The 71,356-nt window shown below is 39.5% G+C and overlaps 6 protein-coding genes across 10 annotated transcripts; 2 read left to right on the top strand and 4 right to left on the bottom strand.

The window, feature by feature from the left end:
- The first annotated feature begins 18,462 nt into the window (after window positions 1–18,462).
- LOC105052722 (uncharacterized) lies at window positions 18,463–26,129 on the top strand. 3 transcript variants are annotated; one of them, XM_010933645.3, is made up of 5 exons: window positions 18,463–18,604; window positions 20,312–20,480; window positions 22,482–23,562; window positions 24,373–24,539; window positions 25,719–26,129. In XM_010933645.3, the coding sequence occupies exons 2-5, from the start codon at window positions 20,347–20,349 to the stop codon at window positions 25,825–25,827; spliced, it is 1,491 nt and encodes a 496-aa protein (XP_010931947.1). In that variant the 5' UTR covers window positions 18,463–18,604; window positions 20,312–20,346; the 3' UTR covers window positions 25,828–26,129. The 3 variants fall into 3 exon arrangements, with proteins under 3 accessions (XP_010931947.1, XP_029122679.1, XP_019708699.1); XM_029266846.2 differs by having other exon boundaries at window positions 18,517–18,668; XM_019853140.2 differs by having other exon boundaries at window positions 18,536–18,694.
- Window positions 26,130–28,164: 2,035 nt separating this feature from the next.
- LOC105052721 (pentatricopeptide repeat-containing protein At4g39530) lies at window positions 28,165–31,588 on the top strand. The gene has a single exon (XM_010933644.4). The coding sequence runs from the start codon at window positions 28,281–28,283 to the stop codon at window positions 30,759–30,761; it is 2,481 nt and encodes an 826-aa protein (XP_010931946.1). The 5' UTR covers window positions 28,165–28,280; the 3' UTR covers window positions 30,762–31,588.
- Window positions 31,589–32,720: 1,132 nt separating this feature from the next.
- Window positions 32,721–35,462, bottom strand: LOC105052719 (pentatricopeptide repeat-containing protein At5g19020, mitochondrial). The gene has a single exon (XM_010933643.3). It carries the CDS (start codon window positions 35,387–35,389, stop codon window positions 33,365–33,367), a length of 2,025 nt encoding a protein of 674 aa, XP_010931945.1. The 5' UTR covers window positions 35,390–35,462; the 3' UTR covers window positions 32,721–33,364.
- Window positions 35,463–36,089: 627 nt separating this feature from the next.
- On the bottom strand, window positions 36,090–43,893 carry LOC105052718 (uncharacterized). 2 transcript variants are annotated; one of them, XM_010933641.4, is made up of 9 exons: window positions 43,768–43,893; window positions 42,836–42,927; window positions 42,605–42,669; window positions 39,063–39,214; window positions 38,664–38,794; window positions 38,301–38,539; window positions 37,996–38,226; window positions 37,811–37,894; window positions 36,090–36,640 (listed from the first exon to the last, which is right to left on the bottom strand). In XM_010933641.4, the coding sequence occupies exons 3-9, from the start codon at window positions 42,643–42,645 to the stop codon at window positions 36,379–36,381; spliced, it is 1,140 nt and encodes a 379-aa protein (XP_010931943.1). In that variant the 5' UTR covers window positions 42,646–42,669; window positions 42,836–42,927; window positions 43,768–43,893; the 3' UTR covers window positions 36,090–36,378. The 2 variants fall into 2 exon arrangements, with proteins under 2 accessions (XP_010931943.1, XP_010931944.1); XM_010933642.3 differs by lacking the exons at window positions 42,836–42,927; window positions 43,768–43,893 and having other exon boundaries at window positions 37,996–38,202; window positions 42,605–42,807.
- Window positions 43,894–44,088: 195 nt separating this feature from the next.
- On the bottom strand, window positions 44,089–49,380 carry LOC105052717 (sm-like protein LSM2). The gene is made up of 3 exons (XM_010933639.4): window positions 49,203–49,380; window positions 48,950–49,108; window positions 44,089–44,428 (listed from the first exon to the last, which is right to left on the bottom strand). The coding sequence occupies exons 1-3, from the start codon at window positions 49,203–49,205 to the stop codon at window positions 44,309–44,311; spliced, it is 282 nt and encodes a 93-aa protein (XP_010931941.1). The 5' UTR covers window positions 49,206–49,380; the 3' UTR covers window positions 44,089–44,308.
- Window positions 49,381–51,260: 1,880 nt separating this feature from the next.
- LOC105052716 (mitogen-activated protein kinase 15) lies at window positions 51,261–65,407 on the bottom strand. 2 transcript variants are annotated; one of them, XM_010933637.4, is made up of 11 exons: window positions 65,222–65,407; window positions 64,715–64,975; window positions 63,149–63,557; window positions 61,955–62,082; window positions 61,779–61,838; window positions 56,764–56,913; window positions 56,504–56,659; window positions 56,170–56,381; window positions 54,456–54,557; window positions 54,220–54,377; window positions 51,261–52,044 (listed from the first exon to the last, which is right to left on the bottom strand). In XM_010933637.4, exons 2-11 carry the CDS (start codon window positions 64,736–64,738, stop codon window positions 51,776–51,778), a joined length of 1,668 nt encoding a protein of 555 aa, XP_010931939.1. In that variant the 5' UTR covers window positions 64,739–64,975; window positions 65,222–65,407; the 3' UTR covers window positions 51,261–51,775. The 2 variants fall into 2 exon arrangements, with proteins under 2 accessions (XP_010931939.1, XP_073101187.1); XM_073245086.1 differs by lacking the exon at window positions 65,222–65,407 and having other exon boundaries at window positions 64,715–65,037.
- Between the last annotated feature and the right edge of the window lie 5,949 nt (window positions 65,408–71,356).

Here is a 71,356-nt window from a genome sequence, read left to right as displayed (position 1 = left end):
GGCAGAGTATATTGCTGCATCAGATGCTACCAAAGAAGCGGTGTGGCTGAAAAAATTCATCACCGAGCTCGGAGTAGCACCCTCCCTTGTTGGTCCAGTTCTGCTCTACTGTGACAGCTCTGGAGCCATTGCTCAGGCGAAGGAACCAAAGGCACACCAGCGGACGAAGCATATTCTGCACCGCTACCATCTCATCCAGGAGATCGTGGATCGAGGTGACGTCGACCTTCAGAAGATCGACGGGAAGGAGAACCTGGCCGACCCATTCACTAAAGCCATTGCGGTGAAGGAGTTCAACGACTACAAGTCGAAGATGGGTATTAGATACTGACACTGATAGGCTTTAGGCCAAGTGGGAGATTGTTGGGAATAGTATCCCAAAGCCAATCGTCAGCCTGTTGACGGTTGTGCTCCTTTTTGTATTAGTACATGAATTATAAATAAATAAAAGTTATTTTGGTATTTTTTTTTCATCACAAATGTTTCATCTTCTAATGAACTCCTGTGTTGTGGTGAAGTCCTTAGGACTATTTAGACTCGACAAAGGAGGATTTGTCGCTTAGTCCTTAAACATGTTCGCGATCAAATGATACGTTGTTACCAAGGACGACAACGTTTATCGAGCATAGGTCGTTGTGTGCCATACGGGTTGGTTGTCCTCATAACCAAAGAGTGTGGAGACACTGGTATGGCATACAGGTGAGATGTAATGGTACATCTGCACTGAACGTGACCAACTCCGGAGCTATTTCTGCTGTCAAGATTTGCTCCGATGGGATATGGGTATAAATGTCCCTCCGATCTGAGACCGCCACGGTGACTTGCAAGCAACTCACTGCACTTAGACACTGGACTACCTGAATTTCTAATTCAGTAACGGAAGGTTGCTGGGTGTAGTCAAGTACTTGACTTGTCGGTGCGTGTGTCAAGATAGGATTGACCACTCCAGTTTAAGAGCTGTGTACAGTCGTGTTTTAATTTAGCAAAACCTTGGCCAGGGTAGTCCTAGTGAGGAGTCACAGGACTAATTGAGTTGAGCACGATTCGGATGATATCATCAGGTTGACAGTTTAACCCTGAGTCGTCCTAAACACAGGGGTCAAAAGGGATGAATTATACGGTAACCATATTCACGTAGGTTCTGAATGTTGCGATTGCGATTATTCGACCTATCCGGTCATCGGGTACCATTGCTAGATGGTCACTTCAATTAGTACAGGAATTGGTTCCTGTGCTACCGGTTTAGGTTCGAACCTGCGGGGTCACACACATTAGAGATCCTTTCTGATCTGATGGCTGATTATGAGTCTTATCTATCTAAGACTTTATGATTGAGAATTAGGATTCTCTAATCATGAGTTCCACACATTTTGGGTATCGGGGTCAAAATTTTAAATTTCAAATTTTGAATTTGAAATTTGAACTCTTTGATCAGGGTTTCATATCGATGGTCTTTGATGCCTGATTGCCCATCGGATTTGGACTCAATATTTATGAGAGGTTTAATTAGTAATTTAATCACTAATTAACTCAATTTGATTGAGTAATTATTTTTGGATCAAGTCCAATTGAATTGGATTCAGTTTGGATTGACCCGATTAGGTTAGATGTTAACCTAATCGCTAAGGTGGTTTAGTCCCTGATTTGATCAGGGGTTAGGTTTAGTTAATTTCTGATTTGATTAAGATTTTATTGAGCCTAATTAAGCCTAATTATGTTGGGTTTAATCTGGTCTAATTGTGCTTAACCTATTTTAAACTAGGTTGGCTCAATTTGAATCAAACCACCTTGTTTTAAATTCCCTGCGACACCCAACTTCCTTGCACCCATTTGAATTCACAAGAAGAAACTTCTCATGAAATTTTTCTCACGCAAAACCCTTCCCCACGCCCTCATTTGTGCATCATATGGATGGATAAAATAATTAGTTAGCCATTCAAATTCAAAGCATGTTTGAATTTGAATGGATAACTTATCACTAGCTCTTTCATCCTTATCCATTTTGTGCGCCACATTACTTACACGAGAAAAGGTTTCTCATGAAACATTTTCCACGCACAAAGAGCCATGCCCCTTCTCTTCTCACGCCCAAAAGGATAGGGATAAGTTGGTTTTCGTTTGAATTCAAATTTGATTTGAATTCAAATGTGTAACCTCTTGTCTTTATCCTCTCACGCGGATAAGACACGTTCGACGTTGTTTTAAAAAGAGGAGAAAGGTGGGACGTGCATAAAAAAAATTTTAGGAGAGAAACTTTGGGGCGTGAGGAAGGCTTCTGCGCAAGGTGAAGGTCCAAAACCTTCTGAGAGAAAAAGAAAGAAAAGAGAGAAAATTGGGCGCAGGGTTTTTGGTGTGTACCTAGGGTTTCTACCTAGGGTTCGGGAAGTGAGATTGTTGTGCCACGAGTGTCGTGAGTCCACCAAATTTTAGGGAGAGATCCATCAGCCTCTCAAGCAACTGTGCAAATGATCCAGAGCATCCGAGAAGTCAGCACACATCGATCGAAGGAGTTCGATCAACATCTACCATCAAAAGGGTGAAATCACGAACTAGCATTCGTGAGGAGCTGATCAGACGGGAGCTTCGTGTGGATAATCCGTAGAGGCCAAATATTTGTGTGGCTGTGACATGATGATCAGAGCCCCCCGACGGTGATCAGATTGTGGTGATCGACTACCCGCAAAAGGTGATGTGTTCTGAACACAGTACTGTAAAACGTTTACTGATTCAAATTTGAATTTCAAATTTAAATGCATGCTGTTGTATCATATTTAGATCCTAGTGTAGGGTTAATTAGTATTAATTAATGAGATTAATTAATAATTCTGCTGTAAAATAGTAATTTTTAAAAAGTTTTAAAATTACCATTTTGCCTCTGCACTAAATTTTCTCTTCAGTTCGACTATCCATGCTCAGGTATTGGGTTTGAAACCTTAGAAGTGGTATATTAGATCTATTACTAAATGTTGTTTTTGGTTCACATGCTTGTTATTTTAGATTCAAATTTTTATGCATATAAATTTATGTCATAGATCTATTTGTAGGAGTTTTAAGATCAAATCTTATACATATATTTATAGATTAAATAGTTTAATCTAATATTCTTTCATTGAAAAATTTTTGAAATGCATGCATAAAACCCCTGTGCATCCCAACAGGAAAACATATCTAATTGTATCTCATGCAATTGTCAACATAATCCTTACCTCTAAAAATACTCACAGCCTTATGGATATCACAACAAATTATAGTAATTTTTAATTAAGTCAGACCCTTCATTTTCATATAGCCATATTTGAGAAATGCTGTCCTTGTAGATATCATAACAAAGCAACATATCCAAATATACCATAAAGCAAATAATATACACCAAGATAATCCTACATCAATTTCTATAGCAAGCCTTGTGGATATCACAACAAACCTACTATAATTTTTTGATAGGGTATTGGCTAGGCATAAAAGAAGGCATATGTAGTGTTCAAAATACTGAGCAACTTTTCTTTTAAAATTTGAACTAATCCAATTAGCCAGAAAAGAATTAAGATTGGTGGGGTCCCTCTGTTGTTTTTCTTAGACACCAATAAATTGATCAGATCAGCGAACAAAACCAATTAAAGAACCACCACACTTAAAATACTCCTTAGACACCAATTAATTAATCGATTTTCAAGAAATTGATCAATTACTGGTTCAAAATACTATGACTAAATATGATTTTTAGAAGGGCTTTAATAGTCTCATGCACATCCTAATTTAAAACAATCATAACAATGCACTATTATAGTTGTATCATAATAATTATGATAATAATCATTAAATCAATGTATCTAATCATATCTCATGACCATAATCATAATATCATATAACTAAACATATCTCTAAGATATATTAATATGATTAATATTATAACTCCAAGCATCTAAACATATCTCTAAGATATATCAAGGTTTGGATGTTTAATTAGGTTCAACCATTGACCTGACTTGAATCAAACTAAAAATCTAAGCTTGATCACAATCAAGATAATATTCTAACTTTGATTGTATAAATCAAGGTAGGCTCTGATACTGCTGTTGGGTTTCGGTGGTGCAGTAGAAGGGCTAGGGTGTTTAAAATTTTTATTCAAAATACCTTACGCACTGAAACCCTAATGCCCAAAAACTCTTGACTATAATAATCAAAGTATGATTAAATTAAACTTAGATAAGAAGAATACCTGTAGTGCTAATCTCAATTTTCATGAGGCATCCAACTATTTGCCCTCCAAAGGTGATTGTTGGGTATAAATTACCCGCAGCCGAAATCAACAGCAGAACGGCTCCGCCCGGACTCCTACAGGAGCCGGGCTCCTCCATCAACAGCAGAACGGCTCCGCCCGGACTCCTACGGAGCCGGGCTCCTCCATCAACAGCAGAATGGCTCCGCCCGGACTCCTACGGGAGCCGGGCTCCTCCATCAACAGCAGAACGGCTCCGCCCGGACTCCTACGGGAGCCGGGCTCCTCCATCAACAGCAGAATGGCTCCGCCCGGACTCCTACGGGAGCCGGGCTCCTCCTCAACAGCAGCGGGCTCCGCCCGGACTCCTACGGGAGCCGGGCCTCCTCCATCAACAGCAGAACGGCTCCGCCCGGACTCCTACGGGAGCCGGGCTCCTCCATCAACAGCAGAACGGCTCCGCCCGGACTCCTACGGGAGCCGGGCTCCTCCATCAACAGCAGAACGGCTCCGCCCGGACTCCTACGGGAGCCGGGCTCCTCCTCAACAGCAGAACGCTCCGCCCGGACTCCTACGGGAGCCGGGCTCCTCCTCAACAGCAGAACGGCTCCGCCCGGACTCCTACGGGAGCCGGGCTCCTCCATCAAAGCAGAACGGCTCCGCCCGGACTCCTACGGGAGCCGGGCTCCTCCTCAACAGCAGAACGGCTCCGCCCGGACTCCTACGGGAGCCGGGCTCCTCCTCAACAGCAGAACGGCTCCGCCCGGACTCCTACGGGAGCCGGGCTCCTCCATCAACAGCAGAACGGCTCCGCCCGGACTCCTACGGGAGCCGGGCTCCTCCATCAACAGCAGAACGGCTCCGCCCGGACTCCTACGGGAGCGGGCTCTGCCATCGACAGCAGGGTGGCTCCGTCCGGATCCCTATGGGAGCCAAGCTCCGTCAGTCTCCGACCTCAGTATCAGCTGCTGGAGCCGGACTCCACCCACGACCTCATCCGAAAGGGGGACTCCTCCCGGACTCCTACAAAGGCCGAACTCCGACTACTGCGAGCCTGATCAACAGATCCGTGTCCCTTGGCAGATAACAATAACTGCCATGATCCTGTTCCACTTCCTGTAGCGGATTCCACGCGGCTCCACTCCCCCTGCGACAGGTGCTGCACGATCCCACTACCTCTGACAGGCTGTGTCAACAGCTATGATGCTGCTCCGCTCCCTGCGGCAGGTGCTGCACGATCCCACTACTCGCTGACAACTAGCAGTAACGGACGCCGCTCCACTACCTGCAACAGGCCCTATGTGGCGGGCCATGATGATGGCCACGTGTCTGCTCCATTATCTTTCGCAATCAATTCCCCTGACCATGGGCGGCCCACTACCAGGCGGTTACAAACGTCGCCATCAGTCCGTTGCCTCCCCGCCTATAAAAGGGGGACTCAGATACGTTATTCTTTAAGCTCTTTTGCCTTATCTCAAAACTCTGCTAAACTCTCCGTTCGAGCACTCCATTCTTGTTGAGGCAGAGAACTGACTTGAGCGTCGGAGGGTCTTGCCGGAGCAACCCCACCTCCGGTTTAGACTTCCCTTGCAGGTCCCGGCGGCGACCGCGGCTTCCTCAACTCCAGCTTCTCCGGCGCAGGCGGATTTTTGCACCAACAGGATTGGCGCTAGAGGAAGGGCTGTGTCTTCGCAGCACCCTTGTTCTTGAAGGAGCGCTCAACGGACCCGCTTCCGGCCATCTTTTCCGGCACCAATCCTCTTTTCCCATCCGATGCCCTCCCGTGAGGTTTCCGCACAACTACCTCCGGCTATGGTTGATGATAAAGGGTGGCCGGATGACCAGCCTTCGCCGGATTCCGTCAACGTCATCTCGGGGAATCCCGGCGGAGGCAACCAGCACATCAGCTGCACCCCTCAAGCGGCAAAAAGTTGAAGAGCCCATAGCCTTCACTGAAGAAGACGCCCAGGGAGTCCAATTCCCTCATAACGATGCGGTCGTAGTTTCTTTGAACATAGCAAATTATGATGTCCGTCGCATTCTCGTCGACAACGGAAGTTCGGCCGACATCTTATTCTACAGTGCCTATTCGAGAATGGCCACTCTTGGCGGTCGTCTAAGACCGATGTGCTCTCCCCTGATAGGGTTTACTGGTGACGCCGTTCCGACGGAAGGAATGATAGCTCTAACTGTGACCGCTGGTCAGCATCCAAAGCAGTCCAGAGTCCTGGTGAATTTTCTGGTGGTAAAGGCGCCGTCTGCCTACAATGCAATTCTCGGCCGACCCGGCCTCAATGCCCTTAGGGCCGTTGTTTCAACCTACCATTTGAAGTTGAAGTTTCCCACTGACAAGGGGATTGGAGAAGTTCGGGGAGACCAAGCGCTGGCCAGGCACTGCTACAATATTGCCCTGCAAAGAAGCGATCAAGCGGACCTCTGTCCAGTCGACGGGTTGGATGCGCGCGACGACCTCACTGAAGAGAGGGGCGGCCCGATCGAGGACTTAATACCAATTCCTTTGAATGATGGGAATGCGGAGCATGTGGTGTTAATTGGCTCCAACCTGGAGGAGGAGGTGCGGATGCATCTCGTGGATTTTCTCCGAAGGAATGCGGACGTTTTCGCATGGGTCCCGACGGATATGCCGGGGATTAAGACGGAAGTCATGGAACATCATCTGGCGGTCGACCCTAAACATCGGCCAACAAAAGAAAAAATCCGGAGTCATGCCCCGGAGAGGCAGAAGGCGATAGCCGAGGAAGTGGATAAACTTCTCAAGGCCGGATTCATCAAGGAGGTCAATTATCCAGAATGGATCTCCAATGTTGTCTTGGTCAAGAAAGCAAACGGCAAGTGGAGGATGTATATCGACTTCAAAAAGCTGAATAAAGCTTGCCCAAAGGACAGCTACCCCTTCCCAGGATCGACCAACTGGTGGACGCTACCTCGGGCCATGAGCTTCTCACTTTCATGGACGCATTCTCCGGCTATAACCAGATTAGAATGACATCGGAAGATGAAGAAAAGACTGCTTTTATCACTAATCGCGGCCTTTACTGCTACAGGGTTATGCCATTCGGCCTCAAGAACGCGGGTGCAACCTATCAACGACTGGTGAACAAAATCTTCAAGGAGCAAATCGGCCGAAATATGGAAGTTTATGTGGACGATATGCTCGTGAAAAGCAGGTCTTCCGGGAATCATGTCACCGACCTCGAAGAAACCTTTGGCGCTCTTCGAAAGTATAGAATGAAGCTGAACCCAACCAAATACGCCTTTGGGGTAACCTCGGGGAAGTTCCTGGGCTTCATGGTATCAGGGCGCGGGATCGAGGCCAATCCGGAGAAAATCCGCGCCATCCAAAATATGATTGCCCCAAGATCGATCAAAGAGGTTCAGTGCCTCACGGGAAGAGTTGCGGCTCTCAATCGCTTTGTCGCAAGGTCGGCCGAGCGATGTCTGCCCTTCTTTCAAACTCTCAAGCAGTCGAAAAACTTCTGTTGGACCCCTGAATGCCAACAGGCATTCGAAGAGTTGAAAAGCTATCTTGGCTCACCCCCGCTGCTGGCAAAGCCCGAGCCCAAGGAGGAATTATTTTTGTACCTGGCGGTCTCTCCCACAGCCCTTGCAGCCGTCCTTATTAAGGAGGAAATGAAAGTCCAGCGACCGGTCTACTACGTTAGTCGCGTGTTGAGGGACGCCGAGACCAGGTATACTAAATTAGAAAAACTGACCTACGCCTTGTTGATTGCAGCCCGGAGACTCCGACCTTACTTTCAAGGGCACACGGTGACGTTACTCACCGACCAATCGATCAAGGCGGTTTTACACCGAGCTGATATCTCCGGAAGAATGGCGAAATGGGCCATCGAGCTCACAGAATTCGACATCAACTACAAGCCTAGACCGGCGATAAAAGCCCAAGTGTTGGCGGATTTCATAGTAGAATGCACCATCCCCGAGGAGGCCGAACCCGAGCAAAACAAAATCGACGACCTGAGGACTCAACCGAACTCCCCCGACGAAGAAGCCAGTTCGTCCGATGACTTTTGGACCCTCCATGTGGACGGATCGTCCAACATGGCAGGCGCGGGTGCAGGCCGGATCTTGACCAGCCCGGAGGGAGTCATTGTGGAGTACGCTCTGCATTTCGAATTCCCCGCAACGAACAATGGAGCGGAGTATGAAGCTCTGATCGCAGGGTTGAGGATCGCTAAGGAGCTTGAAATAGGTCAGCTCCGGGTGCACAGCGATTCCCAACTTGTGGTAGGGCAGGTCAGCGGGAGCTTTGAGGCACGGGAGGACAGTATGGCCAAATATTTTGAGAAGGTGAAGGAGTTCATCCCTGCCTTTGGCAATTTCGACATCAGGCAAATTCCACGGTCGGAGAACACCAGAGCCGATCTTCTCTCCAAACTAGCGACATCGGTTCCGACCGAATTGCCAAAAGGCGTCCTCTTTGAAGTTCTAAAGCATCCGAGTACGGAGGAGCCGCGACTCGTAATGGAGATCGACCATGAGCCCAGCTGGGTCGACCCGCTAATAACCTATCTTAGAGATGGGATTCTCCCCCAGGATGCGAAAGAAGCCCGGAAACTCCGAAATCAAGCCTCCCGGTACATTCTTTATGAGGGCAAATTATACAAAAGATCGTACTCCTTGCCTCTCTTGAGATGCCTCCGACCCTCAGAAGCTGACTACGCTTTATGGGAAGTGCACGAGGGAGCTTGCGGAAGCCATTTAGGTGCCAGGTCTCTATCCCACAAGCTACTCCGCCAAGGGTATTACTGGCCAACAATGCACCATGATTCAATTGAATATGTCAAAAAGTGTGATCGATGCCAGAGATACGCCAACGTCCAGAGACAACCTGCTACCGAGCTTACACCCTTGAGCGCCCCATGGCCTTTTGCGCAATGGAGAATGGATATTCTTGGCCCCTTTCCCATGGCGTCTGGTCAGAGGAAATTCCTCCTTGTAGCGATCGACTACTTCACCAAATGGGTCGAGGCCGAGCCACTGGCCAAGATCACAGAAGCGAAAGTGCAGGATTTCGTCTGGAAATCGATCGTGTGCAGGTTCGGTTTACCTAGAACCCTCATCACTGATAATGGACGGCAATTCGCGGGAGCCAGATTTGCTGAATTCTGTGAAGACCTAAACATCTCCCACAAATTCACATCAGTGGCCCATCCTCAGGCGAACGGCGAAACCGAGGTAACAAACAGAACCCTTTTGCAGGGGATTAAGACCAGGCTCGAAAGAGCAAAAGGGACTTGGGCAGACGAACTTTATCATGTACTATGGGCTTATCGGACCACCCAGAGGTTGCCTACAGGAGAGACTCCCTTTGCTCTAGCCTTTGGTATGGAAGCCGTCATCCCGATCGAGCTCAAGCTCCCGTCGGCACGAGTCGTGGTATTCGACGAACCCCAAAACGCGCAAAGTCTCAGAGCCAACCTCGACCTACTGGAAGAAAGGCGGGAGATTGCTCAGGTTCGAATGGCAGCCTACAGGCAGAAAGTTGCCCGATATTACAACGCCCGAGTGAAGAACAAGGCATTCAAAGCAGGGGATCTAGTGCTCCGACGAGCTGCTGTCTCACAACCTCAGAGCCAGGGGAAGCTTGCCCCAAACTGGGAGGGACCTTATGAGGTCAAGGAAGTAGTCCGACCTGGAACTTATTATCTCAGGGAGCTCGGAGGAGCTGACCTCCCGCGACCGTGGAGCTCAGAAAACTTGCGGATATACTACCAGTGATTTCGTCCTAATCAAAAAATGCGTGCCCATTTGTCTTAGGACAATTCAAGCAGGCGGTATCAAGAACGAGAGGGCAACCTTATAAAAGTCGAAGGCCCGGTTCTTTTAGACCGGATGGGGGGAGAGGCCTTGCAACGCCCATATGTGCCCCCACAGCCCTGTTAGGGACAGGAGGAGAACCTCGCCCTAACTTGAGCAAAGTCGAAGGCCCGGTTCTTTTAGACCGGATGGGGGGAGAGGCCTTGCAACGCCCATATGTGCCCCCACAGTCCTGTTAGGGACAGGAGGAGAACCTCGCCCTAACTTGAGCAAAGTCGAAGGCCCGGTTCTTTTAGACCGGATGGGGGGAGAGGCCTTGCAACGCCCATATGTGCCCCCACAGCCCTGTTAGGGACAGGAGGAGAACCTCGTCCTAACTTGAGCAAAGTCGAAGGCTCGGTTCTTTTAGACCGGATGGGGGGAGAGGCCTTGCAACGCCCATATGTGCCCCCACAGCCCTGTTAGGGACAGGAGGAGAACCTCGCCCTAACTTGAGCAAAGTCGAAGGCCCGGTTCTTTTAGACCGGATGGGGGGAGAGGCCTTACAACGCCCATATGTGCCCCCATAGCCCTGTTAGGGACAGGAGGAGAACCTCGCCCTAACTTGAGCAAAGTCGAAGGCCCGGTTCTTTCAGACCGGATGGGGGGAGAGGCCTTGCAACGTCCATATGTGCCCCCGCAGCCCTGTCAGGAATAGGAGAAGAACCTCGTCCTGACATGAGCAAAGTGGAAGACCCGGACTCCTACGGGAGCCGGGTCCCTACGCCAGGAAAACTTCGCCCGGACTCCTACGGGAGCCGGGTTCCGCCGCCAAGAAGACTTCACCCGGACTCCTACGGGAGCCGGGTTCCGCCGCAAAAAAGACTTCGCCCGGACTCCTACGGGAGCCGGGTCCCTACGCCGGGAAAACTTCGCCCGGACTCCTACGGGAGCCGGGTTCCGCCGCAAAAAAAAACTTCGCCCGGACTCCTACGGGAGCCGGGTTCCGCCGCTAAGAAGGCTTCGCCCGGGCTCCAACGGGAGCCGGGCCCTGCCATCGACAGCAACAAAGGCTTCGCCCGGACTCCTACGGGAGCCGGGCTCCACCACCAACGACAGCTACAGGACAACTCCGTCCGGACTTCTACGGAAGCCGGACTTTACTTATGACTTTGATTGCAAAAAAACTCTGCCCTGGCTCTTACGAGAATCGAGCTACTCCAACTCCCGGAGGGCTTCTACGTTCGGACTATCAAGGGGGCCGAACTTGGCCCCGACTTCAGCGGAGAAGAATCCGGGCGAACCTGACAAGTGGGTATCCCCGAACGGCACAAAAGCCGAAAAGGAGCTCGTCAAATGACGACCCCACGTGAACTGAAAAAGTCGCCGACGACCTTGGAACAACGTAACACAGACAAAGAGAACGAAAGGAAAACGAAGAAGTCCGGCAGACAACTATTTAACACAAGATGCAAACAAGGTACTGAAATCACTTTTTCATTTAACAGAAGTACACATTACAGGACCCGGTGGGTCAAGAAAAAAAAAAAGATACACGTCATCGCAAGTATCGCGGGCACGGTTCGGGCAGGACGAACCGGAGACCGCTCCGAGCCACGAACTCCGTCTCTGTCCTTCTCAATCGCATGCCCTAGTGCGTGTAACAGCTCTCGCCCATCTCACCTCATTCTGTTCCCGAGGTCCCAACCTTGGTAGAAAGGGGGTGGGGTAGATCCCCGGAGGCGGAGGGGGCAACGACGGCCGCCACCCGAGACGCTCCGGCAAGGTCGGCATGCGTTACTTCCACCGCCCCCGCAACAAGTTCTACTGCCCCACCGTCAACGCCGACCGTCTCTGGTCTCTCGGCCCCGACGGCGTCAAGGATCCCGTCGTGGCTTGTGACGTCTATTCTGCCCTCTTGACCGGTATCACCCCGCCTTGCTGCCCCGAGATTCGCGGGCAGAATAGCTTCCCCGACAGCCCCCGTTATTAAACCCCTGTTGTTGAAGGAATTCTTTCTTGGGCTCCCTCTAGAGCGACGGAGATTCTCACCGGCCGCCATTCTCCTTCTCTCCTTCCTCCAAACCCTAAGAATTCCCTCGAGGACAGCCTCCCAAGTAGATAACATGGTTTAAGGGAAGGAGACAGGGACTGGGGCGAGAGAAGCAGGGCTCTCAGATGAAAGAACAACGCCAGAATGAAGCTACGAAGGGGCCGAGGGGTTTAAATAGCCGATGGATCCTGGCGCAGTTATGGCGGCGGGTATTCCTGGGCCAACTAAGGTGTGCCGCGTGGCGCGCTTATCCCCTTCACCGCCATCGAGGGTTGACCGCTCACAAATTCCCGCAAAGCGACGCTTGGGATCGCATTTCAGCGGGGGTTCCGAAAAGACTTTTCAAGTCACCTTCACCGAAAAACGGACTCTGACGTGCGCGCATTAAATAGGGACGGCAGTGCACAGGATTCGAAGGGACGATTCCGGCTGCGCACATCTCTCTCTGCATACTTCCTTCGCTTGAAATTCAAACTCGGAAGTAGGGGGACTGGTGTTGGGTATAAATTACCCGCAGCCAAAATCGACAGCAGAACGGCTCCGCCCGGACTCCTACGGGAGCCGGGCTCCTCCTTCAACAGCAGAACGGCTCCGCCCGGACTCCTACGGGAGCCGGGCTCCTCCTTCAACAGCAGAACGGCTCCGCCCGGACTCCTACGGGAGCCGGGCTCCTCCTTCAACAGCAGAACGGCTCCGCCCGGACTCCTACGGGAGCCGGGCTCCTCCATCAACAGCAGAACGGCTCCGCCCGGACTCCTACGGGAGCCGGGCTCCTCCATCAACAGTAGAACGGCTCCGCCCGGACTCCTACGGGAGCCGGGCTCCTCCATCAACAGCAAAACGGCTCCGTCCGGACTCCTACGGGAGCCAGGCTCCACCATCGACAGCAGTTGCAGCTCCGCCCGGGCTCCGCTCTCGGTACCAATTGCAGGAGGAGCCGAGCCTTAAAAGAGCCGAGCCTTAAAGGAGCCGAGCCTCATCCCTGGCGCCAACGACTACAACCGCAGGCAGACTCCTCCCGGACTCCTACAAAGGCCGAACTCCGACCACTGCCGAGCCTTGATCAACAGATCTGTGTCCCCTGGCAGATAACAATAACTGCCATGATCCTGTAGCGAATTCCACGCGGCTCCACCTCCCCCTGCGACAGGTGCGGCACGATCCCATTACTCTCTGACAGACTGTGTCGACAGCTATGATGCTGCTCCGCTCCCTGCGACAGGTGCTGCACGATCCCACTACTCGCTGACAACTAGCAGTAACGGACGCCGCCCCACTACCTGCAGCAGGCCCTATGTGGCGGGATATGATGATGGCCACGTATCTGCTCCACTATCTTTCGCAATCAATTCCCCTGACCATGGGCGGCCCACTACCAGGCGGTTGCAGACGTCGCCATCAGTCCGTTGCTTCCCCCGCCTATAAAAGTGGGGGGACTCAGATACGTTATTCCTTAAGCTCTTTTGCCTTATCTCAAAAACTCTGCTAAATTCTCCGTTCGAGCACTCCATTCTTGTTGAGGCAGAGAACTGACTTGAGCGTCGGAGGGTCTTGCCGGAGCAACGCCACCTCCGGTTTAGACTTCCCTTGCAGGTCCCGGCGGCGACCGCGGCTTCCTCAACTCCAGCTTCTCCGACGCAGGCGGATTTTTGCACCAACAGATTCTAATAATATTTTTTTCTTTTTCTTTTCTTTCTTTGATAATCTTTTTGGTTTGATAGTATTAACGCTTACTTATTAGTGGATACTAGGCAATCTTTCAGTTTGATGTCTTAGCGTATCTCACTCTTTCTCGAGCACATGTTGCAACATTTTGATGGCATGAAGTAAAATAGTTGCAAAACATACTATTAAATTTAATTGTTAGTTGGAATTTACTATGATATTTTATTTAATTATTTTTATTATAATACTCTTAAATTTAAGTTGTTCATTGTGAAGGAGTTAAAATTTGTATTTGATCTATTAACCAATTCGTCTAGCACTATAAAAGAGCTTTTTGTCCTTAAATTTGACATCCTCGTTATCGACTCTGGCACCTCCAAAACCCATCTATTGAAAGAGGGACTAAGAGCTTTATATGATCACCTCTCTCATAGAGGTGGATGAGAAGCTTCTCCCGATTTCCTCCAATCCCCGTAACTTCCCCATTGGAGTTCATATACACAACCCATCTTTATCGGCTTACCTCAACAACTCCCAATCTCATGGCCCTCAACCTCCAACTTCAAGGGTACTTTAACCATGGCCACTACCCTTTTAGGTGGATTGATAAGGAAGACAATGACACGATGAGTTAGCGACATAATGGATTAAACCATCTGATAGATCATTTGTGACACTTGAATATTGCAAAAATTATAATTCTCATCATTATCAATTATGGATTTATGTATTTGCATTTTGTCTAAATTACAGCACTTGCCGCTTATACTCAGGCTTTTCACTAACTATAACCAATATCCATAAGATCCATATGAATGATAAGCAACTAATTTAAAACATCATTCTACAAAGATTTTAGGAAGCACCATAGCAAATTTCCCATCGATTTAATATTACTCATAGGCGATTTGCATTATTATTGACTAAATTTGCTTCTCCAATAATTGGCAAGGATAAAAGGTTAGATACATGTATCTATGTTAAATAGTTTTTCAAGTATGTACGTATGTGTATGTACGTGTGTCTGTGTGTGTGTGTGTATATATATATATGTATGTGTGTGTGTGTCTCAGGGTACGAAAGAGTTTTATAGTTCTAATATTATTATGCAATTTTTTTCTCAATTCAAGAAATTTAAAATCTGAAATTGTGACTCCTTGAGACATTAGTTTTTGGAAAGATAAAGTTTTAGAATTAAAAAAAAAATGATGATAGAATTGTTCACTGCAATCCCTAAAAACATGATAATATTTCCACTTTTTCTTCCTTACTCAAGCAACTCTTCACTTATTATTCAAATTAAATTATCCACTACAATCCCTAAATTCTATAACATTAGAGGAATTAAATTATACACTAATCTATGCTTAAGGCAAATCCTTCTCTGCAATCTTGTATTTATAGACCCTTTTTTTGTAGGGCAACACTTGACTGTTTTAGAAAACTAGAGAATTAAGAACATAAACTTTTTAAATCAAACCAGTGCAGAATATAACGAGATAAGGTAGGAATTTTAATATTCTGATTGCAATGCGTGGGACAGTATCTCATCCCAACATCCCATAGGTTGGCCTACCAGGATTTAAAATCATGCTCTTGCTTATGCCATCCTTTATGATTTCCTTCTTTTTCATTTGAGATACTCATCCTTTGTAACTAACTTAAAAAGAAGAAGTTTTAAATATATTAGCACAATGCTTGTTGATAACATTTGATTTTTTTTTTTTTTTTGGTCTAGGATATTTAGAGTTTGAATTAAAGATTTATTAGTAGGCTATTAGTTTTTGAAAATAGAATGTTCAAAATAGAAAACAAGAGAAAAATGATAAAATGAAAAAAAATTACAATGCCAACTTGATAATTGGAAAACGATGAGGATGAAAAAAAAATATAATCCAAATTTTATGCTATTTTTCTTCCTCAAGGTGGTAAAAAAAAATATTAATCAAAATAAATTAATTTAAACCTAATAAAATAACATAGGTATAATAATTGATTATAAATTCTGAAGAAAAAAAAATCTACTTATTGATCTTGTAGAAAAGGTATTTTCTTTTTCACGACAATATATATTTAGAAAATTTTGGATAAATTCAATATTATATTTAAACACGAGATAGAAGACACATGTTCAAATGCTCGTTATATATCCATTGATAAATATTTTAAAAATGTAATATATGTTTGTTTGGATCACCCTCCTACTTATATTTGGATCCAAGGGCAAATTTGTTCATGAACATCCAAAATATATATTGCTTTGAAAAAAAAGAGAGAGCATTTTTCCTGTAAAATATGTAATAATACAAATATATATATATATATATATATATATAATAATACTCTGTGAAGGAGTATTGAAGTGTTGCTAACTTAGCTTCTCAAATGAATTTTATTATGACACTTGGAAAGAACACCTCTTGACATTAAATTATATTATTGATATATAGTATTATTATATCTTATAATTAAAATTTATTTATATAAAATTAAGAATATAAAGTGATCTTAAAAATTTGAATGAATATTATTTTATTATATATATATATATATTTTAATCTGATCAGATCTAGAAGAAAATTTATTTCGTACATCCAGCCCCGTGCAATACATAGATCTTCGACTAATTTTTATATAAATCCATTAGTTTATTTTTAACGATAACTTCTCTAACCACCAAAAACAACCCTAGCAATATTGGCTTTTATTTTAGCCAGACATGATCCACATAAAACATTGTAGAGTTATCATGTCATACTACACATATACATAAATCCAATATATACATGAAAATTGAAACTGAGAGAAAATAGATTAGCTATTTAGATTGTCCACATAAGCAGCATCTTATCATCTATGAATGTCATTTGGATCAAAATCAATCTGCAAAATATCACGTGTCTAGACTCTCCTATCTAACAATTCTTAAAGCATTAAATTCAAGCATGATGTTATTAAAAAACTAAATTAAAAAAGTCTACTTATGTGATCTAAATGAGATTTTTAAAACCTGATATTATTATCTCTTGTAATAAAAATTCAGTAGTTGAGAATATAAATAGACATCATGAATTTGGATAGATATTATTTTACTATTTATCAATAATTTTTTTAAAAAATGATCCATTATGCGATTTAGAATCTACATGCAACGTGCGGGTTGAAAACTAGTGTGTATATACACACACTTAGAGAGTGTTTGGTTGAGGTAATTAAGATCTAGAATGAAAATCGGAATGGATGACTCCCATTTCAATTATTTGGTTGGGAAGAATTTCATTCCAATTTTCATTCCTGAGAGGAATAGGAATGATCTATTCCTTAAGTAACCAAATTCGGTCTCATCTCAACAGAGTCCCAATCTCATTCTCATGGAATGAGATTAAAAAAAAAAAATCATCTCTAATATCGATTAGCCTGAGCGCGACGCCTCCCTCATCGTCCAGATCGGCTTCCCCACCTCTCTCGCCGACCTCATTGTCAAGAACCATGACCGCCTTAAGAAGCCTTCCTGCAAGAAAACCCCCTCCCCCTTCCCTAGGGCTTCGACCATCGTTGCTGGCGACGATCCTAGCCCTCTTCCCGCAATTCATAGATCCAGGGTTGATCGCAATGGAGTCTTGAAAGAAGCCCGATGGAGATGTAGGGATGGGGAGCGGTGCCAGCAGTGGCCCTGGCACCGTGCTGGAGCTCGATGACGAGCCACCGCACGGCCTTGCTCATCTGCGGTGGTGGAGGTCAAGGTGGGAGGAGGAAGAGAAGGAGAAGGGATCGGCAGCGGTGGAGAGCTTGACGAGCTCAGCGGAGATGAAACGATCGGAGGGGTCATCAGAGGCCTCAGAGGCGGCAGCGGTGAATTGGGAAGAGAAGACGAGCCTAATGCACGACTGCACTGCCATCTCCATCAATTGATAGATCGAGCGAGGGTTTCAACAATCAGAGGAGGAAGAGGAGAGGAAGAAGATGCCAGAGAAAAGATATCACCTTTGCGAACACGATGCTGGAGGAGGGGAGGGACCGCGGGGTGCGAGCGGCAGGGCCAGAGCTGGGGGAGGAGGGGGGTGTTTTTATTGGTTCGGGGCTGGTTTTTTGTAATATATATATATATATATATATGTATAATATTTTTACGATAAAATAATATTCACTATATATATATTTTAATGATAATTTTTTAAAAATTTAAAGATATTATTATTATATTTAATTTTTATTTAATATTAATTTTAAAAATAATTATTTTTAAAAAATTAAATTAAAAATAAAAAAATCGAATTGATTTTAATTTCTATTTTTATATGAACTAAACAACAATAATAAAAATTATCCATTTCGATTCTGATTATAAACTAAATATTTTAGATAATTTGATCATTTTGATTTCGATTCTGATTTTAATCTATTCTGATCTTGATTTCAATTGCGAACCAAACATCTCGTATCTATTTAAACAGATTCTCCTATTAAAATGTTTAGATAGGAGATGCGGGTTATTAAACAACGTAGTCTCCTCTCTAAACGTGATGGTGTCCGAATTAGTAAGCCATGCTTCAACATTTCACAGCAGTAGCAGGCGGTTAACAGTACGGGACCTCTTTTCAAGTCCAATGAGGTCGCATAGATGATTCATGCGGAAGATGTGATCCACCGTCCGCTTAATCATCGAAACAGAATCCATCCATCCAAACCGCCAGATCTTTGTCGATTTCACTCCGCATTTAAAATGCCGGTTGGATGCGACCGCGATGGACGGGCGGGTCGATTTCTATCCCCTGCCGCGCCTCCATCCACAAAACCCTCGAAAACCCCCAAATATCACCGCGCCCTCGAGAAAACCCCTCTGCTTCTCTCCGTCTCTCTCTCTCTCTGATTTTTCCCCACCTTAGAAGGTATGCACCCTCAGCGCTCTCCTTCTCTCCATCGATCTTGCTTTCTGCAACTTGTTGCTGAAAGGTTGTCCAAAAATCTCCATTTTTTTGGTAATGCTTTTGGCTGTCATTCACATTCTGAGCATCTTTAACCTCACAAGCTTTTCTATGTTGGGTGTGTTTTGAGCCATTTTTACGAAATGGTATTCTTTAATGGGTGTTTGAAGGAAGCCTTCTCTGCGGCTGTGTTGTTCTCTCTTTTATTTTTAGCTTCGCTAGCGGTAAGGTAGAGGGCATCCTCATCCTGTTTTTAGGTCATAGGTTTGCTCCCCGATGGAAGCCTGGTCATTTTGAGCATGATGTGATTCGACAGTTCTTCGAAAGTTTGCAGCTTTGTTGTTCCGGGAATTGTAAAGATTTTGATGGACAGGATGGTTGTGGAGAAGGGCATGGGAAGGAAAGCCGGAGCCATGCATTTCTGTAGCCCATATGCATCTTCGTGGCTAGTGACAGATTTTAGGTTCGTTGGGACTTGTGAGATATGTTTTGATAAGAGACAGACACCGCTGTGAGGTGCAAGAGTGGGTATAACGGAAGTTTTCAGAGCGCGAGCAATAGCAGTACCTAGATGATGCCAATTGCAAGACTTGTTGATAGCATTTTCCATGTCTTATCCAATAAAATTAATTGCATTCCCTTTATTCTTAAAGTTCTATGAAGACATATAGAGTTTTTTTTATCAAACTATATAGCTAGGCTCGAATTAAGGACTTTGACTGAGTAAAATATATAAGTAGGCTTGAATTAAGGAGATTTACTGAGTGAAAAAAAAATGCAGGTTGAGCTTATGTTATGTAGAGAAGAGTATTCCAAAAATAGCGAGAAGGGCTAGAGGGAGAAGGCATATGCACGTACATATGGGAGAATCAATAGAAAAGGAGATATCATATCATAAATTTATTAAACTTATGTAGCCCCTAGGTTATGTGAAACCAGTTATTTAGATTGGATAAGCAAATTAATAGTTATTGTTCCAATTTTGGACATTTTTATATGTGTTTTGTATGCTAAATATTTGCAGAAGAGTCATTGTTATTGATCAACAAAGTAAAGGTATAATAAAGATGAAAAAAGGTGAGAATGAGTGAAACAATATACGAAGACTACAACATGTAGTAAATAATTAGTAGGTGCAATATTGCTAACTTGTTTGCCAGCTAAATGTATTAATATGTATATTAGGGACCAACAAGTGTTATTTGACTTAAAATATGGGAAATCCAATATAACATGAACGAGGTCAAATAGGTATTTGTATGTTTTACACTAGAATAATTTGTTTATTCAAAAATACATCGTAAACACTTATTCTTACGTGGAAACCAAATAGGACCCTAGATTCTTCTTTAGTTTCCTTGGTCTTCCTGCAGTCTGCATTTTGTAGGGGCACTGGTCAGAGGTGGTGCATGATGCTGATCTCTTTTCTTATGCTGTGTATGTGATATATTACTTGTCAAGAAATCAATGCATCTTTGTTTTATCGGCTTGAAACATCTATGAATATCTTATTATGCTTTGAATTGTATGAATTAGTCATGCTGTTCTGTTCCTAGTTGTTACACTGGAAGCTATACTGACCTTCTACATACTTTGTAATACACATCCATTGCGTCAAAGGTTTTTGACTTGCATGATCATGCTCCTAATTCTGTTATCACATTTATGCAGGCTTGAAGTCAAAAATCTGGTGAATTTCTGACATCATGCAGGCTCTAAAAGCTGGCTGGGTTGGGCAAACATTTGCTTTAGCGAGACGGGATGATTTTGGAGAAAAGAAACCTCGCCGTCGACGAACGAAAGAGGAGAGAAGAGCAATGGTCGAATCTTTTATAAAGAAGTAATCAAGTTTGCTAAAACATTGATATGTCCATTTGTTTTGAAAATTAAGTTAGAAAGTATTTTCTAGTTCCATTCTTGCCTCTGCATTTACGTTTTGTTGTTGATTAGTTCTTACCTATATTCCAAGGTAATTTGTGCATTATAGTTGTCATGTGTCATTTGCCGAGGTGGTGCCAGTATTGTAAAGTGTGCATGACTTGCTTTATAGGATTCTTCAGCTACATTTTAATTTTGAGTGGATAGTATAGAACAATATACATATGTCTATCCTATTTTGGAAAAAGAAAGTGCATATCATTATGGAATCATGCACCTTTATTGATATCGATGCATGTCATGCAATTTGATGAGTCTTCTAGTTTCGAGGAGCAATGTAGCAGATGGTGGCAAGAATAATTTGTTTGAAATATTAGAAATTTTCTCTAGGATGTTCATATTAAAGCTAATGCATTTTGTGCCTCAAAATCACATATTAAAATGATTGAAATGTTTCTATGCATTAGTTTCATGTTTGCATCCATAAAGTTTCCATATGCGCAGTAGGTAAAGAACTTGTAGGTTACCTTGGTTGGAAAATTCAAGAAGTTATGATTGAATTAAAAGTGGGAGCAAGTTGTCTACTAAGGTGTCTAGTAGCTAATGTACCTGAGTTATTCGTGAATAGCATAAGCTTGCTCATTTAGAGAAAAAGTCAATCTTAAGCTACATTCTGAAATGAGCCAAGTCCAATTATTTGCTGGTTTGCAATTATAGATATGACTTAGGGCTTGGCTCAAGATTGGCTCATCCAAGTTAGTAACAGGCCAAGCTTAAGAAAGTTTGGTTAAGCTTGCCTTACTCTTGATTCAAGCTTGAACTTCCTATTAAAAGTACTGAGTCGAACTTGAGCAGCCCAAACCTCAGCTTATGTGTCCACGTTATATGTTCGGTCCTATTAGGCATCATGTTTTTATCCAAGTTTTTGTTTTTTGTTCTTTTTCAGAGCAAGGTTAGGCACTAAGTGTAATCGCTTGTTTATCCAGGTGCTATGTCATGATTTTAATGAAATCTTGTGAGATATTCAATCATCATATATTATTCATTAAAAATGTTGATGATTTATTGAGGATGATATATTTTTGTGCGTTTGATCATCTCCATTGACCTAGTGGAGCATGCATGGTTATGATTGAAGAATAAAAGCTATAGGCCATATTTTGACATGGGTCATGGCAAGATGGAGGGGCTAACTTGAAGAGATTTTTAGTGTGCATAAGGGGTTTTCAGAAAGTTTATTCTCCATAGTATCATTAGTTGTATGATGACATGAGGAGACGTAAGGGTTTCCAATGGAAGATGATTTCCCTAGTTAACCTAGGGCTTTCACCTCCTCACTGCCTATCTGCAAAGGTGGCTAGTGCAAAGAGAAATGAACTTCTTGATGGCTAGCCACTTGAGGGTCTAGACCTGTGGGAATTCTTGCTAACCTTGGAGGTTCCTAGAGTCATTAACTCATGGATACAATGTTGTATCAATCGACTCAGAATGAGAAAATTATCAGTGGCCAAACTTGTGTTATATGGTATCTACTATTTAAGTGCTACTTTTCTTCATGTTTCTGGATGCGGTATATTGACCAATGAACAATGACCAACCATGTTCTGCAAAATTTGATCTTATAGATGTATCTTGACCAGTAAGTCACATATCATTTACTTAGGGTCAGCATTTGCCTTCTGCACCATTTTTAAGGGCTTCATCCTGTTGATTCAAGCTTTGTACTACTTGGAGGTGAGAACACAAGAATCCTGTTATTTTTGTGGTTTCAGCCTTTGGCAGGAGCCTGTGTTTAATTAGGATTCTTGTATCTAAACCCACGTATTTGGGATACAAACGTATGGAATATGTTTGTGCAGAGTAATCATATGAGTATGAAACTTATAAATTCCCACTTCGAATTCTGTCAAAATGATTAGAAGCATGATTCATGTTGTTTATTTATATATAAACCTGCTTTCAGATACCGTACTTCAAACAGTGGGAAATTTCCTTCTCTAAATCTCACACATAAAGAAGTTGGTGGGTCTTTCTACATTGTACGAGAAATTGTGAGAGATATAATTCAGGAAAATAAAGTGCTAGGTCCTGGTGATGCAAGCTTGAAGGCATTGAATCTTGAAGCTGGCTTAGAGGAGCATGCATCAGGGTCCACAGATCCTGGTGTTTATCTGTCCATATCATCTATGACGCATGTGGCTGATCATGACGGGATGGAAATGTCTTCTATGGCTAATGAACATCAAAGTGAAGAAAGCTACGAATTAGTAAAATCTGATGACCAGGAAATATTTGCATCTCATGCAAATGATGTTTCTGTTGCTGAAGTTTGGCACGATAAATCCTCTGATCATTTGCAGTACTCCAATGGTCCAAGTCCATATGATATTTTATTTAATGCACAGAATAAAGAAGAAAACCTACAGAAACCATCTGGGTCGATGCATGACAATACAGGAATTCATGAACAAAATGATCCTGTACCTCAAGGTAGTCTAGAAAACTGTGGAATTCATAAGATTGAGCAGTCACATCCTTTCAATCAGTCTGTATCCATTACTTCTCCAACAAAAGGATTGATGCTGGATGGAAAAGATGTTGAAAAGAAAAGCAGAGGTGTGGCTGAGGCAACTGATATTTTTGCAGAAAGCAATGTTATTCCTACATTAACTGGGACAGATGTTTTACCAGAAGCAACTATCTCTGTTGACTTTGTCAATAGCAATGTATCTGATCAACTGGTGGATCAGTTAGATTCTGGTGCTAAGGATATTTTCCCAACAGCAACTTCTTCTATCAATAGTTGTGACTTAGATTTAAGCCCCCTGGAAACCAAGGAGTTAATCAACTCCCAGGAAGTATCAGGAATGCAAAAATCAGAAGTGGAGGTACCCTTCATGCCAGGCAACAAAGTTCCCAATATAAACAGCATAAAATCTGCAGGAACTAATACTTCCAGTTCAGTTAATAAAGAAGAAACAGTCCTGACATCAATGATTTCACAAACTTTAGTTTCTCCTGCTTCTGAAACTTCAAGCACTGAGGTGAGTCTCAAAAGTTTATTTCTTCCTTTTGTTTTTTTTTTTTTTGGTTGTTTCTTGTTAATACCTGCTCATAAGTCATATAAATGTTGGTTCATCTGCCACTATTAAACGTCTGTTTAGACATTTCATGTTATTTGGTATTTTACCTTCATGTGACCTACTTGCTAAGACAGTTTATTAAAAGAAATTCTAGACTGTCATCATCATTGTTGTCATCGTTGGTGGTGGTGGTGGTGAGAAAACCCTAGCCCTAGCAAGAGCGGCAAGCGAGGCAAGCAAGAGAGGTGAGCGAGGCAAAAGGGAGGCGAGTGAGTGAGGCGAGCAAGAGGGTTGCAAAAAGCCCGAACTTGAACCGAATCAAAAGCCCGTTCTGTCTGGTTATTAGACTGGTACAGTTTGGTACACTCTGAACTCAGGATGGTTTGGCTGTCCTTGATTGCTTCTATATATCTTAAGACATTTATGAACCAAAGTTCAAGCAGCTTGGATTATAGCAAGCTATAGAAAAAAGAATCGTTTGAAAACCATTCTTTTTGTAATCATATGATGCATAATTAGTTGGTCCAAGGCATATGCAGTTTTGTTTTTAGACATTACGGTGCTGTTGATTTGGAATGGTGTAACACCCAAAGTGTGTAGCTTCTTCAGCCATTATGTTCCTATGCTCTTCTGAATTAGCATTTTTCTTCTCTGTTTATTTTGATATGCCCTGGAGATGGGCTTCTTCTGCATCAAGTTTTCTTTTATCTGGTTAGTGTTGGATCCAAAGTGCATCACATTGATTCACATCCATTATGTTTGACTTCGCAGGCACTGCCTGTGCTGCAGCCTAATGATATGGAGAACATGGCCATGAAAACAGAAAGTGCTTCAAGTGTATCACTTTCTCCCAGTGCCATGGAAATATCTGACTCTGAATGCAGCACCAAGCATGAAAATATTGCCAGCAATATTGACAGAGGTAGCAATTGTAGCAGGTAAATGTTACATCTCCACAACCGCTCCCTCTTTCTCTCTTGTTTTCCTCTTCTTTTTCTTGCAGTACATTTTAATTTTGGTAACCTAATTCATGAGGCTGACATGTGGAATTACATCCACTGGAACATAAAAGAAAAATCAACAAGGAAAAGGTGACTATCAAGGATTCAAGAGTTGGTACTATCACCCATCCTCTTTCTTTTCTTGGGTTATTGTGGTATCAGGATGCATCCATTCCGACACTTAGGATAGGATAGTATCCTGATACTTTACCGGGATACTGCCAAACCCCTTTTTTTGGTTTATTGTTTATAGATTTTGTTGGTTTTAGTGGTTTTAAAAATCTTTTTGGCCTCTTAAATAGGCCTTTTGAGTCTCTTAAATAGGTACAGTACTAGGATACCCCTTCTCACCTTTTTAATTTTTCTTCCTGAAACTATTATTGTATAATTTTTAGTAATTGATTTATTCTGAAAATAATATAATATTAAAAAAATATTATATTGTAAGTTGATCTCCTCTCAACAACATATCTAAATTTCATGTTCAACTACAAAATTTGGGCATGATTTCCCTATATTTCTTAATTTTCGGTCAAATAAATGGTTAAAAAGGGAAGGGTAGATGGCCTTACCAGATACACCACGATTTTGGTGTAGAGGAGGCCAGATCTAGTCACCTTCTCTCCCGTCTTCTCCTTTCTCGCTTATCTTGCATTCTCTCCTCTCTTTCTCTATCTGAGTGGTTGAACCAATGAGACAACAGAGAGCCAACAGGTCATGAACAGTGCAATACCAATGGGACGTCATGAATGTGCTATCAGGGTGTTAAGAACGCTCACTTTTTTACATTTCTTATCTTTATGAGTGTGTTTTCAGGCTGTCTGAGGTATTATTTTCTCATCGGAACAGTGCAATATAACAATGGGACATGTCGGTATTGTTTGAAATTTTTCTCATCAGCATGTTATATGTACATCATGCAAGTTTTTTTCTTCATTAATTTATTGCATTGTTTCACATATTTTTTTATAAGTTCATAACAGACTAAGGGAATGTTAAGTTGTGATCTTGCATCACCTTATAGTGTACCAGGGCTGTAGTAAAGTTCAGTCTTGAATCTTTTCTGACTCATGAAGTTCTCTCTATTTTGACATGGGAATTTTTCCAATGTCCCAGCAAATCATCTGGAAAGGCGAATAAGGAATTAGAGACGGCAGAAGTCAACCCAGTTTGGGCAACCATAAAAGCATTTATTGATGCTGTTATCAAATTTTGGACTGAATGAGGCCTTTTATTGTGAAAAGTCACTGGAAGAGTGCAATGCGAGGGATGCTTTCTTTGTTCCTATTTGATGAAGACCTCCTCCCTTTTCTCCAACATTTTTTTTTTGTAAAAAAATATTGGCTGTTTAATAACTGAAGTTTGTAATTGATGATCATGATTCTGTCGTTTGGTCATGTATGATGGCCCATGTAATAGTTATTGATCCTAAAACAACTTAACTTTATTTTGGCGGTATTGTAAAAATATTATCCAAGAGCCAGCTCTAGATTTAATAATGAACAAAAAGTTAAGGTCTTTGTGGCAGGTTTCTGTTGTGCAGTGTATCAACTTGAGCAGCATAGATTCTTGAAATTGATTTGCACCTTGGGTATCCCCATCATTAATTTGCATCTCTCTGAAAGTGTGGCATATGATAAAAGATATGGGATTCTACATGCCATTTGGTGTGGAACTCTGGGAGGTTGGAGGACCATGTGGGCAACTTTTCCATCACAAAGAATTCACTCGAGTGAAGGTATATGAGATTTGTGGAAGACAATGCTGAAGATAGGATACTTGATGTGGTCCTTGATGTGTTCTGGAGCTTAACACCAGCTTAGTTTAACCATTGCATAATAAAACCATTTTATGCTTATATAAACCTATAAAATTTCTTGCTTGAAAAATTCTAGGATATGACGCAAAAAAGTTTTAATGATGTTTACAAGTCTAGGGTTGTGCGATAGTATGTGTTCACGCATATTCCACATTAAAGAATGGGTTGTCAATTTTTAAATTCCAAATTAGCTGAATGGCTTATGGAAAAGCCTGAATAAAGCTCCGTTGGAAGCTAAGCAAACAAAGTTTGAACCAGATAAATAGGCTCAAGATTAATTTCAAATTGAGCCAAAAACTAACCTAGTTCGATTAGGCTTGACTTGATGAGGCTCAAATATATGTTTATTATATATATTATATTCTATAGACAATGGTCTATTGAATAAAGTTATTATTATTATTATTATTATTATTATTATTATTATTATTTAAAATTTCTTTGAATAAATTTGATACAAAAACATGGTAAATAAACCTTTAATCAAGTTTGATTCAACCTTGAATTGATTTTAGCTTGATTTAGCATTATTAAGTTGATTGATCAAGCTCATGTTCAGCTTAGTCTCAATTTGAAAGTAAGCTTGCGTTGACGTTGAAATATTGATAAATAAATTAAGCTTGAAATATTGATAAACAAAATAAATTTGATCTTGGAGTACAACCTCAAAATTGATTTCAATAAAAGCATAATCAAGTCCAAACTCAATTAAGCTGGCATGATTAAACCCAATGTTACATCTCATCTCATACTATATGCTACATGCTATCTATATACTACACATTACATAAACTATATCCTATACTATATACTAGCATAAAAGCTCACATTGATTGCAGGTCAACACGAAGTCCGGTTGATAACACAATCGAGCAATCCCTATATATAGCTCATCATGCTGCAATTCCCAAGGCCATGCTAAAATGATCATAGAAGTAGGCTAGTAAGTGGTGTTTCTATCCTACGATGCATGCCCATCCCTTTTCCATCCCAATCATCTTGAACTTTTATCTCCACTGGGTATTTCAATTTTTATTTTTCCTCCTCCATTTCTATCATTCTGAATTATCCCCTTCACCGTGGTACCTCAGGAGTTATAGGAGTATGTAACGTAGCAAGTTTAGCTTATTTTTCTAAAAATCATCTTAATTTTGATGGTAAAACTCAATGTTAATATTAATTTTTATCTCTGACAATTTTATAATACCTAATTTTTTAATTTTTAAAATATTTTTTTGATCAATTATATCATAAACAACATATAATAATCTGATTTGGTATATTAGTTGATAACACTTCAGTTGACGATGACCGCTACTCAACAGCAACATGTCAGTGCTTCGATCCGCTACACAATTAGCGATAATGCTAATACTTTGATGAGTGACACATGGCAATATTTATGGCTCATTTTTTTATTCTCTTTTGTAACTATTTCATTTTGATTGTTTTTGCTCCATTTAATCGAAAATCAAGCTCCATTTAATTAGAAACTGACAGCAAGCCGCGTTAGAAATTGGCAGCAAGTCCTACGCCGATATATGGTGCAGCTAACTGTCGATGGATGTCATCTTGAAACAGCTATGGATTTGACATGTGGTACGCTCAACTCTTGACAGATGGCATGCTGGGAGAGCCATTGGTTCTCCTTCAATATATTAGATAGATAATGCAAACTCAGAACTTAAGAACTAGGTGAAGTAAAACTGAAGGAAACTTTTACACCACCCAAAAAAAAAAAAAAAACTTTTATAATAGATGTTTACATAAGATATTTTTATTTATTCACGAGAAAAATATGGTCTTCGCCTCTTTAGAGTTTAAAGGGAGGAGAACCAGGAGCGAGCCGTCCGGCTCGTATGACGTTCAAATCCATAGCCGTAAGCGCGGTAGCCTCACCGGTCCTCCGAAATCCCCACGTTAAACGACCTCAAACTCTCGTCCATCTCCTGCAGTCATGCATCTCCGGCCAAACCCACCACCTCCATCTCCAACCAATCCACGCCCAATCCATCATCTCCGGTCTCCGATCAGACCTCTTCTTCAACAACCTTTTGCTGAATGGTTACTCGAAATCCGGCCTCCTTGGGTATGCGCAGGAACTGTTCGAAAGAATGCCAGAAAGAAATATGATCTCTTGGTCCTCGATGATCTCCATGTACACCCAACACAACAGAGAGGAAGAGGCCCTGTGTCTCTTTTCCTCCTTTCGATGGTCCTCCTCTGATCGCCCGAACGAGTTCATCCTAGCCAGTGTCCTGCGTGCCTGTGTTCAATCAGAGGCATTCGATCATGCTGCTCAAGTCCATGGTCTTGTAGCAAAGTTGGGTCTTGATTCGGATGTCTTTGCGGGTACTGCTTTGATCAACTTCTACACGAAAATTGGAGGCATGGATAAGGCAATGTTGATATTTTATGAGCTTCCGGTGACGAATTCAGTGACTTGGACGGCGGTCATCACGGGTTATTCACAGATAGGGAAGAGTGTCACATCCCTACGATTGTTTAACCAAATGAAGGAATCTCGAGTCCAGCCTGATAGATTTGTTCTTTCGAGTGTCATTAGTGCTTGCTCAGCCTTAGATTTTCTTGAAGGAGGGAGGCAAATCCATGGGTATGTGTGTCGAAATGGAACAGAAATGGATGTTTCGATAAATAATGTGCTCATAGATTTGTACTGCAAGTGCTGTAAAGTGAGAATTGCCCGTCGGCTATTTGACTGGATGGTTGTCAAGAACCTGGTCTCATGGACTACGATGATTGCAGGGTGTATGCAGAATTCATTTGATTTGGAAGCAATGAATTTATTTGTTGAAATGAGCAAATTAGGGTGGCGACCTGATGGGTTCGCTTGTACGAGTATTTTGACTTCATGTGGTTCTTTAATGGCCTTACAGCAAGGAAAGCAGGTTCATGGGTATGCCATCAAAGCTAAATTGGAGTCTGACGAGTATGTAAATAATGGTCTTATTGACATGTATGCTAAATGTGGTTCTCTCGTCGATGCAAGAGCGGTCTTTGATGCTATGATTGAACACAATGTCATTTCTTACAATGCTATGATCGAAGGATACGCAAGGCATGAGGAGCTTGTGGAAGCATTTACCCTGTTCAATAGGATGAGATCAGGGTCCCTGCATCCAAGCCTCTTGACGTACGTTAGTCTCCTTGGGTTATCAGCGTCATTATCTGTCATTGATTTAAGCAAGCAGATTCACTGCCTTGTCATTAAAGCTGGTGTGGCATTGGACCTTTATGCTGGTAGTGCTTTGGTTGATGTTTACTCAAAGTGCTTGTGTGCTGATGATGCCAGAGCTGTGTTTGATGAGATGGATCTCAGGGATCTTGTCATGTGGAATGCTATGATTTTTGGATACACCCAGAATGCTCAAGGCGAAGAGGCTCTCAAACTCTTCCATCAACTGTGTGTTGCTGGGATGAGACCCAATGAGTTCACTTTTGTTGCGCTTGTCACAGTTGCTAGCAATCTTGCAAGCCTGTTCCATGGCTTACAATTCCATAGTCAGATCATAAAAGCAGGTTTGGACTTTGATCCTCATGTTTCAAATGCACTTATTGACATGTATGCAAAGTGTGGCTGCATCGAAGAAGCTTGGATGTTGTTTGACTCGACTCGTGGAAGGGATGTTGTTTGCTGGAACTCAATGATTTCAAGATATGCACAGCATGGGCATGCAGAAGAAGCCCTTAAAGTGTTCCAGCTAATGAGAAATGAGGATATTGAACCCAATTATGTTACGTTTGTGGGTGTACTATCAGCATGTAGCCATGCCGGGCTCACTGAGGAAGGACTATGCCATTTTCACTCTATGAAGGACAAATATGGGATCGAACCGGGCATGGAACATTATGCTTCTGTGGTTACGCTTCTGGGTCGTGCAGGGAAATTGCAGGAGGCAAAGGAATTTATTGAGCAGATGCCTATCGAACCTGCTGCAGTGGTGTGGAGGAGCTTGCTCAGTGCATGTCGAGAGTTTGGTAATGTTGATTTGGGAAGGTATGCTGCTGAAATGTCAATCTTGAAGGATCCGAAAGACAGTGGGCCATATGTCCTGTTGTCCAATATATTTGCTTCCAAGGGAATGTGGGCTGATGCGGAGAAGGTGAGAAAGGGAATGGATTATTTTGGGGCAGTAAAAGAACCGGGATACAGTTGGGTTGAAGTACATAAGGAGGTGCATGTATTTATTGCAAGAGGTAGGGAGCATCCGGAGGCAGACATGATCTATTTGGTGTTGGATGGGCTGATGCAGCTAATCAAGGTTTTTGGATATGAACCTGATACTACTGAACTTTTAATGGATGATATAAATGATTGAGGTCATACATAGGATTACAAGAAGATGAATTTGTTCTATATACATCAGTGTGGAAAAGAAATGGGTCATTTTCAGATTGAAGCATTACTGTGAAGAGCCCTGGAGCATGTTTATGTAACAGGTTCAGCTGCTAATCATGACCAGAAAAGATGTGCAAGAGAAAGGGAGAGCAGCAGCAGATTGATAAGAAGAGAAGGAAGATGTGTTGCACAGCATCAATCTAGGATCCACTCGGCACTTATTTATTCAGAAAAAAGGGCCGGCCACTTAATTAGGAGGATGGACCAAAATGCCTGGAAACAGGGGCTGGTTTCCACAAAACCCTAATAGGTGAATTTGGGCTTGATTCGGGCTTAACTAACAACCTGTTTACAATAGACCCTGATCTTATCAATATTCATACATACCCTCCTCAGGCTGGAGCATGAATGTCAATCATGCCAAGCTTGATAGTTATATTTTTCAGCTGATCTCGTTTCATAACTTTGGTTAAACATCAGCCAATTCAGAAGCTGATCAGATTGTTGTTCTTACAATTCATTCCAATAAATTCACCTAATTCAGAAAGGGAACACAAGAGGACTTGAAACTTGTGAATGTCAGGAATGTCTTCAGAAGGAAAGCACAATAAGTTCTTCTGCTTAAGGTCAACTTACTACCGGCTATTCTAACCATCTGACTGCAGTAAAGAGTTATTCATATGAGGTTGTATCTATCACACTTACACTATCTTATATTCTGTATTTGGCAATGATGCATATGTATGTGATGATACTTGCTGCATATGTTGCACATGAATTTTAATAAAGCCACCATTAATTAGTCTAGCTTAATTGTCTTATTTAACTGTGAAGCAGAAACCAGACATATATACCCTTTCTGGGAAGGATCCCATTGCTTTTCTTTATCAACTGGGGGGAGTACCAGAATTGCTGTAATTTAAACAGAGATTTGTTTCTATGGTAGAGCAGTCGGTGGATGCGACTCCTGGCAAAAATTGAAGATCGGCATACTTCCGAAGATTGGATCTCTGTACCCCTTTCATTTATAGTGATGCAATGGGGAAACTGCCATCATCTAATTTTAGTCCTACATCAGGGTGCCATATTCCAGTATTGTTATATCCACTATTCCATTCATGGACCAACGGGGTTGTTTCTCATGGATGCCTCCTCTACAGGCTACACCGACCTAAAGAAGCCAGTCTTAAGCAGGGACAAGGTTTGAGACGAGCTTTGTACCAACCAGAGAGCTTTTCAAAAGCAGGGAAAGGAATAGTTATTTTGGTCAAATTTGCTTATGCCAGCATGCTACTCCAAAAAAATGAAGCTATATACCATTCTTGGCATACCGTCCTCAATTTATGCCTCCTGCTTTTTTTTAATTATTTTTTTTAAATGACAAAAATAACCTGAGCCTAGAGTTATTCCATAGATTGTATCCAAAAATAAATAGGCATAACTATTCCTCTTCCACCCTTCTTATTCCAGAATGAAACACTGCTGTAGTGATCAGGCATTTTCGGTTTGGATCAATATTTCAGGCTTGTGATTTTCATCTCTAAATCCCAACTGAGATTTATGCTGAATATACACTAGTCCTGCTTGTAGATAGATACTCACCATGTCTGAACAAGGTATAAAATATTTTTATATCTAATCCGAGATGGAAATAGGTGATTTTCATTCCAACCGTTTAGCTGGAAAGAATTTTATTCCGATTTCAATTCCGAGATGGAATGGGAATAGTCCAATCTATCTAAAACTCAATCTCTACTCTCTTTAAAGATTTAAATTTCTATTCTAATTCCAATTTCGATCACGAATCAAATGCTCCAAAAAATTTGGCCATTCCGATTCTGATTCCAATCCATTTCAATTTCAATTTTCATTTCCATTCTGATTCCAAACCTCAATTTCCTCCAACTAAGCACCCCCTTGGTGTCAAAACCACCTACCCTATGCAAGAAGTTTAGGGTTATAGCCACAGCACAACAAGTTGCTTACACACTATCAGTTTGAAAATAGCCAATTCAAATATGCTTCTTTTATTGGCTGATAAAACAAAAGATTCTATCCAAGCTAAGTATATCAGCTCAAATCTCAAGCAGCAGCTGCAATGAAGAAGTTCATCTGTTGGTTATACTTTTGCTGTAAATCTGAGTGCTCCATGTTATAACCCACCTCTGGGTATGAATCAATGATGCATTCACCAGCTTAAGGCATGTCACCGAATCTGTAACTTCAGATATGTGAATTTATGATTATCCAGGGCTATGGTCCTGCCAACACTTCACATTTTTTCATCTTATTCTTACTTTCCTTCCCCTCTTTGCTCAATCATAGCATAAATAGTTGAGTTGCAGAGAATTAACAGTCCATAGCATCATGCTCATGGATGACCCACAGTTTGCAGAATCACCCTCGCCACATATCAATACCCCGAGAGCTTGCTCCCTACAGTTTGATCATGACCTCAAGCCAATCAAATAACAATGCAGAATTTTGTCGTTCAGATTTCTGGTGAAGGCAATATGATCACTGTGGTCTACAAAATAGAGACTTTGCATCATGTCTAATTCACAAGTCCATTACAGCAATTATTCATAGAACTCCACTACAACCAGGCATCTTCTGCATTCTACCACTCTGCATTGCTCTCCTTACAAGAAATACATCCATCCACCTACCCGCATCAGCATACATATTAGATAGGAGTACTCTGGCTGCCCCATGAGTGGGCTCCAGCCTTGCTAAACTCGCTGCAGCTTTTTCCCCAGCCTCCAGATTTCCATGAGTCCTGGCAGCAGCCAGCATACTCCCCCATATCACCACATCTGCTTTCATGGGCATCGCCTCGATCATCTGCTCTGCCTCTTCCAGGCACCCAGCTCGGCCTAGAAGATCGATCATGCAGCCATAGTGCTTTATGGTTGGTTCTATCTTATACTTTCTTCTCATCAACTCAAAGTAGCATCTCCCTGAATCCACCAAGCCTGCATGGCAACATGCGCTCAATACTCCTATAAAGGTGATTGAATTGGGTTCAATGTTTCTTCTTTGCAAATCAGAGAATATGCTCAGGGACGTATCTGCATGCCCATGCATGGCCAAACCACATATTATTGTGTTCCAAGGCGACGCTGAAGCCGACCCCTGCTTTACATGATCAAACACTTGCATCGCAACTCCAATGCTCCCACGCTTTGCATACATATCAATAAGCCCAGCACTTAAATTATCAGTTAGAGGGATGGATCTGTTAAGTATATAGTCATGGATCCACTTCCCTTGTTCCAGGGTGCCGGAACTTGCAACGGCAGAGAGAACGCTCACCAATGTGATCTCATTGGGCTCAAACCCCATTGATAGCATCTCTCGGAAGAGCTCCAAAGCAAGATCAGACTGCCCATTCTGGACATAGCCAGCAATCAAGGTACTCCATGAGACAACATCCCTTTCAGGCATGTTATCGAACAGCTCCCTCGCCGCATCCACCATGTTGTTCCGCACTAGCCCCACCATCAGTGCATTCCAGCATGAAACATGCGACTTATGTCCCAACTCGAACTGCAGGCAAGCAAGATCAATGAACTTGCATGCACCATAAAAATGGATCAGTGTTGCCTGCATGAAATCATAGGAATCCAATCCAGTGTTTATAACTGCAGCATGCAATTGCTGACCTTCTCGAACTGCAAAGCAGCGCCCGCAGGCTGAGAGCAAATCGACCATCAGTACTTCATTTGGCCTTGCATCAGAATTTTGTAGCATTCCACGGTACGTGATCAAAGCTTCCCCCAACCTATCAACCTTTAAGTACCCATCGATCATCGTACTCCAGGAAACCAAATCTCTTGCTGGAATCCTCTCAAACAAGTCTACAGCTTGATCAATGAGACCGGCCTTCGCATAACCATTGAGCATTGCATTCCAGGTAATTGTATTCTTCTCCGGCATCCAATCGAAAACGGCTCGAGAACCGCTCAACTGCGAGCACACGGCATAGGCATGGACCAGATTGGTCGCGACGAGGACATACACATCGAGCCCACATTTTGCGGCCACGGCGTGGGACATAGAGACGCCTCGAGCCGATCTCAAGCGGGAGCAGGCGGAGAGGACGCTGGCAAGCGTGACCTCATTCGGTGTGACGCCGGCGGCGGCCATGTCGCGGAAGACGGCGAGGGCCTCGGCGGGGCTGCCGGCCTGGGCGAGGGCCATGATCATGGTGGTGAAGGTGACACGGTCCCGGTGGGGCACCGCGTCGAACAGGTTGCGCGCGTCCGCGAGGCGGCCGGCCTTGGCATGCGCAGCTATCATGATGTTCCAGGAGGCGGCATCCCGCAGCTGGGGAGCGGCGGCGGAGGGGAAGAAGAATAGGCGGGCGGCGGCGTCGAGTCGGCCGCACTTGGCATAGAGGTTGAGGAGGGCGTTGCGGACGAAGAGGTTGGAGCGGGCAAGGCCGGACTTGAGGGCGAAGGCGTGGAGGGGCTCACCCAGGCGGAGGGAGGTGGCGGAGGACTTGAGGGCAGCGACGAGGGAGAACTCGAGGGGTAGTTGGGCGTCGGCATGGAGGCAGCGTTTGAGAACTCGAGGTAAGAAGGCCGTCCTCGCGGCATCGAGCATCAGATGCGTCTCTCTCTGTACGAGAGTGTTTTTCTGGATGCCGACTTCCCGACAAATAATGGCTTTTATTTTTTTACTTATTACTTTTTCAATGAAAATATGATTTTACATACATACATATACATATACATGTGCGTACGTATATGTGCATACATACATGCATGCTTGATGTGCTTATAACTATATATTGACCATCAATTTACCATAATTTATATTAAAAAAAAAAAAAAGCCAGGACCATTGTATCGTCCCCATTGCCAAGGCTGTAAGATAAGCCATCATGGAACACAGTCCTCCCCACCACCAAGAGACCCCTCCAAGATACCGGGTGTTCCAGGGATTAAAAGATCCACATTTATGCAAGACAAGATGATTCCAAGGCCTATAATGATACTTTGGTTTCTGTGTAACTTTAATTCAGATTTTTGGAAAAAATGTTTAGTAGCTTGTTTCTTTTAATCCACAAAAAAAAAAGAGGAGGGGGGGGCTTTGATTACTTTCATCTTAGTATTGCCACTTTACCATGAATAATTATGTAAAACTAGATATGCTTACTTTATTCACGTTCATTCGGTTTTTTTTTTTTTTTTTTAAAGAATTATTAAGGTTTATTCACCAACTAAAATACTGGTATCCATGAGTTAATGACAAAAAAAAAGATATCTCTCAATTTTTGTCTGTTCATGCAACTAAACGGATATTGAAAGGAGAAAATTAATCTGTTATACTAATAATGCATGAATGTATCTAATCGTTCTATTTCACCCTTAAAGCATAATTTTTTCCCTGCAAAATAGCAAGACAACACATAGAAACTTTAATGACTCATTTACAATAGGAACCTGCCACAGGGACTAACATGGTTTCTACCTCTATTTCTTTCTTCTTTACATGAAACCATTGCGTGTGCACAGATGGAAAACCAGCATTATCCTAACTATTTATAGAGCAACCAAAACATCCATCCAAGCTGGACGTGTAATGCTGAGTCAAGAGTTTTGCCTTCTATCCAGACACCAGCACCTGTAATCAGCTACTGACATGCTGAGCAGATCATCTGGAGACATCTTGACAAGTTCCTTCAACCTTGAGGGATCAAAACAATTAATTGTCCTAGTATGAAAAGTTACATTGCTCTCGTTTGACATTAGAAACTCGGTTTGGTGTATCTGAGATCGCATCCTTTTATATAGCCTTAATGCAGCAACACAATCTTCATAGGGATCATGTGTTCCATTTTGGATCTCATATCTGCAAGAACCAACACTTGAATTTAAAACCCAATACCGACTGGGGTGTTGCTTTGTGGAATTTGTCACAATTGCATAAGCATATATTATCATGCCAGAGGATAAAGAACATTTCACAAATGAGCTGATAAAAATTATTGACGGCACACAATCCAATGGTCCAAATGTTTTTCAAAGCACAGTGTCAATAACGCTCCATTATGATTATCCAAAATGAATATAATAGCTCTAATTCAGTAGTTAATTTTCTCCAAGCATATATAAAGTGGGAAAAAAGGAATAAGAATGAACAAGATGTTTAAGACTGAATTTTCGCTTGCAACCAAAGCAAGATGAATTATATTTAAAATGCAGAGAGTAAATTTTTGTTATGTCCACCATTGCCTTTTTGTTCTTTTATTTTGCAACATTATTTTTTCACTTATAATTAACTATTTAATCAATGCAAAGTAATAAATTAGCATTTCTTTTTATTGACCCTTTCAGTTAGAAGCAAACAAGATGATGCATGCTGACGGAAAGTCAATGCTGGAATATTTCTAGTTGCTAGGTTCATGACTTGAAGTTCAAAGGTCAAATATCTAGATAGAAAAGAAGTAACAATTATGTACGGGGTTCTCATAAGGCCAGTATTGTTGATCATGGACCACCTATTGAAACCATTGTTTATCATTGTCATGAAAATAAAAGCCATAATTTGCCCAGTCAAACCTCCAACCTTTTCTTCTCTCATCTTTCTCATAATAAGAATAGCGGCCATCAAATGGTTAATATTGGAAGTTATAACAGGAATTAACAATAAAGGTTAAATAATAGTGTTACTTGATTGTCACGGTTAACAGATCAAAATATTTATTTGATTGATCATGATTTGAATTTTAGAATTTTTTTATTAATTGGATAAACAGTGAAAAGGCAAAAATTGAACACTGTTACCATCATAACATGGCCATTATAATGGGTAAATAGCTAAATAAGGGCCGCTGGTTTAAATACTCATCATGAATAGACATAACAGATTGGTGGGCCTTTGAAACCATTGCAACAGGCCAAGGGACAATATTTTCAACCATGATGTTGAAAAAGGGGAAAAAACAACATATTTCCTTTCAAAGAGTACTCTTAATTTTGACAACATTGAATGAGTTCAGCTATTGTAAAGGTTACTTGCCCTAAGTATGTCTGAGTGAGGTACTTCAGTGAGAAGCCGACTGAATCATTTGTTCTCTTTAAGGGACGATATTGGGCTGTATCCCTGCACATGGTCAAAAAAACAGGAGAAGATATGAAGTGTTACAATAGCATTCCCTTTTTAAAGAATTCAGCAGTCCAGCAAGAGTGACATCAGAATATTACCTTATCAAGTGAAGAGGGTAATTCATTTTCAAACAATCTAAATCATGATCTAAGTCATGACCTACGAGAATGCTAGCTTTTCCACCTTCCAGTCGGGCTCGTGAAATTGATTCTCCATTATACAAAATCTTCTCAATTTTCTTGTTGACTTCCAAGAGAGACATTCCATCTACCAAATGGTCTTCAGTTATACCAGTTATTTCAAATCTGAAAGAATTTCCAAATGCAAATCTTATCTAGTATTTTCTGATCAATTCTTAGTCAATTACATACCTTGTTTTCAAGTATGATGAACTGAAAGGTACCTGAAATTGGTGACAGGAATTATAGGCTTCACATATGAGTGGAAGATCACATTTTCATTTTCATCAATTAAGCATACACGTGCACAGAGATCAAGCGACCCATCACTTCCCCCACCAACCATCTCACAGTCCATGGCAACAACTTCAGGATCTTGGTTACCATTGCTTCCCATGCTTAAGCTGGGCACATCCATTTCAGCTCGAGCATAATTCTCCACAATACACATAGTCATATTTCCCTACAAGAATTGCCACTCCATTAAGGAGAGTTAAATAAAGCACTAGGAACATAAGCTTTTGCAATCATAAAAGCATTGTAGGATGAGAACTCGGTCTCCACTTTTACAAGCCAAGCATACTTACATGGTAAGCAGGACTCAAGCGACATAACTCTTCATGTAGTCTGAGAGCATTGGGGCTGTCAAGAATGTTCAGACAAAGATCACAACCCCTAGAAGCAAAAATCTCTGCACAGTGTCGCTTTGGCAGTGGACCTTAATATTAATGACAAAGAACAAACAATTCCATCATAAACAGTCAGTGGCACGGGCATATATAAAATGAGCATATACCAATGTTAACATTAAAATGCATCAGCACTGCAATCATATGGACTCCAACTCAGCCAATTCAGGTTACTTATGCTCTTACTATCATGTAAAGATGGAAATCTACATTTTCGTTTGAAAGGATACAGAGGTTAACTATGATATTTCTTATTGGAAATCAACTTTAAGTTTCAAAATATGATTAAATTGATACCTGTAAGATGTTCCCTCACTGATGCTAGTGTTCTGCAGTGCTTATTGCAGACACCACATTTAGGTTCATGAATGGAGTGATATGACACTCGCATATGGTCAACAAGATGTTCTTTTTTCTTGAATTGCTGGTAGCATGCCGAGCATTTGTGCCTGTTAACAGCTAAGATTACTATTTAAGATTGATTTATTAATATCAAGAAAGTCTAACAAGCCATTGAGCAAGAGTTGCTCTAGTTATAAACTAAAGAGAACACAAACAAATTAGAAGTGAAACCACTAACATATGCAGCATATGACAATCTATGCACCTGGTAGTTTAGTAACTAATTTGACATTACTTCACCTGGCAAAAAAAAGTCACAATGTGGAGGGACAATGCAAGAGATAAATGAGCATTTAAGGATATAAAAGCATCTCAATAAATAGGAGATACTTAGAAAGTTTTCAGAATTACTATAAACAATTAGCATAAAATCATGAATCATTTGTGAAAATTGTTAGAAATTCGCAATCTTCCTTTTCATTAAGTTGGCATAAAATTGGAAGTGAAAACTTGTGATGAAAAATCAAGAACAATTGGAGAAACTTTCAATAACTCAAGCAAATTTTGGTATTAAGCCTAGCTGCATATATTGCATGTGCTGAAACTAGTTGAATTGCTTGTTCATGGTACATAAATCGGGGTAAAAGGGGGCAAAGTTAGAAGTGTTCAATGTTTATGGTAGAAGTGGCTTGTTTTGCATTCTGCTAGCTTCACAGTTGAGCCAACTAGTGCAGTAGTCATGTTTTAATATGACAAGAAATACACCCACACATGCACATACATACACACTCACATATGCTCGTAATCTATATATATATATATATATATATATATATATATAGAGAGAGAGAGAGAGAGAGAGAGAGAGAGTAGGCTTGGGCTCCAAATCCGGTCCGGTTTCCCATGATCTGATCTGCACGAATCTCCATATAGCAAACCAAAAAATTAATGACTACTTTTCCATCTGTTTGGGTTTGAAAAAATTTAAAAAAGAAAACAAGCCATTAACATGGATAGAATGGGGCACAGAAGCCTAAATATTAATTTTAGAGTTTTCTGTTTATCGCTGCAGAATTTGTGTTTATTCTGGAGTGTTTCTGTTTATTTTGTTTGTATTTACTTTGGATCCACCATTAATACCAATGGGACAAGTCATTTTACACCTCCTCTAAAATAAACACAAACTATGAAGGATAAACACAAACTTTGGATGGAATAAATACAAATCTCTTCAAAATAAACACAAACATTACTAGAATAAATACAAACGAGTCTAGAATAAACAAAAACGCTCCACAATAAACACAAACTCGGCGACGATAAACATAAATACTCCAAAATAAACACAAACTCAACCCCCAACTCTTAGCGTGTGTAGGCTTCCATTCCATCTGCATTAATAGCCTCATTTTTTAATACTTTTCAAATCCAAATGGGTATAAAATTGGCCATTAACTTTTTAGTTTACTGTATGGAGATTCATGTGGATTGGATGATGGGGAATTTGACCGGATTTGGCTCCAAATCCAATTGTCCTAAGCCTACCCTCTCTCTCTCTCTCTCTATATATATATATGTGTGTGTGTGTGTGTGTGTATAGAGAGAGAGAGAGAGAATATTATCAAAATTTAACATTTGCATTATAAAAGTTTTGAATCCAATATACTAAAACATAGATTTATATTATTTGACAAAGACCATTGGAAAAACACAAACCATTCTAGGTAGTGTAGAGCAAGGAACTAAAATTACAATGACTATATATATATGGAGTGACAAAGGATAAAGTAAAGTAGTACACTTTTCGTTGTTTCAGAAAAAAGATCGGAGGTAGTCTCATCTCTTCATAAGTGTAAATAACATGATTCTGTCCATGACCGCCAAATGCTTAACCTAATCAAGGAACAATTTTTTCCAACAGTGACATTATAGTTGTCAGCCAAAACTTTGTTATACAATCTGGAACATGAAGCATGACTGTTGCCTCTTTCAGGTACCCCTAACTTGGTTTGCAAGGCTAGGCAGGCATCATAAATTGCCCAAGATTCAGATGGAAGCACTAAAAGATGCAACCAAATCCAATTTAATGGGTCATGTTCCTCTCTCTGTGTGTGTGTGTGTGTGAGAGAGAGAGAGAGAGAGAGACTTGTTATGGGAAGTGTCACTATGTTTTATATAAGCTGTCATGGCTAATTATCACTTTAAGTATCTTGACACATCTTAAGTAATCTTAAATGAACCTATTAAATAACTTAAAACAACTTGCAAACCCATGGTTCCATTATTTTGTTCATAGATATTATGTCTTTCTCTTTTTTCTCTTTTCAGTTTCTCTTTTTGGATAGGCATCAAAGCAATGTATATATATGTCATATCCCTTTGTCAAATTTTTTGGAGGTTGCCATGTTTGATACTTGAAAACACTTGGACATTTTGCACTCATGCCGCATCCCTAGGTGAGACTGACCACATGCATGGGCATTGCCACTAAAGAAGTTGAAACCCAACAACATGAAGACGAAGAAAATGAAGAATCTGAGTAGCTTGATTTGAGGAGAGAGAAGATGTATATAGGATAGCCTCATGAGACTTGCACATAAATATGACTGATCTCCAAAATCTATTTACAAGAATTAGAAATATGCTCATAAATTATTCCATTTTTAAAAGCTGAACCCTAAAAAGGACATTAAGCTCAATCCTCAAAAATCCCATCTTTGATATTTGCTCCACATTCCAACATCCTCTAGACTAAACAGTCTCGTCTGATCTAAAATGCCAATATGTGGAGGTGCAAGCAAAAATCTATCATAGGTTCACCAGCAAAAGAACATGTAAAATTGCCTCACAGAGTTATTATAAAATAAGGATAAGTACACAAATCTTACTTCATAATCATACCTCTTATCAATCAAACTCGAAGTGGAACATTTAATGCCACCTTAATAACATTAAATCTAGACCACATTTTTTTGCATAGCGTATTCAATGTTTCCACATAATATACCTATATAGCAAATTCGTACGAAATAGCAAATAAAGATAAAAATTTGAATGCAGCAATTTGTAAAGCTTTAAATAAGCACGCTTCCGCAAAATCCTTGTCACGCGTATCATCACTGTATATGAGTCAGCATAACAGCACCATCAAAAAGATTAGATTTCTTTTTTTTTTTGGAATGGCAATCTTCCTACAACGGGCAGTGGGAATGCAGGGGAAGTGAAACTCACCCATTGTTTCCATTTCCTGGAAACGGGTCTCAGAGCCTCTGGTTACAATACTCCAATCAAAAGTTATTTCTCAAGGAGAAACCATTCTTTGAGGAACAAAATCAAATAGAAAGAGCATCATGCCTATTTAGATCAAAGCACTCAAAAAAGGAAGGAAAAAAGGGGAAGAAAATAAAACCCTGGAAAAAATCGAATCCGTTCGAGATTTTTCCACCGAAATCATGTGAAGAAAATATGAGAAGATCGAGATCTTTAGGAACACTCACCGTCGGGTTGTGGTAGGCTCCTGGTGGGGATCCAGATCCATATTAGGTGGTAGGCTAAGGGAAAGCTGCAGATAAACGAACCGGTTGTGATTGTGAAAGAAAGGATGCGAAAAGTAACGCAATGACGGAGAGCTCTTAGCGCAGCTCTTTTGGTCGGCTGCTCACACTAATCGAGTGAGAGGCGAGAGCTTTTAACAAAAACCAAAAAAGTAAAAAGCATCGGCTGTTTACCGTATATTTGAGCTAATTCTGGAGGATACCCAGCCTCATTGGGTTCACCATCACCACTTCAGGTTGGTCTCGGCAGGATCCAGGAGTGAAATCTATATGGAAAGCTTTAGAAACTATAAGTTCTCAGCATAATTTTTAATTAAAAAAATATATATATATATAGAAAGAGAGAGTATCAAGTAAAAAAAAAAGACTTAATTGTGAAGGTTGGATGCACGTCGCATTCGACGTAGTTTGGTGCTCGAAATAGGATGGTGGAAGTAAAAGATTGCTTTCCATGTAAGATTTTGACATTTAGAAGTAGCTGAAAATAAAATTAATTAGATTTTTACTAATTATGACTATTTTAGAAAACTTATAAATTTTTTTTTAAAACAAGCATTATTGATATAAATAGATTGTAATTTTATTTTTAATTAATTAAAAAGAATTAAAAATTTTCTTTCATAATTATTTTATTTTTAAGTAATTTAAATTGTGCAAGCGGAAAATTTTTTTTGTTTACCCCCTCCAATCAGGCCGGCTAAGATGAGCCCCTGGGCTTGGTAGTGAAGCACAGTCTTGAATAAGGCTTGCTTAGGAAAAAGATTTTCTTGCTATGCTTATAAATTTATCCCAATTTGACGGTTTGAGTGTCGAAGTTATATTTTATATAGCATGTACCATGTGAGTATGCATGCATGGTTTTTATGAGCCTCATTCATCGAGTGCCCATCTTGATGCACCAAACAAATTGTTGTTATTAACCGCATGACGGCCATATGGTGCACGCGGAATAGAATATAGTTTCCCGTTTGAGTGTACGGACTAGCAGATTCATGAACCAAGTTCATCAGCATGACAGCTAAGCATTTCCAAAAACCATGCTCCGTATCCTCACAGTGATATCCAGTGCTGTGATGCGTGATGCCTCCAAGGCAGTCTCAGCTCACCTGTTAGCTTGCAGGCTTTACCTGCGCACATCGTCCATCAAGCATTGCCCTTCACAAAAAGATTCACGTCATTAAGTGGAAGTACCCATAAAAATATCAAGGAAAAGAAGCGTGATCTTACGGTTAAATGTCCCTTTTATAAGTTCATCGGCTCACTATTTTGCTAATTAGATGAAGTTGGTTCACGTTACGTAAGTGAAAAAAACTTATAAAAATGTTGAGGTTCTAGAAACAGGGGAAAACGAAGAGCAGGTATCAAACGAGCATAGTATTTCAGCTATCAAGGACTCGGTAAATTTCTGCAATCCCAAGGACCAAGAATAATGCAAGAAAAATGTAGATGTTTCGAAATAACATAGATATTTTGCTGCAAGCATTGATAACAAGCTTCAAAAACTCGAAAGAAACTACACCCTATCAACCACCACACGCTTCTCTCCTCAAGGCATCATGGAGGGTATCAATGTCCACTCCATCAAGGAGTTGAACATATCTCACCACCGATCCCCTGATATAAAAAGGGGAGTCCGAGCTCGGACCATCAGCCACCGCGGGCTTCTCTCCTAGTGGCATCATGAAGAATATCGATGTCCACTCCATCGGGAGGGAGTTGAACATATCTCACCACCGATCCCCTGATAAAACAGTTTCTTACCGACAACTGCAAAATAACAGAGCCAGCAGAAAAATTTATACTCCGCAAACCATACAAATAACACGAGACCTTTAAATGATTGATAAATGATGAAAACACAGTAAGCAGTACACCTGATAGAAAATTGTAGCAGAAGTTTGACAACAAAGCATGAGAAGCAATGCATTGATGCACAAAAGCAAAGTCGCAATGATCTATGACATGTTAGTAAAGAAAAGGCTAAAGCTTATAGAGACTTGAGACACAATCAAATTATACATTGTCGTCATTTCATATGATTGATTTGAGAATGAAAGGATGGGGAACTGCGGACTATAAGCAAAAGCTCGTAATACAACCCTTTACAATGACGATGAAAAATGCTTAAAGCCCAAAAGACCTAGTGGAGTAAAATGATATGATGCAATGGTAAGCCATTCTTCCATGGTGCTAGTCAAAGAAGCATCAATGGTTGGATGTTGTGGAACAGAAACATGATGTGTAAGTTTTGTTTTGCAACAAGTTACGTAAGAGTGCAACTCTGACATTGCGGCATTCTCTTTTTCTGGGCAGAGCACAGGGTAACTTGTAGAAGAAGAATCTACAATTGGTCAGATAGCAGCAAGATAATAAGATCAACAGAGAAACAAATAGCCAAAAATAGGAAAACCGTAATGGTTATAACTGTGAAGGTACAGAGAGGAGCAAGACATAAAATTTAGGACCAACAAGGTGGTCATGTCACACTAACAAAATCAACTACATTGTCTCTTCGAGTTACATAGAAAAAGGATTAGCCATAATGATCAACCAAACATATAATGGTCAAATTAGCTGACAATTTGTTTGAATAAATAATGCAGCCTCAACAAAATGAATGCAGATCAAACATTTAAACTGGTAAGAATGCAATTTAAAACATAAAATCTCTTAGCCAACAGATTTGATCCCATGTACTTGGGTCTGGCCTTATAAATTAAGCACAATCAACAATGCTCAAGAAAGAACGGGAACCAATGCCAAGAGTGCCCCCTCCCAGTGCCCCCCTCCCACCCCCCTTCAAAAATGAATTTTTAAACAATACAATCTAGAATTATCTAGCATTAAAGTCTCTAGAAGTTGATGGTTCCTTACCAACTGTCCTAAATCTGGCAAACCAGCTCCAACATATCTGTGAATCAAAGATATGAGAAGGAACAGAGGCAGCAAAACAAATGCTTTTCCAGCATTCTCCCACTAGTCATATGTTGACTCCTCGCAGAATATTAGATCCTCTAATTTCACTTCTTCTTCAAAGTGATAAAAAGACTCAGTACCTGCTAGCCTACAAGCTAGTGGTTATCACAGGTATAGATACTATAACGTCACATTGTTCACATTAAAAATAAACTTGAAAAGTTATGTTAATGTCATTTAACAACACCATCCAGCAAGGATGCATAAAAGAATCTGGCACTAAAATCTTTTTACTCCAGAAACGTCCAAAGATGGTTAGTTTCTTCTAGGGTTATTTGTCTCTTTATAATGTCAAGTACCAGACCACATTAGCAATATTCTTGCATCGTTAAGAGTTGCATGATGGAATGGGGCCGAGATATAATGAAGCCAGCCCTCTCAACAGCAAGCCATTACGAACTTCTGCCTTTGCCAGATTGTCAATAGAAAAGACTGTCTTAAGACAAAAGAGTACAAACCACTTTAACGTTCTTCTTTTTCTTTTTGAAAATAATTCAGCCTCTAAGAAGATCTTCCCACATAAAAGCATTTCCTCCCAAATGCTAGAAAGCTATCAATTATTTTAAAACCCAGAGCACAATTTTTTCCCTTTAGTTTTTATTTTACCCTTATGATCTTCCTCCAAAGTTGTTTTCTGCATGACATCACACTAAATCAATGTCCAGAATAAACATTCAAGAAAAATTTCTTGCACAGCTGATATTGCATAAGTTGCTAACTAAAAGAACAATTTCTTCTCATCCATAAATTGTCCAGCATGCTTATTAATCAACCCCACCCAATCCAAGAGAATTTATTTTACCCAAACAAAACCCTTTACAGATGTCCCTCGTTAATGAGAATGGCATGAGAGGAAGTTTCTCGATAGTTTAGACCTATATGCAGTTAGCTAGAAAAGACAAATCTAAACCAGGAGTTTAAGTTGAAGTATTGAGTATTTTTAACATTCAGACGTGCAGAGCACAGTAGCTTCCCTGGTACAGTTATATCTCATTGTTCAAACTTAGGGCTGTGATCTTTAATGCTTTCTAGTAGACAATTATGTGGAAACATATCCATTATTTTCAAGAAACATCTCATTTGGAGTCCTAATACAGCAGCAACTATACGCTTATACATATATAAATATGTACATAATGCGCATATGTAAAAATGTACATATATACTGTCTGTATGTGTGCGTGTGTGTGCGCATGTGCATGTGTGTGCATATGCATGTATGTACATATGTACTACGTATGTGTCTCTATGGGCTAGCACCCAGACACGTTGGACCTAAAAGAGGTGCCAAAACACTCATACAACTTGGTCAAATTTTATCAGAAGATTACCTCAGTTAAAAAGGACGAGTACAACCAGTTTTACAAAGATCTGAGATCAAAACTGAATGGGAGGGTAGCATAAGATAATGACGAAGCTGAGTGGATAAATCTAGACAAAAGAAAAGAAAGGCCTGATTTGATTGTTCCTCCTCTCTTTCTTACATATATTTTCACTGTATATCAGTAAATTCCAGTCTATATACATAATGCTATTTGTAAGATAATAGAGGACACCTTAATTTTGAGGAGTTCTACACCAATTATGGCTTGCCATAGTTCATCCTATATGTACACCTCTAATTTATTCCAAGATACCTAGATGGTAATAAAATTTAAAAAAATTTAATACCTGGTGCAACTTGCAGCACATACGCAGAGAAAGAAGTAATTTGCTAACTCTGGATTCCAAGTTTCTCATGAGGATATCCATAAGTAAAATTGTGATCAAGCTACTGCTTACGGATTTGAAGTGCTGGACCATGCCAAAGGCTTATACTTTCGTTTGTTAGTGGTAAGTCATTACACATATATACCGATGCAGCCCTAGGCACCTGAAAGTTTTTCAGTTCTCATTTACATGGTAATACATGAAGATGAGGATCGAATATTTTTTTATGCCAATCAATAGCACATGCTATTTGTTTATTTTTTAATCTTTCTTGCTTGAGTATAAAAATCCATGTTTATATTTGTATAACCATATCTATTATTTGTTGCAAATGTGAAGATGGCTGACTAAGGAGACCAAAGTGTGCAGTGTTTCAAGAGTCATTTTACTTCTTTTCTATTTTCGATCATGCAATAACAACAACTCTAAAAGAAAGCTTCATAGCAAAATTAGCAAGATTGCACAATGACTACTATCCCTGACACAGGTGATGATAATGATCCTAGTTTTGGGTTAGCTGGCAAGTGAGAGAGTTAACAGAGAAGAAGGAAAAAGATACAGAGCATTATGAATGAAAGAGTAGATAACCCTAAAGATCCACATATATCAAATGTATTTTATTCCTACATTAAAGTGCAACTACTATTCTCTCTTCCAAACGCTGCATTACCAGTACTCCAATCTCAACAATTTCAGATTGGCCTTTGAATCCTTTACTGTCACTTATATTGAATTTAAACCAAGCCCCTCATCAGATCTTGTTTGTTCATATCCTACCAATTACCATATAACTTCCGTGTGATCTTATACCCCTCTATGGGCATCCATTTGTATCTTCCCTCTCACCCTTTAATCACATCTTATCCTTACTCCAAAAAAGCCCTAACCTCGTAAAATCCGGCTTCTTTACAATTCTTATTTCTCTCCAACCCGATACTAGATTTGATTAAGTTTCCTGCAGAAAAGATGCAAACCGTCCTTTACCAACACTCCATAAAAACAGTTTTCAAACTAACTGAAGTTAATGCTAAAATCTGTAAAGTCGCAATCTTTCATCCTCCACTCTGTTTTTTTTTTCTCCATTTACTATTTTCAAGAACCTAATCTCCTGTAAACCCTGTTCATCCTTGCCCATATGCTGGAACTCTCCCCTTGGATACAAACTGATCTTCAGCATACCAATCAGTCCTAATAAAGGATGGATTGATCCTACCATCGATATCTTAATAAAGAAGCACAAAGAATAACCATCCAGAGTATTCACTAGCCAAATCACAAACCATGAATCCGAAAGGAAAAATCTAGGCTCTCTCTCTCTCCCTCTCTCTCTCACAGCTCAGACAAATCCAGATACTTAATTTTCACATCCTGAAGTCCGGTTTTTTACAACCTTTAAAGACTCCCACCACAAGATCTAAACTATAACCGCAAACCCTAATTTTTAAGTCCGATGAACTCTAACCACCAAATTTGTCCTTTTTCACATGCAGCATAAATTCAAGAGTACCAGACAATCCTAAACAACCAGTAAGCAAAGTTCTACATCTAGGAATCAAAAACAGAGTACAGCCGATTAAAAAAAAAAAAAGGGTAGAACAATACCAAATGGGGGTACTTGTCTTGATCGACAACCCTAGTGTTCTCGAGCTTTATGTTGAGGTACTGATCTACCGAATGGAGGATGCCTCGGATGGCGAGGTCGTTCTTTAGCTCCACTGTCACTTCCTTCCCCACCAGCTCCTTGAAATACGAGAAGAAGAGCTACGAGGGAAAGAAGAAAAACCGTTCGATAGAATGCCTCAGAGGAAGAATTCATGTTAACAGGCAAACAAGAGCACAAATAGTTTGAACATACCATCTTCGATCTCTCGAGAACGATAGAAAAAAAAGGAGACACCCTAAGCGCTTTCCCCTCTCAAGCAGGAGAGTATGTTGACGACGCCTTGCTCCGGCTTCAAAAGTATTGGACCCAGAAAGTAATCATGGTCGTTTCCCAGTAGGATTACACCCCGCTTATAAGCATAGCGGATAACCAAAATGCGATGCACCTTGACCTGTGTATTCCTAAATGAAGAAAAAATCTATATCTATATTTATTAATGAAATTAAAAAATTCAATAAAAAATTCAAATATATGATATATATATATATATAAATCTATTTCTTGTGCTCTCGATGGATTAATATGGTTCAAATAAACCGTTAGTATCTAATTTTAGATTATTAAATAATGGTAATATTGTGGGAGGCGAGGCGAGCCAAGGCTTAATTTGAGTGGTTAAAAAAAAAAAATCTTATGATTAATTGTTAGCTAAGAGAGCAAAATAAAAAGAAAAAAAAAGAGAGGAGAAAAGTGAAGTGCACAATATGTTAACGGTCAATTGTATTTTTTTTTCTCTCGACATGAGTTTCTTCTATCTTATTTTATCTAGAAATCTAACCCTAGATCTCTTCTTCTCAGTCATTACATTTTAAATTTTTAAAATATATAGTTCATAAATGATGACCAAAAAATAATTTTTTTTTTCTATTTTTAAAATATATAATTGATAAATGATAACAAAAAAAGGGTTGATAGACTAGATATGGACCTAGAGAAAACAAATGGATTGGATATAAATTGATGACAAATATAGATAGGTCAGATGATAGTTGAGTATTTTGATGTTTTCCATAAAAAAAAATGAAGAAGAAGAAAAAAGTTTAGGATTTCTTAGTAGCAATGTAACTAAAAGCCTTCTAACACACTAAAAGTGGCTGCTTATATATATATAGAAAGAAAGAGAGAATTAGACTAGAATCGGATCGATCGGATTTGGATTTAGATTCGATCCAATCAAAACTTTATAATATAAATCTTAAATTAATGATTCAAACTATTGAATATGATTTACTATCTCAAAACTGCCTGTACACAAAAAAATTATATGATTTGGAAATACCTAATCTATGTATCAAATAGTTAAAAATTAAACGGTCTAAATAAAATTGACTTAAAAATATTTTTTGATCACTTGTATAGACTAGAGATATTCAAATTAAATGATTTTTTGTGTGTAAGTAATTTTAAGATAGTAGATTGCATCCAACTATTTGAATCATCAATATGAAATCCTCATTATTCAATTTTGATCTGATCAGATCTGAACTCAAATCCAACCAACCTGACCCAAATCTAGCCCTATATATATTTGTGTCTTGAAGACAACATATTGCAATTTGTTGTAAAGTACATTAGAGTAATCATCCAATAAAGCTCCACTTTCTCAAATCTTGATAAATTATTAGGCATCTTTCTCATGCTAACCGCGAAGCTTTCATTTCTACCCAAGAAAAACTCCGAAACTTTCCTACCAGATTTTCAGAGGAAATATCATCAAATGGCAATTGTTGTTTGTATTGGCTGCATATATTCACTTACAAAGTGCATATCATATTCGCATATATACGCAAACATCTTCGAGATGGAAACTTTCATGGTTGCATTATCACAGAGACGCAATATATGATACCAAGTAGCTCAATGATCCATGAAGCGCTTAGCTAAACGTCATAAGATATCCCGCATTTAGGATTTATCATGCACACGAACAGCATACGTGCTAACAGCTTCTAAGCTTTCGCAATAGTCCAAGATGGTGCGACTCATTTTTTATGAATACAATAATCAGAATGGCACAAGGCTATAACAATCCCCTGGTAATTTCAATATTAAAAAAGCCTCATCGCCACCTCTTTCAGCATGCTATTTAGCTACTTTTCGTGTTCCATGCATGGGATATCCTCGAATACTGCAGCTGCATCCACCCCCTAAAATAAAGGAATATCCTGTTCTCAGTGTTGGAGGTTCATCTGTGGAAGTACTTCAAGCACTGCAAGATTGCCCATACAATCTGCCCAATTGTTCCAAATGTACATAGAGAGGCAAGTGGCACATATTAGAATAACAAGCCAACTGCAACAGGCTGAAGTGTGCCAACATCATCTAGTAGCATTGATACAAGATAATACAATACAACAAATATGGCATCCTGCTGAGCCTTTAACTCGAATAAAAACTTGCGAATAACAATTGTTACAGCCCAATGTAGCCCACCTTGTCATCGTTTAGTGTCATAACTGCCTTCAGACTCTGAACTTTAACATCAAGCAACAGCAACACCAACAGCCAGAGTCATGTCAGTAAGCTATATCACAACCTTCTCAGCCAAGCCAAATTCTTCCCATCACCAATACTTCATAATCTTTCAGCCCCAACTTCCAGTCTGATACCGCTGAAATTAAATGAAAGTCCTATCTCTTGTAGTGAGTCTGTACAGTTGACAATGCATGAACATTATTGAAGATGATGACAATGGAACAATCTGAGTTCACCAGGGAGTTGATGTCATGACATGCAAACTAATTGTGAATCTGTCACCTAACCAATTACCAATGACCACTAGGACCACCATGAGCTGCAGCCACTTTACTTGCAACATAAGGCTTTGGCCGCACAATGTTAGTTCCTTCAATTCCCTCATCTCCTCTCTCACTCTTGCAGCTTGGGTTCCTTCTGGGATACGAAGATGCATATTGTGCAGGGATGGCAGGATTTCTGGCAGCTCTTCGCTGTTCATACAGTTCAGAACCTGAGGTTGTGCAGTTGTTGTAATGCAACAATGATCCAACAACTTTGCCAGGCCTTGCAGCGGCACCTGTCATGCAAAGCAATATCCATAATAAGCTTCGCATCATTCAGCAACCAAAGACAAGCTGGGTATTGCAACAACACAGCAAAACATGCAAAGCCCACTCAAACTATTAGGTCATTATCTAATAAATGCAAGTGAAAATTCTTGATCCGTTACAGTAATTCTACAGCATCTACCATCTTTCTGACCTGTTTATATGCATCAAATTTGAGTCAAGCTATTGACCACGAGAATAAAAAAAAAAAAAAGAAGACAAAGGAAGTCATCATAACTAGAAAAGCTTTGAAAAAACTGTTTCAAAAGAATCAGCATTATATGGTTTGAGACCAAATTTCACAAAAAATTGCAGGCTCCTGATGCCTTATACTTGATGACAATAAATGAAGTGAAAGGATCCACAAGCACATTGTTGACAATAAATGAAGTGACAGGATCCACAAACACAGCTCTTTTTCAACCATAACACCATCCAAAAGACTATGCATCTAAGTATGCAAGGAATCTTCTCCATCGGATATAGTTTCCCAAAATAAGCAGATAAAGAATAAGGCCATTAAAAAAGAATCATGTTTGTGAAGCGAAGGCACTGTAATAGCTGCAGTCCTAGACAAATTTAAGCTTTCTTGTTATGTTTGTCTCCATCTATTTCTTAACTATGCCACTTTAACCTACCTTTCAGAGGTGGACAATTTCTACATATATATATATATATATATATATATAGAGAGAGAGAGAGAGAGAGAGAGAGAGAGAGAGAGATTATCTAATGTAGAATAAGAAGAAAAACTAAAACATGATGTGCATAAAATGTTATAATCTATTCCTTTTTCTTTTTTTTTTTCTTTTTTTCTGAAATGTACATAAGATAGAGTAAATAATGGACTTATTTTTAACTTCTTTAGGGAAAAAAAAAATCAGCAGACTTGTTTAACCAAGAAAAGGCAACAAGATTTTCCCAAACTATGAACATAGAAGATGACTGCCATTATAGCAGCAGCTGTCCAACCCAATCTGTTAATAAATTGCAACTCTGTTTGCACTAACATCCTCCCATGTCAAGTTTGTGTGGATTGGCTAGCCCTTTTGCACTACTAATAATAGATGTATCAGCAGATAGTATCTAAGAGGAAGTAACATGGTGTATGCTGTTTGTGAGCTGTCATATAAATGGATTGACTACTCCAATTTGGAGTTATTGAGTGAACTTCAAAGAATGAGGAGCCAAAAAGATGGGCAAATCAAAATAGAGAAAACAATCTGCTAACAATGAGGCACCAGTCATTTTCACATATTGAACCCATGACCTTCAGCAACCCTAGGTCTAATACTGCATTAACTAATCATTTTACCCGAAAAGCTAAAGTTGTTAAGGAATGCATCAACAATATATATCAGGCTTAAAAGATCAGAAAAACCAGAAGATATCGAGGGGGTGCTACAGGTATTCTACATAACAAAAGCATATCAGGAAGACTAATGGTAAAACCATACGAGATCAATAGAGTTGGCCACTGCCATACAGAACATGATTCAGAAATAAAGAAAAGAGCATTCATGAATAGTGGAGATGAGGGTACTTGGATCAAGGCATGGTAAAACAAGGATAAGGGTAGATACAAGTAAATTAATAGATGACAACGAATTGCACAGATAAGAAGACCTATTGAGATCATTGGGTAATGTAAAAAGAAGATCATAGAAGACAAAAGTCTGAGAAAAGGGCAAGATGGGGCAGTTCTAGGATTCATTAGTGCAGGAAGAAGCAATCCATCTGCATATCCCCCCTTTCTTAGAGTTCTCCAATTAAATTGGCTCCATTCAAAAGCATAATACCAGTGGCTGTTTCATTGTTGCATGGTTAGCTCTCCAGGCCAACTATATGACACTTAAATCACTTTCTAGCTTTGCCTCTTTGGTGGAGTCATATTATCGGTGGAATTCATATGATTCTTCCTGTTCTATCAAAATGCTTGATTTCTATTTATTATCTTAGAGATCAAGCTTCCAGATGAAGACCTTTAACATGCCTAGCCATAATGTATATTAACATCATCTTCGATATCAAACAGCCAATGAGATGAATGCTATTCACTAATTGAAATTACATCAATAAGTATGGAAAATAGAGACAAGAAGTTTTCTTGCTGCAGAAAATTTGTCAGAGAACTACATATTCACCTTGGGCCCTCTGGGGAACTTGAAGTGGAGGCCTTGTCATAGGGACCATGCAATTCTCTAGTTTTGGCTTCTCAGCTTCCTTGATTAAACATTTAGAAAAATCTTGTGTAATGTCCATTGAGTTCTGCATCTTGTTATCTGAATAAAAAACACACGGCCTATGCACACAAAGCTGAATCAGCTGCATCTACAAATAGAAACAGATATCTTTAAGCATGAAAATAAATATCAGGTACCTGGGTAATGATGCATGTTGCCTCTCAGGTGGGGCAACAGTTGCACCATTTCCATAGTTCTCTTCAAGGTAAGCAAACTGCTTCTTGAAGTGATCCACAGCACTGCAAACAAAATTAAATGAATCTAAATTTTTAAGATTTTTGCCAACACTGATGGCTAAGAAAGAAGAGTTTAGAAAAAGTGGGAATTAGATGTTCTAGACTAATTATTTGATAACAAAAAGGTTTCTAAAGATAATGACCATCCTGCCAGCAGGACACACGTCGTGCTGCATGCCTTTCAATGCCAAAGCAAGAAAAATAAAATACAAAAATAAAAAGTAATTTAATTGCTGCCATTCTGACCCATGCTGAATGCCAGTCCAGGCCTGACTTGTTATGTGCCCACCAGAACCACCGGCAGTTGAATCCTCGGATGGCAGTATAAATATTTATTTGCATACAACTACACTGCACTAATTTTGAGAACAGGGTGACTGACGCCAGATGTAAAGTAAATATTGTTACATGTACCATGAAAGCATAATTTGAATTAATGATCAAAGGAATACTTCTCTAAGACATTTTTAGTTTTACAATTTAGTTTGCACATATCCAGCTTAATAACCAAGGTTCTAGGTAATTTCAATAATTATATGAATCCAAGTTCAAGCATGTAGAGGTTTGTAAGGCCTAAAACAACTGTTATGCTCCAGACCGACAAAACGAATTATAACCAGAAACATTTGCGTGTGTGGGGAAGTGGATATTCTAGAAACAGTTTTTGTAAATGCTTAGGAATGACTGAAGGTTCGAGATTCTGGTAAGATTCCCAAGCAGGTACATTACCTAGGTAGAAAATTCCGGCTACTAAGAACTATACACCTCTCTCTCTCTCTCTCTCGCCCCCCCTCCCTCCCTCCAAGAACCATTATGAGATACGAATGCTTTAAAGAAACTTGAGATCATGAGAACAATTAGAGAAATCTAAATGGGGAAATGAACCAGTGTATGGCTTCAGTTCAATGAGCTGCCTGCTCGCTGACTTGACAAGGTTGCGCAATTAGTAAATGAGACAAGTTTGATCATGAAACTGAGCTCAAACTAACTTCAAGCTTAGCTTCAGAACTGCCAAAACCAATAGTTTTTGACTCGTATGCATGAGTATGTCTGGATGCCCATGTCACACACATTTGTGTTCAACTAAACTATCATTTCTAATCAAATCTATCATTTAAGAACAATTTCAGATCAATGTAGTTGAGTAACCGTGTTTACCACCATTCTAACCTCATTTGGGATCTAATGATTGAGATATTTTTAATGTGTAAATTAAAAAAATTCATGGTGGGGCTCTAGCTTTCACCAATAAGCTGCTCGTTAACACCTTGACTTCAGCTTCAAAAGAGTCAATCTTAAGCCTAGGAGTAGCATCAAATTACAATTAAGGTGAGCTCAAGCTTGGCTTGATTATAAACAAGCCAAGCTAGAACAAGGACTAGCTTCAGCTTGCGAAGCTTAGCTAAGTCGCACCCGTAAACCAGGGTAAGCACATTGAAAGTTCAGAATAGATACATCTACGATAATTTCATTATCGAAAACCAAAAGCAAACTTCATGACAATACAAGCCTCCAGCACGTATTTTCAGTAATTATGATCTCTAAGGAACTGAGTATAGGAATCAGGGCTCAAATGGGCCCGAAGTTTTGGGACTAGGTCATTATATCAAAATACCTTGGATACATGAAACCAGTTGACTCCGTCCCTTCCAAGAACTCTTTCTTCAGCTTTGGATGATACTCGAGAATTTCTCTATATATGAGCTCCCTTACATCTTCCTTTGTTATCCTTCGTCTCTCAAATTCAAACTCCATTTTTGTAACTGGCTGAGCAGAAGGCTCCCTCTCAACCTTTGCTATATTCCTGAAATAGGGATCGGCCAAAGCCTGACACCTTGTGGCAAAATCAGCTTCTTTAGATAGAGCCAGCATATTTATACACAATGTAAAGGAGAAACAGAAAGCTTCATTTCTCCTATTGTCATCTAGTTGAACCCCGCTAACTGTACCTCCTCAGCAGTCGGGCGATCCTTGTGTTCAAAAGCTAGCATCCTCTCTAGCAAACGAAGAGCAAGTGGGTCGGCGTTTGGAAATTTCTGAGAAAAAGGCATAGGTTTTTTCCTGCGCATGCTGCTTAAATATCGTCTGGCCTTCTCATTGCGTACCTGCAGAAAGAAAAGAAGGTTTGATGCAGCTACTAAACAGACTACCATGAACTAAAAAGGACATCCTCATGCATGATAAAGAGTTTTTGTGAAGTGATATAGACCCTGGCAATGGCTTCGGGAGAAGGAGTTCCCAACAGATCTGTCATTAAATCCAATTGGTGGACCACATTCTTTCCAGGAAAAAGAGGCTTTCCAGTTAACAATTCAGCAAAGATACAGCCAATGCTCCAGATATCTATTGCCGGTGTATACTGCAACAGATTCAAAGTGGTAAAATAAATTATGCAGATGTACAAATGCTTTTATGAACTTAAGGACAAAGAAATTGTCAGAATTTTATTTATCAATAGGAAAATCAAGGTACCTATTCATAGGCTAATATAGCAAAAAGAGTCTAAGGTTGCCCATGCAAGGGATATAATTGTTCATTTTTCTCTAGCACTATGCTGATAAATAGAAGACCAGCTATGGCATTGAGCAAATAGCAATACAAAGAAATGTTTGCATCCACCTATACATTACTAGCAAATACTTTGTTACGTTACATGACCAAGTGTTTCGGATCCTGAAAAATTATCAACATTACTATGAACATGAAAAACCAACTATATCAACAAACAAACAAAAAAGAAACACATATGCATGTGAGAATTATTATTTTTTAAAAAAAAATCCCAGTTTCTAACATTTCATATGAGGGACCACATCCATCCAGTAAGCTCTCCAGTCCCCTCTTTACTGAGAGCTTAAAACTATCCACCCCTTTCATCTAACTTGAGGGAAAATTAGTCACAAATCCACCAGTCTAATGCAAGATTATGAGAGTCCATTTAAACCAACAAGCTCTCTCATGATATATCACCCCCTATGCAAGAATTATAGCCAGCATCTCACCCCTTTTTCATGATGACTGAAGTATCTCAATTTGCCATCAAAGCGGGGTCATATCTTCTACATTAAGTGAGAAGTACTCATCCAAAAAGTTGTACTTCTCGAATCTGCCGATAGCTTAACCTCTTTGATTTCCAGCAATCAATCCATTACCAGCTTTTTTGGATTCCCACTACATGTTAGAACAATATTTAAAAATTCCTGATGTGATTTAAGAAAACTAATAAAAATTTTGATCGTAAAAGAATATTCTAAATAACTCATAAAAAATTAAGAATAAAAAAATGATGATTAATCAAACCGGAAGCGTGCGAGGCACTGTCCTAAGGCGTGCGTATTCCCGTCCCTCATGTAGAAATTGTTGGGTTGCAGGGAGCACAACGGAAGATGGATTTCAAAAAAATTTTCTTAAAACTCAAATCTCCCGAAAACCCAAAACCCTAAGACCCCCTAGCCATACAGTCAAAGTAACTAATAGGTATAAAACTTATACCTATTAAGTTGATGAAGAAAGGAAAGAAGCCGGTAATCGATTCCACAAGACCCCCAAGTGTGAGTCCTCCAACGTTGATCCACACAGAAGTTGATCGAATAATTGCTCTGGCAGAACCTTGTCAATGAACTACTTCACCAATCGAGCCTCTTAACCTAATCTGCACCAAGAACCCTCTCAGATGAACCCTTAGCCCTTCTTCCTCACTCTTTGTACTCTCTAAATCGCCTCCTACTCTCTTCCTAAGCCTTGTCTTAAAATCAACGGATTTGTCTTAATAGAAGAGCTATGTCCTAACAAGACAAGGAAGAGAGAGAATTTGATTTGTCTGAGAGTTGGAATGCCTTGAACTCTCGGTACGAGTCCTATTTATAGCAGCAGAAGAGGCACAAGAAGGGTTCAGATAAGCCTCTTCACGAGTCTCTCAAATCAGCGTATCAGAAATTAAAAGACTTATTTGAGAAGGACTCTTAATTTTTAGATACGTTGATTCAGATTTTTCTCGCGTTTGCCAGCATTTCGATATGCTTTTAACATCCTTTCTTAAATCAAAAAATTTCTGATTTCGCCATCTGGAAAGCTCTTTGAACGATGCTTCTAATGGCATAGATTTTGAGGCGTGACTATATCCCAATGAGAAGGAATTCTGGCATGAAGCCGTGATTCCTTGTGTTGCTTCATCCCACACGCACCAAGAATTTAGGGGCATTTGACTCTCCATTGGGCCATGGCAAACATTAAAGTTCGTGCCATCGAGATAGAGGGCTGAGAGGGCTCCACATGGCTCTTAATTTCAGATTAAAAAGATTTCTCAAAACCTCTTAACCGAACCAAAACAATACAGCGTATCATTTTGTGGAGTCCTTTCTTTGTTTGGCATCCATTCAAAAACTCCACGCCAATTCAAATAAAATTCTGACCTTATCAAAATTCAAGGGGTACAAAAAGGTTTCCTCATCTATCTGAAAATCATTTAAAATAAAGTGCCTAATATGCAGAAGAACTCTTGATCCTTTTGCACGCCACTTTTATTTTGTCGCACAAACTAGGCACGCCATGAGTCGTAAGCCCATTGGACTCTTTTAAAGGGGTGTGGATAAGGCTTGGAGATGCCCAAACTTGGCTATCCTTTTAGGCTCGATCCAATCAGGGCCCTACACAAATAGGTAAGCCCAATTAAACAAGATTTAAGCCAAATCTAATTTGGCTAGGAGCTTGAGTTAGCCAACAAGTGCTAGCTTGTTAATTAGCCACCCAATTAGGTTCAATTGACCCATAGAATGAATCCAATTGATTCTTTGATCAATTCCTTGGTGTGTGTAACCCGTTGGATTCCTCATCTAGCTGGCAGTAGGTCTAAGTGCATTATTGACCAAGTTAGATTAGAGCCGTTCTTATCAATTTAGGTCAAATCGCATGCCGACCCAAATTGTCCAATTAGAATTCTTTCTAATTGACTCATGAATTAAACTTTTCAATTCATGAAAACCTACAAGATAAGATTGACGTCTAACAACGTATCATGCCTACCCAGAAGATGTAGAATTCAATAAAAATTCTAAAAATATCTTTCAGTGACAAATTACTGTGCAAATCAATCCTTCGATCAACCTTCATCCTGAATAAACAATGGATATAGAATTAAGTCAAACCCTAACACTTATTCATGTGCATCTCATCTTGCTAATGAAGACTCAATTAAAGAAGTATTAGAAATAATTTATAATCTTCTTGTGCTTTAATCAAAGACTTCCTGAGTCTTCATTTGACGAGATAGCTTAGGATGACAACTCCTCTTACTAGGAGTAATCGATCCCTTGTTGACCGGACTCATGACCTTCATTCACAATCCACCATATCCGGAACATCCCATTCATGACTTAGTCATGAGTGGGTATGAACTAAAATATGGATTCATGTGAATAAGATCTCATAATGGTCTTAAATTTAAGGATCAGTTGCACAACTCCCACTTAGAGAATCTTTTTTTGACATGAATGTAAGACATCCATAAGAAGTTCTCTTTTAGTAGGTCAATTCAGTAAACTCATTACCTAATGAGCACCCATATCCTTATATTAGTGTTTCACATAAGTAGCTCGTAAGATCAGTCACTCTCTCCATCGAGTATACATAGGATGTGCCAGTCTATCCAGAACATTGATCTCTGCCTCAATGCTCCTATAACTAGGAATAATTTTAGATTAGGATTTTAGGATTTCGGATCTTACAGACATGACCATTACATGACACCAAAACCATTGCCCTAATATATAAGGTTCATCATTATCTTTTAAACATAGAAAGACACAGCTGTAAATGATGAATCAAAAAATGCCTCTATTAATATATAAATGTCAATACATAAATTACGGTTTTACAAAGATAAGTACCATCGAAACACAAATTCGATTGACTTTAGGGCACCTATCTGGAAAAAACAATCCCAAGATACGATGGGTACCTCCGCTTGCGAGCATGGTCGTGGAGGAGGTTGATGAAGACTCTTTCAGCACTCAAGAAAAAAAAAAAGAGAAATTACAGTAGAAAATAAAATTGGAGGAAACTTAGAAAGAAGAATAGCTTGAAAGGCTTTTAGATTGCATGTCGGATTAGACCCTAAAGGAACTTTTTTATAGCCAACCAATGTGACCATTTATGACCGTTGGGACTTTTATTGACTCATTAAGATCTTAATAAGGAGCCCAACAATCACAACCTTTAATAACGAGCCCAATGGTCAGAAAATAAAAATAATTAAATGCACATGACCGTTTGGTAATTAAGAACCCAACGGTCAAAAATTAAAACCATGATAATAAAGAAATTAAAACATTTAAACAATACAATTAAAAAAAATAAAGTTAAAATACTCAAAGAAAATCTCAGGAAAATTGTGTTTTCTTTTTTGGATTCTCTCCAACACTACAGAGGCATCAGTCTTTGTTTTTAGGCAGCCCTTCTCGGGTGCTTCCCATCTACATCAAATCTTCTCTATAATTCTGGTCCTCCATCCGGTTTTCAAAGCTTGTCTTCTAATTTACAGCACTTTTTTAACCATAGTTTTAAATGCCAAAGGCACAAGGCACATGTGCTAGCTGTCAATGTTAAAACAATAAGGTAAAATTGAATTAAATAAAATAAAACAAGGAATTTAAAAAGCCCCTTTTATTAATAGCATTCAATATATGCCATGCTAATTCATTCCAGGTGTTGCTACTGGCTTGGCATAGTGTGTAGCAGAAGGTACAGGCCAGCACTTGAAACCATGGTTTCAAATTTAATTTTTTCCTATTTATAATTTTAATTTCTACCCAGAACCCATTTTTGTCTCCTTAACCATGAACTCAATAAAGACAAGGTAACAGAAGTCCAATTACTGTGCATTTGATAATGGTTAAGCCAGACTAAATCATCCCAACCACTTGGTGTTTGTTGAAAGGTCAATATTCATCAAAACTTTCCATACTTTTCTAGATCTTCAGTAATTAAAGAATGCAACATAAGAGAGACAAGCATTCATTTCCAATATTATAAATGTTATGGTGATATTTCTTTGCAGGAAATTATTGAATCATAGATTATTCAACAATTTTCCACTAAAATACATATTGAAGTCATTAATATCCTTATCTACATCTATATATCTAGATCACCAAAAGCAGCATTAGAGCTTTGATTTTTTTTTTTTTTTGTTAAAATCAACCTGAAGGATGAATAAATCCTACAAACCTTTGAGAAAAATGATCCACACAATTCAGGCGCCCTATACCACCTTGTTGCAACATAATCCTGAAAGTAGCGCAAAAAACAATTACGATAGTTCAATTGTTCAAACTGCTAATTCAATGTTGAGATCCAAGAATAGTATTAAAACTGCTCGCAGTATTTGACTGAGAAGAAAATACCGTCCAAAATATGGCAGTAGGAGCGTCATTGAAGGCCACCCTTGCAAGTCCAAAGTCACATATCTTGAGTTTGCAGTCAGCATTTGCTAAAATATTTTTTGGTTTGAGATCCCTGTGAAATACATTTGCTGCAAATCATAGAGGTGAAAGCAGAAGAATAAAAATTAGCAACCAAGAAAAAGACCAAGTTGGATTAGGATCGAATATGCAACATTCAATGTGATTCATACATGAGTTGGAAAACCATGATCCCGATAGAGACGATGATTATGTACCTCAGGCATCTTTAAATGCTCTAGCTGGTGTCTTGACATTTGGCATGGGAAAGTACAAAAACAATATATAGCAGCAAGGGAAAAAAAAAAGGTAAAAGGAGCCATGGTTCCAACCAAAAGGACAGGTGGGAGAACAATTCAAAGGATCATCACCCATCAAGACACAATTAGAATTGCTAATTTGAAAGGTCCCTGAATGAATAACAAATGAAGAGCCTTATGAATTTAGTGGCAATTTTAGTTGTCTAAGTTGAGAAAAGACGTGGGAATGGCAGTGAAGAACAGATGCAGAAACATGTCATAGTATATGATTAGAACTAAGTGATACTTTGTAGTCTATTCATATGGTTGCATTCTCAAGAAATGCATGACACAGAAATTTAAAAATGATGAAAAAATAAATGAAAACTTCCTGATTGAAGATTGATCTTGAAAAAAGTGCAGTAAAGAGAGATATTGGAACAATGAAGGAGCTGGAAAATTATAGAAGTCTCTAGTCCTTAATCAACTTAAATCAACCCCATAGTCCTAAGAGTAGCCAATTTGTAAGGCATAAAATTGGACTAAAAGAATTCAGAAACAATGAAATAAAGCAGGGGAAACAAGTCCCAGTAAAACATGTAACTAGCATATGGAGCAAAAATGATTTTGCGTGGGTTGATTTGCATCTATTATGCATCTGAATTCAGAGATATGTATTTAATTAAATTATGTTTCTTGCATCATAAATGGTTAATCTTGCATTATGCTCCCCAAATCCTCAGAGGACTAAGCTACACAATAGTGTTGCTTCCAGCATTATACTCCCTTACTTTTACAGCAAGGTTGCAATGTCCATAAGCATGTGCATCTTTGAAAAGCAAATGAAATAGAACATAAAGCAATTCCAAAACTAGTGCAAAAGATCAATGTACTTCACCTGTATGTATGTACTTTAAACCTCGAAGCAGTTGATAAAGGAAAAATTGATAGTGTTCTGGAGTCAAATCATCATTGGCCTTGATAACCTGGTGTAAATCAGACTCCATGAGTTCAAAGACAACATAGATGTCTTTGAATTCTCTCCTTGATGGAGGCAGTAGTATGTGTTTGATTTCCACAATGTCTGGATGACGCAGGAGTCTGAGAAGCTTAATCTCACGAAGTATACGTGTGGCATCAGAGACATGTTCAAAGATATCATTGATCTTCTTGATGGCAACTTTTTCCCCAGTATGAGTATCGAGAGCAGAGCAAACAACACCATAGCTACCTTTTCCTATCACTTCTTCTATCCTGTACCTACTACCCTCACCATATTCTGTGAAGAAGTCTACTTCTGCTGATGCCTGCATTATCAATGTCATCAGGTCCAGAATATGGGTTGGCAGTTAGCACTACATAACAAGCATGAGGCTACAAGCAGCAACTAACATTTTGAACATACAAAGGGGAGAAAGAAGACAACCAGGGTAAAATGTGCCAAAAGATAGAAGTTGCCAAGAGGAATTTTGCTAATGCAGAAAGATATCTATCTAATGAAGGGTAAATGTGGTCTCAAAAGATAAACTTGCAACTTGCAAGCTTTATATAAATCCCTCATATCTCTATATAGGAGTTGTCATTTCTAAAACTTTTAATGGGCTGGAACATGACATAAAACAAGGAGGCATGACAAATGAAAGCTTATGAAAGCAAGTGATTAAGCGGCTACACAGCTTCGGTGCCTTGCACTGAATAACCCTTCTTTCATCAGATGGAAAGAAGCCAAAAATCATCATCAGATAGAGTGGTCCACATGCAAGATGAACTAATTGCACGTGTTTGCATAATGCACTATCACATGAAAATTTGCATGCTGTCAGGAGTGGGGTCATTAGAGAAGCAGCAAGCAACAAGCCTGTTCTTAGCATCTCACATCCAAACTATTCTTGGATGACCGTGGCTAATTTTCCAATCTCCAACAGTACAAGATCATCACACATCTTGCTGTCACACTAGAGTTATTTCACCATCTAAGCTGAAAATTCATCATTATTGATTCTACAGAGATACACAAAGCATACAAAATTTGACAAAATTGAGCATGTAACCAAGAAATTCCACCCCAATCTGAAAACGTTGAAATCTTCAAACATTCACATCAAAACTTGAAAATGATAAGGAAGGCTATAGGAGAAAGAAAAATTCAAACAGTCTCTTGATTCTCCTCATGTCTATTTGAGCAGCACCTCATACTCAACATTTACGACTTTCAAAAACAGTTATATCATACTCAACACAGATGCTAAAATTTGAAAGAAAAAGACCGATGCTATCTACAAAATACAAAAGAAAAACACCACCAAAGTAGACAAAAGGAGGAAAAAACAGTCAAAGTAAGACCGATACGGTCTTTTTTTTTTTTCCATGGAAGACCGATATGGTCTACCAAGTAATCAAAAACAAAATTCTCCACATAATTGATTACATCAAGAAGAAGAAGAAGAATGAAGAAAAACTTCACCTTTCTTCTCTGATCTGGCTGCATCTGATCATACGAGCCTCAACGACCAACGAAACACACCCAATGCTCTCCTCCTTAGCTGCCGCTATAACCACAGTTCAAACAGACCACCAATCGACTAGAAATCGAGCAAAATCCCACATTTACAAGGTCTCCAAGGACAAAACTAGTAATTATCCAAAGATTGACGGAAAGCTAAGATTTTTGAAATGGAAAGAGATCCAACAACAGCTGGAGATGCCGAAAACTCGATACAATCTCCTGAAACAAGGACGGACAACCCATAAGTAGAAGAAAAGCCGGAGATCGGACAAAGAAGGCAGCTGGAAGCTCCCCTCTATTCTCTCCAGCTCTCTCCTTTAAATTATTATATTGTGGAAGCAGCACTCCATTGGAAAAACAATAACCGCACATGTAACCCAGGCGGAATCCCCATCATCTCCTCCACTCTTTAATCTATTCGCATCCCAAAGAGAGAAAAAATTAATTAATTAAAAAAAAACTAACCTTTTCTTCTTCTGAAAGCTTATTAATTGCAGCGGTATTGAGCAGAAAAAAATCTCAAAAAAAAAAAAATCGGCCTTCTTCTCCACTACAACCACGGAAGCAATTTGACCCAAAAAAGGACAAATTTGAGGGGGAAAAAACTGAGAGAAGGAGGGAGGAAGGAGAGGCAAAAACGAATCTTGCAGGGGGCCTGGCCTGACGGAACTATGATAAAGCTATGAGGGAGCGCTTAGTTGTGTTACGATAAACCGCGGAGAATTTTAGTGTCGGCTTATCTGCGGTGGTGGAGGATCGACTTGATCGGCCGACAACTCGACGATTGAACTGTTTTGCGGGTAAACTTACCCTTTTTTTTTTCCTTTTTTTTTTTTTTGGTGTCATTAAAAAGCTTGCATGCGGACATAATTTTGAAAAGGTATCATTGGATATTCCTCGTTATTATTGGAAACATAATAAACGTTGAATTGAATTAAATTAAAATAAATAAGAGAAACTCTGTGGCAGCAGTATTTTCTTTTTTCTCTTTTGCAGGGCATTGCACTGCTTTCTGGTGGGGATATTCTGGGTGTAGAAAAATTTATGGACAAAATAAATTTGGCAACAAGAACCATGTGGTCACACCCAATTTGGAACGAAACAGGGGGCAGGAGGTTATTATGGAAAACATATGGTGTAGACAGTAGACAGCATTGGATGAAGCCTTTTTTTTTTCTTTTCTTTTTTAAAATGTTAATGTTTGCCTTTTTGCACTAAAGGAACTTTGAAGAAAGAGATGTGCCATAAAATCAATTTTTTATCCTTTTAAGAACTTGCCTCGTGAGCTTTCTTGAAACTTTGGTGAGTTTCCTCTCAGCCAATCAAAATTCGACCATTCGTGGGCCCTTCAATTTCAATCATGTGGTCTTTCATCTCCGGCATAAAATGGTAGCGTTGGTGGAGTATTAAGATTGTGTGGTCATATTATTGCTCTTATTTGAATTTAATATTTATAAATTTTTACATTATTTCTGGATGTTAGATGGCTGCGTGCACATCCAGCTGGCTTTGACCCAAAGGGGCCATCTTAATTTTATATTTTTTTGATATCGAAAGGAGCCATGTTAATTAAATTGTTTAGTCTCTTTCCACAATAATTTTAGAAGTGGCCAGTATTTTAATAATAAAAAAAATTAATTCCATTGCTAATATATATTAAATTATTTTTTATAATATTTTTATTAATTAATTAATAAATTTTATTTCAAAATTTATCATTTTGATATCAGATCTTATATCGATACTATTCTATTATAATATTAATATATTGTATCATATAAGATGATGAGAACCGTGAGGTATACTGAATGTTAGTATGGTATAAAATTATAGATCAATTCGGTGTGGATACGCTATAACATCGACAGTTTCGATAACGGTTAGTTTGATAAATTTATTTATTTGAATAATATATATATATTATAATATTTTTCACTAATTGGTTGTATGAAATAATATAACAATTAAGAGATTAGATGACTTTAGTCAAATGGTGATCTGTATCCTAAAAAATCGTATTGCGGACGCCTAAGGACCTAGGTAGTGACAAAGAAAAAATAATAAATACAAAAAAGACCCACAAGAACAAGAATCATATGCACTCCACCAGGTAACGGGAAAAAGGGGAAGGACCAGCGGATCACAAGCATGCATGAATGTGACGGCATGGTCAGGTCACCCTCAACCGTGTCGGTTGCTAGTTTCTACAATATAACTATGTCTCTAATTATTGATATTTCGTTTGAACCAATCCTTTATGAATACAAATTTGGTTACTGTTGCACCATTTCTTAGCCACCAAACTTTAGAACTCTATTGCAAACATATTTTCCCAAGTAAGATGAAGTCCTAGATAAATCTCAAAGAACAATCTCACCATTGATACCAGTAAATTGACAATAAAGAATTTATAGATTTCCACTAATATATAATAATTAAAATAGCAAACAAGTAGGTTATGTTTAAATCTCCAGCAAGCAAAACAATGAATTGCAATGGGTATCCATTGCATATACTTTTGAGACTTGCATGGTCTTCGAAGGTAAAGAGCAACCGATCAATTAAAATTAAAAATAAATAAAAACATAGTTTCAATAAAAAAATCCAAAGATAACATTTGCGCAAGCTCTGAATATATTCAGAAAAATTTTGATCATCGAACGAAATGGTTGGTGGATTCGAAACAACTATAATGTCCGCATACGATAAGATAGCGATGGCGACGGCCGAAGTAGTTCAAACATGAATTTACCAGTCCAAAGTTTGGTTGATCGATCAGTCAAATCTTTTGAGTTGTCAATAATTGACTCGTTGGCGTGCTGATGCTCTTCAAATGGCCAATTCTGAACCGAAGTGGTTAGTGCAGTGGATTAGTGCTTTTTCTAAGCCCAACAATTATCTATTCTATTCCGGAAGGGATCATGGAAGATCTTGTCCGGAGATGCCAATAAGGAATACCCGCCAATTATAAGAGCGGGTGGCAGGGAATGAAAGCACTCCTGTTGTAGCATAGTGTAGAAATTCTATAGAGCTAGAAGTAGGCCATTTATTTTTATTGAACTTTCTTCAAGATGCTTTAGGTCTCTTTCTCATTTGAGGTGGTGTTCTGAATAGAAGCTTTTTGTATTAGTCATCGTCTATACTTTATTCCATGGATAACACTTTTTTTTTTAAGTTTCAACATGTGATAATAATTTAACATTTAACATAAATATAACCAATAATATGTAAGCATTCTAGCTATTGGGGTGTTAGGTTGAAGTTGGACAATTTATTTTTTAAGTAAATTTATGCACCAGAATAGACTTAAATAAAGAGTGGTCACTTTTAGATAAAGAACAATTTTATGATCAAAACACAAAAAAAAAACTGGGTAAATTCAAGAATTGTATAGATATTCAGTAAAATGCCTGAGAATATGAGAGATGCTTCTGTATTGACCAATTAGAAGTCAATATATTCTAATTGTAGTGCTAAAACTTTAGATGCAAGTGAAGAATGAAATGAACGGACCAAATAAAAATGACGACCAGTTTATATTCCGTCGGCATTATTAATTTAGTTTTGAAATGTTAAAAGTTGCCCGTTCGTAAATATGTAAGCTAATGGAATGTCCTTGTTTGTCTTTATGTCCATTGGCGTACGTGCACTAAGAATACATTATCAGTGGAGAAAACACTTCAAATAAGAGAAGGCTATCAAAGAGAAAAGTGGAAGAGAATTACAGAAGACCAGTGTGAGTTGTTAGAAATCGATGAATTTGTCAATGTTGTAAAAATCAAAACATGCAAAAAGTTCTCATGGACTAACATGATCAAGGGTCATTGAAAGATGGATGGAAAATACAAAAGGTTCCAGAAGAGGTGATATAACAACAAAGTCCAAAAAGATGATAAAATTTGAAGAGGAGCTTCGGGAAGTCCAAAGCCTAGGAAGCTTTTGGTGATGGATATATAGTGTTGTTGGTAGATGTAGATTTCACAAGAGGAAGGTATTTATAGGTTTCATTTGTAGATTACAGCAGGCTTATTCAAGCTCTGGATAGAGTTACCGAAGAGATATTGCGACCTTATTGTGGAGAGTCTCCTATCTCTGTATTAGGCATGTTTACCAGAAGGTGAATACATTAGCAGACTGGATCACCTCTTTTATTATGGAACACCCTAGGGATGTGCTGTGGATTGACATGGACTCCATGCCTAAAGCTTTTTACATGATGTTCTATTTTCTGACTTTTTTGATTGCGTCCATATTAGGATTGTGTAAATGTTCCGCCAATACTGAAACTAAAAAGAGTATTAGGAGAGGTCAGTGGCTTCAAATATTGTGATGCTAGGATTCCACTTCATGTTGACATTTTTCCTTCTTTACTTTGCTAGGGTCATTGTCTTGGTGGAGCTTGATAAGCCTAGCCTCCAATTTCTGACATTATTCTTGGGATGAAAGATAGGGGCTTGGAAATCATTGTGTGAAAATATTGATATGTGATGTTTTAGTTAAGCAAATTAGCCATTGATTATTACCCTACCCTTTTAGACTCTAGATGACATATATTATATATAAACGCAAGAAAACATTTTCATGCTGACACATGGCTCTTTTCTTGTACTAATTAAATGCTAATCCATAATAGGGATGGAGTTTGCATGTTTGTGAAGCCCTCGCACGGGCCTTAGCTGGTGGCAACAAGAGTTTCTAGGCAGAAGATTACATGGGAGTAGGATCACAATTTGGTTGACATGTGGCTGACACGTACAAAATTGACAATTTGAAGAGATCAAACTAGCATGAGTGGCTTCAAATTTCATAAAATTGAAGCTAGGCAGAGGGATGCTAGACAACACTTCCTTTTCACCACACTCAGCATCTCTGCCCTTTTGATAAGGTTCACATTTGCCATCCCTACAATCCCGTCTAATAGCTCAGCTCACTAATTAGATGGTGACAGGTGTCTAATAAAATCATTGGTTAATCAAATCTCCGAATAACCAGTGTGATCAGTTATAGTTCAATGCAACCTTAATATGTCCCAAAAAAAAATATTGTAACCGACCAACCGACAAGAAAAGCGTACAATCACAGTGCGCTTGAAAAAGAATATCCTCGCTATCCCAATCAGCGGATGATAAGATCTCGGCCGTTCTCTGCAAATCTACGATTCTAATCATATAGATTGGCACCTTGTCCTCTATAAATATCAAGTATAGAGACCCTCCATGTATGAAGAAAAATTCCAATACCATACTCTTAATCTTCTACCTTTCTTATTTCTTCTGGAAACTCTACCTGACTTAAGTAGAACAGTGCGGCGTACATGCTCTCCTAACTCCATAAAGTAGAGCAGCTCATCTCTCTAGCTACCAGATTGAGTTTTGAGTGGCAACATCCCTTTCTCATTTCTTGATGCATAACACCTCTCTTTCCTTTACTCTGGGCACACAAGCCCATATGATACTTTGTCGTCTAGCATGTGTCTCCCTTCTCTTTCTTGCGACAGGTTTCAGTTTTCTCCATCTTGCTCTAATTTTCTCAAATCCCAACACCCATGGGCAGATGGACTATTGACAAAAGTAGTGATCAGGAAGTGTTGAGAGAGTCGAAATCCCTCTTCAGGTTGAGAGATTATATAGTTTTCTAACATCACTAAGGGTACAAATGGATCAGATCAGATCGAGTTATGAATGACTCTAATTCAACCCAATTCCTTGATCAGATCCTAATGTTGGATCCGGACCTAACCTAATAGAAGATCGAATCGGATCAGATCGGATCCATAGTCAAAAATTTTATCCCATGGGATCATTTGGGTCGGATTGGTTCCATGCATAATCCGATCCCAACCTAAAAAATTCGAATCCAATTGGGTCCGATTCGTATGATAGGCCAACGTATGAGAAGTTATGATAAAAGAAAACAAATAATACTTTGCCTCGACTATTAATTTATCAGTAATCCATAATTTTTAACTACTAGAGATCAATCATTATTTAACAAAACTTTAGCATAAAATTTCACAAATGAATGGATGTCATTAATTGTTATAATGACTTTGATACAATGCTATCAAGAACTAACTAAAATATAGCTATAATTTAGAGAAAAAAAAATAAATATAGAAACTAACATGAAGATCATATTCAGTTTTATGCAATATCTCTATTTTTTTTTGACAACTGAAATATTCTTTTCACTTTTGGTATAGTGTTTGTTCCGCAATTTAAATAAATAAATCATAACAAGCAAATAGATTGATGGTCTTCACCTTGATAACATGTACAAGATAAACACAATATATACTATTAGTTGGCAGAGATCAATAATCTAAATGTTAATACAATTTCTCAGAATCTTATAGTTAAATTGAGCAAAATTATATAACAAAGAATAATGCTACAAGAGCATTTGAAATTCTAATCTCACTCTATTTGTTCTATAGTTTACATGTTGGATCCAATACTGAATTTGGATCGGATTGAATTTCGAATTCAGTAAATTCAGATCTGACTTAAAAAATTGAACAAAATTAATTTTAGAATTTGATCTGATCTCGCGGTGCGAGTTCTTTAAAATAAATCAGATCGGATCTAAATGGATCGGATT

This window comes from Elaeis guineensis, chromosome 10, assembly GCF_000442705.2.
Source record: "Elaeis guineensis isolate ETL-2024a chromosome 10, EG11, whole genome shotgun sequence".
Lineage (NCBI taxonomy): Eukaryota > Viridiplantae > Streptophyta > Magnoliopsida > Arecales > Arecaceae > Elaeis > Elaeis guineensis.
Note: the sequence above shows the minus strand (reverse complement) of the source record. Positions and strands in the feature narration are given on the sequence as shown.

Bases quoted from the DNA above. Each gene is read 5' to 3' on its own strand.
- LOC105052722 (XM_010933645.3), top strand. From the start codon at position 20,347: ATGCAGGCTCTAAAAGCTGGCTGGGTTGGGCAAACATTTGCTTTAGCG. The intron at 23,563-24,372 runs GTGAGTCTCAAA...TTGACTTCGCAG, and splicing joins CTGAAACTTCAAGCACTGAG to GCACTGCCTGTGCTGCAGCC. The intron at 24,540-25,718 runs GTAAATGTTACA...CCAATGTCCCAG, and splicing joins AGAGGTAGCAATTGTAGCAG to CAAATCATCTGGAAAGGCGA.
- LOC105052721 (XM_010933644.4), top strand. From the start codon at position 28,281: ATGACGTTCAAATCCATAGCCGTAAGCGCGGTAGCCTCACCGGTCCTC.
- LOC105052719 (XM_010933643.3), bottom strand. From the start codon at position 35,389: ATGCTCGATGCCGCGAGGACGGCCTTCTTACCTCGAGTTCTCAAACGC.
- LOC105052718 (XM_010933641.4), bottom strand. From the start codon at position 42,645: ATGGATCTGGATCCCCACCAGGAGCCTACCACAACCCGACG. The intron at 39,215-42,604 runs GTGAGTGTTCCT...AGCTGTTAACAG, and splicing joins GAGCCTACCACAACCCGACG to GCACAAATGCTCGGCATGCT. The intron at 38,227-38,300 runs GTACCTTTCAGT...ATACTAGATAAG, and splicing joins ATTCCTGTCACCAATTTCAG to ATTTGCATTTGGAAATTCTT.
- LOC105052717 (XM_010933639.4), bottom strand. The intron at 44,429-48,949 runs GTATTGTTCTAC...GTTATTTTGCAG, and splicing joins AAGACAAGTACCCCCATTTG to TTGTCGGTAAGAAACTGTTT.
- LOC105052716 (XM_010933637.4), bottom strand. From the start codon at position 64,738: ATGCAGCCAGATCAGAGAAGAAAG. The intron at 63,558-64,714 runs GTGAAGTTTTTC...TTGATAATGCAG, and splicing joins AGCCAGATCAGAGAAGAAAG to GCATCAGCAGAAGTAGACTT. The intron at 54,378-54,455 runs GTACCTGATATT...TTGTGTGCATAG, and splicing joins CAACATGCATCATTACCCAG to GCCGTGTGTTTTTTATTCAG.